Raw genomic sequence first — 61,370 nt, 5'->3', positions numbered from 1 at the left:
CCAGTGAACTCAAGCACGTACACCACGCTCTTAAGGCTAATGGTTACTCCGACTACAATCCGCAAAGCTATCACTCCAACCGTGAAGAAGGACCCTCTTGAGGAGCCTTTCAAAACCATCACTTTGCCCTACATTGTGGGGATCACAAAAAAGATCTCCAAAATCTTGAATAAACACAAGATCCAGGTCCGATTCAACACATTACATAAAATCCGTGATCTGGTTCCGTCTGTAAAAGATGTGATTCCGGACATACAGTACCCTGGTGTCTATAAACTAAGTTGCCTCTGTGGTAGTAGTTACATTGGAGAAACCAAACGACATGTCTCGGACCTCATTCGTGAACACAAAGCAGACCTGAAACACGGTAGGACCAACACCTCAGCCGTGGCAGATCACTGTTATAATTCAGTAGGCTCACATGACATTGACTTCTCCAAGACAGAGGTTCTTTGTAAGCCATCTGGCTACCATGAGAGATTCGTTCATGAGGCTATCCACATATACACAGAGACAATTTCAACCGGGAAGATGGATTCTGGCTTAGCAATCATTGGAAAGATTTGATAAACCATTTCGGATCTTAATTGATTGTTCACGCTTACGGTGGCTTTCAGACAGCATACATTATTTTGGTCTCCCCCCTCCTCTATTCCGAACATAGATGGACTCGTCCTTCTGAACAAACTACCAAATCGCTCTCCGTGGTGCTAACGTTAAAAAAACCCACCACTTTTTTCAAAATTTCTTGTGGATTTCACACCTGACGACGATTGCTCGTGTTGCAGTTGAAACGTCATGATAATTTTATTGTTTTATATTTTTATTATTTTATTGTTTCCCTTCTACGTGATGGTGACTTTACCGAAAGAACCAAGAACATGAATTCCTTGCAGTCACGAAAGCTTTAAATCAACATTTATTTTTACTTCGTTAACATCTTTCACTTTCGCACGCCGCTAATTTTTCGCGACAAGAGGTTTCATTACCACAGGTGACACGTGCAGTGGGTCCAAGACGAGGTGAGACGGTTCGCTGGAGGCAACACGTTTATTCAACCAGGGAACCACAGCACAGAGGGGTGACGACCCCTCACAGCCGATAACCTCAGAAGGCAGTCCCTCCACACTACGGTGCCCTTACTCTGGTTCTAGCGCTAACCCTACACTGGTTATGTCTGAACCCGACCCTAGCCAGGGTCACTGGGCTCTTCGCTTCAGGGTCTTCAGGGTCTTCAGGGTAGCGCTCAGAGACTTCTTCAGAGCTTCAGGTGGACAAGGACCGCCAAACCCGTTCAGGGGTCCGGCTTTTATCCCCGTTCCAGGGTCTCTCCGCCCCTGGCCAAGCCTTCTGGAACTCTCTAGGGGGCCCTGGAACATCCCCCAGCCCCCCCCCTGGGGTCTGGGGGCCCTGTTCGTCACACCTGGTCTGTACACCACCCCCTGTTGACGCATGTCCGCTATTTCAGGTCAGCTCCCGTGGTAATACGCATACAGCCCAACAATGGCGCTACATCATCCCCCCCCCCCCCCCCCCCGTAGCATCCAGCCGTCTGCTACGTTCACAGGAAGCCCTAGACGCATGCACGAATATGCTCAAGGTGCCATGTCATACGTTCGAGCATATGGATGTCCCCGACTTATTTATTACCTTTACATGTAATCCAACTTGGCCTGAGATAAAACAAAAATAATAATAACTTTCATTCGGCCAGACACCCAGCCGTCGATACGACTTCACAGCCAGGGTGTTCAGACAAAAGCAAGTCAAATTCATCGAGAGCATTCACTGAGAGTCGTGTTTTTTGGAGAAACAAGATGCTGGATGTACTCAACTGAGTGGCAGAAACGAGGACTTCCACATCATAGGGGTTTCCCCTTTTTTTGTGGCAACAAAACTAAAACCTTTTGGCGTCCTCTGGTCAAGCACCAATTGGGTCGAGGCTCTCAAGAAAGCCGTCCCTTGGTGTGGAACAAGCGGTTTCAAGGACAATGCCACATATATATTATCATAGTGCGTGTTTTTTGTTTGCATTGACTGCAGGTATTGTGGTTAATGCTGTAATATGAATCCTTGTAAAAAGGTTTCAGTTTTGTTGCCAGAAAAAAGGGGAAAAACCCCTATTATTATATTTTGGTACTGCCAAAGGAGGTCTAATGATGTAGATGACTTCCCCACGCTCATATTTTAATCTGGCTGAAAGAAAAAAATCATCCAATCCAAATCGATGTTATATCTGTCGAGTTTCCAAATCCAGAGGAAGACCCACCACCCAGCCCCACCTCACCACCCTACACCTCACCACCCAGCCCCTCCTCACCACCCTACACCTCATCTGCTCCTCCTCACCACCCTACACCTCACCACCCAGCCCCTCCTCACCACCCTACACCTCACCACCCAGTCCCTCCTCACCACCCTACACCTCATCTGCTCCTCCTCACCCTGCATCTCCCCTCCAGCTGGTGTATCTCAGCCATGATGTCGTCTATCTGCTTGAGAATCTGGCACTCCTCCACCCTCTTGAGACTCGCCACCCTCTCCTCCTCCTCCTCCTCGTCGCCCGACTTGCAGTCGCCATCATCGGCTGCACTGCGTGATCTCCGTAGTCCCCTCCTCCTCCTCTTCTTCTTCCTCCTCCTCGTCTTCCTCTCCTCCTCCTCGTTCTCCTCCTCCTCGTTGTCCGCCGCCTCCTCCTCGTCTCGTGCTCTGTCGATGCTCGGCTGCAGGCGGCTGACGTGAAACTTCAGCAGCAGCCTGCGGACGCCCCCCGTAGACTCCACCACCTCCTCCTCCTCGTCCCTCCGCTCCTTCACCTCGTCACCCTCCACCACCACCTCCCCCTCCTCCTCCTCGTCGTCCGTCCGCTCCTTCACCTCGTCACCCACCACCTCCCCCTCCTCCTCGTCCCTCCGCTCCTTCGCCTCGTCACCCTCCACCACCACCTCCTCCTCGTCCCTCCGCTCCTTCACCTCGTTACCCTCCACCACCTCCCCCTCCTCCTCCTCGTCATCCCTCCGCTCCTTCACCTCGTCATCCACCACCACCACCTCCTCGTCCCTCCGCTCCTTCGCCTCGTCACCCTCCACCACCACCTTCTCCTCATCCCTCCGCTCCTTCACCTCGTTACCCTCCACCACCACTTCCCCCTCCTCCTCCTCCTCGTCGTCCCTCCGCTCCTTCACCTCGTCATCCTCCACCACCACCTCCCCCTCCTCCTCCTCATCGTCCCTCCGCTCCTTCACCTCGTCACCCTCCACCACCACCTCCCCCTCCTCCTCCTCGTCGTCCCTCCGCTCCTTCGCCTCGTCCCCCTCCACCACCTCCTCCGGCGATGACGATGATGAAGACGACGACGACGATGCGTCCGAGAATGACCAACAGCTGGACGACGATGGCGACGCTCTCTGCTGCCGGTATTGTTGCTGAATTTGTTTCCGTCGCTGCCGCTGCTTCTCCAGGGCGCGACCCCGGCGCCTCTCGGTGGGCGGCGGCGGCTCAGCCAGCGGCCGCGGCATCAGCGAGGAGAAGTGGAACGTCGCCCCACGCGGGGCCGAGCGCTGCTTGCCCGCGACCGCCGGTGCCAGCGTCGGAGGAGCCGGCGGCGTCGGAGGAGACGGAGGAGGCGGAGGAGGCGGAGGAGCGCGGCAGGTAGAGGAGCCCGGGCAGGGATCGGGATTCGGTCCCGCCGGGCAATCCGCCGCCGCCTCCCGCCGCTTGCTTAGCGGCGACCGCCCGGCCAAAACCTCCTCCTCCTCTTCCTCCTCCGCCTTCATCACCGCCTCGGCCTCCTCTTCCCCTCCTCCTCCTCTCGCTCCGCCTCCTCCTCCTCCGCCCCTCCTGCTGCTCGCCCTCCTGCCCACGCCCTGCCACCAAAAGTCGAAGTGTCTCTTCCACGCCGCACGCGGTTCAACCGCGGCCTCCCTGCGTCTCTCCGCCTCCTCCTCCTCCGCCTCCTCCTCGCCCGCCGCCCCGTCGGCGCCGAGCGCCGGCCCCGACTCTCCGCCGCCGTCTCCACGCTCCGGGGCGACCCTCGGGCCGATTCCCGGCGGCGGCGGCGGCCGGGCGCCGCCGCCGTGGGAGCTCTCCTGGGGGGGCGCCGTCGCCGGAATCTCCCGGCGACACCGCCCCCCCCCCTCGAGAGCCCGGAACTTCACGGGGCGACGAAGACGACGGCCGCGGCGGGGAGGCCCCGGCGCGAGCTCCGGCCCCCCGGCGTCGTCATCGCCGCCGCCGCCGGCGTTGAGCGGGCGAGCGACCTTGGAGGGCGCCGCGTGGGACTCGGCTCCTCCTCCTCCGGCGTCCGCGGAGCGAGCCCTCGCGGAGGGGGCGGCCGTGGCCGTGGTCGTGGTCGGGGTCGGGGCCCGGGCCGGGGGAGGCCGTCTGGGAGGCCGCTGGTGAGGGGGGAGGGCCGGAGGAGAGGGAGGAGACGCGGGATCAGAATCCAGCATTCAGCACGCAAACGTCCCGGTAGTGGTATTGGTGGTAGCGGTGGTGGTAGTGATTGTAGTGATGTTGGTAATGGTGGTGGTAGTGATGGTAGTGTATAGTAGTAGTGGTGGTGGTGGTAGTGATGGCAGTGTATGGTAGTGGTGGTAATGGTGGTGGTGGTGATGGTGCTAGTGGTGGTGGTAGTAGTGGTGGTGTAATGGTGGTGGTAGTAGTGGTGGTAATGGTGGTGGTAGTGTTGGTAGTGTATGGTAGTGGTGGTAATGGTGGAAGTGGTGGTGGTGGTGATGGTGCTAGTGGTGGTGGTAGTAGTGGTGGTGTAATGGTGGTGGTAGTGTTGGTGGTAGTAGTGGTGGTAATGGTGGTGGTGTCCGGCAAAACAACCCCCTACCTCCTTGTGGTGCCGGACGGGCAACGCTGTACAATAAAATAGAAAAACTAGTTTATAGTTTAAGAAAATAGATGAGTTGGATCTGTCACGTGGGTCATTAAAAAAAAGGTTATTCGTTTCATCAGGTCATGTGCACAGATTACAATAACATTTGGAGGGGAAAAAAAACATGCTGGCCGTTATGTGACTTCACCGAAAAAGCCAAAGAGTACGTTATGGTCACATTCACTGCATTGTCTTGGTGAATGCGAGGCATCGCGTGGTCATAACCCACCGGGATATTTTCCCCTTACGCGTCAAGAGATTGAAATTCTCATGGAAATCATTTCAGGTATTCACTGAAAGTGTCAGAGATGAATGTTCAGGATAAAACTGAACATCCGTGCTAAAGATTGGTGCCATATTGTACGATTATAATTGTGCAAAATGCAACCAGAACACAATTAGCACGGTTAGCTACGTACCGCTACAGTCTACATTATAGACTGTCAGTACACTCACTCAGCTTAATAACCAGGCTACAGTCTACATTATAGACTGCCAGTACACTCACCATACTTAATAACCATTACTACAGTCTACATTATAGACTGTAGTACACTCACTCAGCTTAATAACCATTACTACAGTCTACATTATAGACTGCCAGTACACTCACCATACTTAATAACCATTACTACAGTCTACATTATAGACTGTAGTACACTCACTCAGCTTAATAACCATTACCACAGTCTACATTATAGACTACCAGTACACTCACCATACTTAATAACCATTACTACAGTCTACATTATAGACTGTCAGTACACTCACCATACTTAATAACCAGGCTACAGTCTACATTATAGACTGTCAGTACACTCACCATACTTAATAACCATTACTACAGTCTACATTATAGACTGTAGTACACTCACTCAGCTTAATAACCATTACTACAGTCTACATTATAGACTGTCAGTACACTCACCATACTTAATAACCATTACCACAGTCTACATTATAGACTCTCAGTACACTCACCAAACTTAATAACCATTACTACAGTCTACATTATAGACTGTCAGTACACTCACCATACTTAACCATTACTACAGTCTACATTATAGACTGTCAGTACACTCACTCAGCTTAATAACCATTACTACAGTCTACATTATAGACTGTCAGTACACTCACTCAGCTTATAACCATTACTACAGTCTACATTATAGACTGTCAGTACACTCACCATACTTAATAACCATTACTACAGTCTACATTATAGACTGCCAGTACACTCACCATACTTAATAACCATTACTACAGTCTACATTATAGACTGTCAGTACACTCACCATACTTAATAACCATTACTACAGTCTACATTATAGACTGTCAGTACACTCACCATACTTAATAACCATTACTACAGTCTACATTATAGACTGTCAGTACACTCACCATACTTAATAACCATTACTACAGTCTACATTATAGACTGTCAGTACACTCACCATACTTAATAACCATTACTACAGTCTACATTATAGACTGTCAGTAAACTCACCATACTTAATAACCATTACCACAGTCTACATTATAGACTGTCAGTACACTCACCATACTTAATAACCATTACTACAGTCTACATTATAGACTGTCAGTACACTCACTCAGTTTAATAACCATTACTACAGTCTACATTATAGACTGTCAGTAAACTCACCATACTTAATAACCATTACCACAGTCTACATTATAGACTGTCAGTACACTCACCATACTTAATAACCATTACCACAGTCTACATTATAGACTGTCAGTACACTCACCATACTTAATAACCATTACTACAGTCTACATTATAGACTGTCAGTACACTCACCATACTTAATAACCATTACTACAGTCTACATTATAGACTGTCAGTACACTCACCATACTTAATAACCATTACTACAGTCTACATTATAGACTGTCAGTACACTCACCATACTTAATAACCATTACTACAGTCTACATTATAGACTGTCAGTACACTCACCATACTTAATAACCATTACTACAGTCTACATTATAGACTGTCAGTACACTCACCATACTTAATAACCAGGCTACAGTCTACATTATAGACCAGGGGTCGGGAACCTATGGCTCGCGAGCCAGATGTGGCTCTTTTGATGATTGCATATGGCTCGCAGATAAAACAAAATATTCTCACTTGTTTTAATCCATCCATCGATTTTTCACTGCGCATGTCCTGTTCAGGGCTGCAGGAGCAATTGTCCATTATTTTAATTGGATGATACTGGCCTACGTTTGCCGTTGCTGGGTAAAACAGGTAAACGCCCCCTTTTGAATCAGTCTGAGACTGCGTCTGCTCGGTCATTAGCTCAAAGCTAACCCTTCGACGAAGAAGATGGCGAAAAGAAAAAAAGACGACGAGTATCGTACATTTCAGGACGAATGGACCGAAGAATTCGCCTTTGTGGAGAGAGCGGGTTCTGCGGTGTGTCTAATTTGCAATGACAAAATTACATCGTTGAAACGGTCGAATGTAAAGCGGCACTTCGACACGCGCCACGCTACCTTTGCATCAAAATACCCTGCGGGAGACAGCAGAAAGAAAGCGTGCCAAGAGCTTCTGAGCAGGGTGCAAGCTAGCCAGCAGCAACTCCGCGTATGGACCCGGCAAGGTGACTATAATTCGGCTAGCTTTGCTGGTTCTTTAGCAATAGTGAGGAACGGAAAACCATTCACAGATGGCGAGTATGCTAAAACGTTCATGCTGGATGTAGCCAATGAACTTTTTGATGATCTTCCGAACAAAGACAAGATAATCAAACGGATACAAGACATGCCTCTGTCGGCAAGAACTGTTCATGATCGTACCATCGTGATGGCAAACAAAGTGGAGGAAACGCAAGTGAAGGACATAAATGCAGCGCCGTTCTTTTCTCTGGCTTTGGATGAGTCAACAGACGTGAGCCATTTGTCGCAGTTCAGCGTGATTGCAAGATATGCTGTTGGTGACACACTGCGCGAAGAAAGTCTTGCTGTTCTGCCATTAAAAGGGTCCACAAGAGGTGAGGATTTATTCAAGTCTTTCATGGAGTTTGCTCAAGAAAAAAGTCTACCTATGGATAAACTTCTCTCAGTGTGTACTGATGGTGCTCCGTGTATGGTGGGGAAAAACAAAGGATTTGTGGCGCTTCTCCGTGAACATGAAAATAGACCCATCCTAAGTTTCCATTGCATTATACACCAGGAGGCACTTTGTGCTCAGATGTGTGACAGGCAGTTTGGCGAAGTGATGTCGCTGGTCATTCGTGTGATCAACTTTATTGTTGCCCGAGCCTTAAATGATCGCCAGTTTAAAACACTGCTGGATGAAGTTGTAAATAACTATCCTGGTCTGCTTTTGCACAGCAATGTGCGTTGGTTGTCAAGAGGGAAGGTGCTTAGCCGTTTTGCGGCTTGCCTGAACGAAATCCGGACTTTCCTTGAAATGAAAGGCGTCGGGCATCCTGAGCTAGCCGACACCGAGTGGCTCCTCAAGTTTTACTATCTCGTAGATCTGACTGAACATCTGAACCAGCTCAACGTGAAAATGCAAGGCATTGGAAATACAGTGTTATCCCTTCAACAAGCTGTATTTGCTTTTGAAAAAAAGCTGGAGCTTTTCATCACGGATCTTGAAACAGGTCGTTTACTACATTTTGAAAAACTGAGCCAATTTAAAGATGCATGCACAGCAAGTGAGCCCATTCAAAACCTTGATCTCCACCAGCTAGCTGGCTGCACATCCAGTCTCCTACAGTCCTTCAAAGCACGCTTTGGAGAATTTCGTGAGCACACTCGTCTTTTTAAGTTCATCACCCATCCAAACGAGTGTTCACTGAACACAGCCGACCTGAATTACATCCCTGGTGTCTCCGTCAGAGATTTTGAAGCAGAAGTGGCTGACCTGAAGGCCTCAGACATGTGGGTGAATAAGTTCAAGTCACTGAATGAAGATTTGGAAAGAATCACGACAGAAAGCGGAGTTGGCGAGCAAGCACATGTGGACAGAAATGAAAAAACTCCAACCCGAAGACCAGCTGATTCTCAAAACTTGGAACGCGCTTCCTGTCACATACCACACACTGCAGCGTGTGAGTATTGCTGTATTGACCATGTTTGGATCTACGTATGCATGTGAGCAGTCATTTTCACATCTTAAAAACATCAAGTCCAACCTACGATCACGTTTAACGGATGAAAGCCTCAACGCTTGCATGAAGCTTAACCTCACCAAGTACCAACCTGACTACAAAGACATCAGCAAATCCATGCAGCGCCAGAAGTTGCATTAATGGTGAGTGTTATAACAACATTATTTAAAAGAATAAATTCAGAGGCTTATTATACTGACATTTAGTTGAATTCACTTTTAAAATATATTATATGGCTCTCACTGAAATAAATTTCCAAATTTTTTGCTTTCATGGCTCTCTTAGTCAAAAAGGTTCCCGACCCCTGTTATAGACTGTCAGTACACTCACCATACTTAATAACCAGGCTACATTATTATTGACAAATTAAATCGTTTGTATTTTGTCAATGGCCATAGACTCAGTACCGCGCCCATAGACCCAACACTGCCCATAAATTCAACAGTGCATATTTAAACTATCTGCGAATCACGGGCTGGACATTTGAGGCCACTTTTTACCTCACGTTTTCCCTCACGAGAGGCGACCTCGCACCCCTGGGGGGTCGTCATCGTCGTTAATTTCTGCTCCGAAATAAAAAAAATTCAAATCCGCACCTCACGGCTCTCAAAATGGCGCCTGGCCGAGGAGGAGTCTCAAAAATTTGGCGGGAAAAAAAATCCCGCGTCACGTGGCTAGGGAGGAACCAAATCTGATTGGCTCCAAGTCGCCGCTTGGACCAATCAGAGAGCTCCAAGCGCCTCGCCTCACAGCAGCTCCGCTCCTGCACTGATAGATCACTGCAGAAGGTCTCTCGTCTGTAGTTGAATAGTGTAATAGTGTGTGTGTATCTGTGTGTCTGTGTGTATGTGTATTTATCTCTGTGTGTGTATGTGTATCTGTGTGTATGTGTGTGTATCTGTGTGTATGTGAGTATGTATCTGTGTATGTCTCTGTGTGTCTCCGTGTGTGTCCGTGTGTGTACGTGTGTGTGTCTCTGTGTGTGGTGTGTGTCTCTGTGTGTGTACGTGTGTGTCTCTGTGTGTGTGTCTCTGTGTGTGGTGTGTGTCTCTGTGTGTGATGTGTGTGTGTCTCCGTGTGTGTCTCTGTGTGTCTCTGTGTGTGTGTCTCTGTGTGTGGTGTGTGTCTCTGTGTGTGTGTCTCTGTGTGTGTCTCTGTGTGTGATGTGTGTGTCTCCGTGTGTAATGTGTGTGTCTCTGTGTGTGTGTCTCTGTGTGTGTCTCTGTGTGTGATGTGTGTGTCTCCGTGTGTAATGTGTGTGTCTCTGTGTGTGTGTCTCTGGGTGTGTCTCTGTGTGTGATGTGTGTGTGTCTCTGTGTGTGATGTGTGTGTCTCTGTGTGTGTGTCTGTGTGTGTGTATGTGGGGAGCGGTAGTGTAGTGATTAGCGCTACGCCGCGCTACGATTCTCTGAACCGGTCCTGGGCCTCCCCTAGGTCGACTCAGCCTCAAATGAGTACCTGGTGTGGTGGTGTGTAGTAAACATCACCACTGGGGGAGACAAAGGCGGTCGGGCGTGGTGCTGGCCACCCACCCCCTTGTGTGCCACAGTGCCGGCCCTTATAGGTGCTGCTACTCTCTTACAGCACTTGCCCCTACAGATTGTTAAGGCTGTACGGGGGATCTTTGTGTGTGATGTCTGTGTGTGTCTTGTGTGTGTGTGATGTCTGTGTGTGTGTGATGTCTGTGTGTGTGTGATGTGTGTGTGATGTCTGTGTGTGTCTTGTGTGTGTGATGTCTGTGTGTGTGATGTCTGTGTGTGTGTGTGATGTCTGTGTGTGATGTCTGTGTGTGTGTCGTGTGTGTGTGATGTCTTTGTATGTGTGATGTCTGTGTGTGTCTTGTGTGTGTGTTGTGTGTGTGATGTCTGTGTGTGTCTTGTGTGTGTGTGTGATGGCTGTGTGTGTGTGTGATGTCTGTGTGTGTCTTATGTGTGTCTGTGTGTGTGTGATGTGTGTGTGATGTCTGTGTGTGTCTTGTGTGTGTGTGATGGCTGTGTGTGTGTGATGTCTGTGTGTGTCTTGTGTGTGTGTGATGGCTGTGTGTATGTGATGTCTGTGTGTGTCTTGTGTGTGTCTGTGTGTGTGTGATGTCTGTGTGTATGATGTGTGTGTGATGTCTGTGTGTGTCTTGTGTGATGTCTGTGTGTGTGTGTCTGTGTGTCTTGTGTGTGTGATGTCTGTGTGTGTGATGTCTGTGTGTGTGTCTTGTGTGTGTGTGTCTTGTGTGTTTGTGATGTCTGTGTGTGTGTGATGGCTGTGTGCGTGTGATGTCTGTGTGTGTCTTGTGTGTGTGATGTGTGTGTGATGTCTGTGTGAGTCTTTTGTGTGTGTGTGTGATGTCTGTGTGTGTATTGTGTGTGTGTGTGTGATGGCTGTGTGTGTGATGTCTGTGTGTGTCTTGTGTGTGTCTGTGTGTGTGATGTCTGTGTGTGTCTTGTGTGATGTGTGTGTGTGATGTCTGTGTGTGTGTGATGTCTGTGTGTGTGTCGTGTGTGTGTGATGTCTGTGTGTGTGTGATGTCTGTGTGTGATGTCCGTGTGTGTCGTGTGTGTGTGATGTCTTTGTGTGTGTGATGTCTGTGTGTGTCTTGTGTGTGTGTTGTGTGTGTGATGTCTGTGTGTGTCTTGTGTGTGTGTGTGATGGCTGTGTGTGTGTGATGTCTGTGTGTGTCTTATGTGTGTCTGTGTGTGTGTGATGTGTGTGTGATGTCTGTGTGTGTCTTGTGTGTGTTTGTGTGATGGCTGTGTGTGTGTGATGTCTGTGTGTGTCTTGTGTGTGTGTGATGTGTGTGTGATGTCTGTGTGTGTCTTGTGTGTGTGTGTGTGATGGCTGTGTGTATGTGATGTCTGTGTGTGTCTTGTGTGTGTCTGTGTGTGGGTGATGTCTGTGTGTATGATGTGTGTGTGATGTCTGTGTGTGTGTGTGTGATGTCTGTGTGTGTCTTGTGTGTGTGTGTGATGTCTGTGTGTGTGTCTTGTGTGTGTGATGTCTGTGTGAGTCTTTTGTGTGTGTGTGTGATGTCTGTGTGTGTATTGTGTGTGTGTGATGGCTGTGTGTGTGATGTCTGTGTGTGTCTGTGTGTGTGTGATGTCTGTGTGTGCCTTGTGTGATGTGTGTGTGTGTGATGTCTGTGTGTGTGTCTTGTGTGTGTGATGTCTGTGTGTGTCTTGTGTGTGTGTGTGATGTCTGTGTGTGTCTTGTGTGTGTGTGTGATGTCTGTGTGTGTGTCTGACAGGTGATCCGCTCTTTTGAAATCGGATGAGGTAATCTCGCAGATCCTCATCGTTTGAGCAGCGTTAAGCCCCTCGCACAGATTTGAATATTCCCCAAGCTTCCTAATCACTGCCAGGCTCAGACGTTAACATCTCCTAGCCACCGTGATGATGATGATGGTGGAACCCACGACCTCCTGCTGTATACCAGGCGAGGTAGTTAACATCACCTAGCCACCGTGATGATGATGATGGTGGTGGTGGAACCCACGACCTGCTGTATACCAGGTGAGGTAGTCAACATCTCCTAGCCACCGTGATGATGATGTTGGTGGTGGAACCCACGACCTCCTGCTGTATACCAGGTGAGGTAGTCAACATCTCCTAGCCACCGTGATGATGATGATGGTGGAACCCACAACCTCCTGCTGTATACCAGGCGAGGTAGTCAACATCTCCTAGCCACCGTGATGATGATGATGGTGGTGGAACACACGACGTCTTGCTGTATACCAGGTGAGGTAGTCAACATCTCGCTCACCCCCAGGCTTGGTTGCAGGATGTCCACGAAGGGTCCCAAGTACTCGTTTGGCCTACTGCTGGATTCTCCTCCCCGGCGCACAAAGACCAGAGCCAAGCTACACAGCACCACCACCTCCTCCGCCTCCTCGTCTTTGCTCAGCTCCACGCCCGCGGCACGCCACTCCAGGATGCAAGGTCGGAGAGAGTGCAGGAGGGCAATCAGCGGCGGAGCCAGGGGGCGGGGGGGGGGGTGACAGGGTTAGACAATTGTCACCCCTGAAAAAAAATAAAAAATCGAAAAATCTGAAACATTGTGCGTGTAAGTGCACGACACTCGGTCTGGCGGACTTCGTGTAACTGCACCGTCAGAGCGTGTCGCCAAACCGATGGCGTCTGGTTCAACAAGCCTGACTCTCTAATCATCTTCTTTGGTTCTTTCGGTAAAGTCACCACCACGTAGAATGAGAATAAAATAAAACAATAAAATTCTCACGACGTTTCGGCCGCAACGCAGGTGGCCTTCTTCAGGCCACCTGTCGTCCAAACAGGTCTGTCCCTTTAAACCTGAAGAAAGCCACTTGTGTTGTGGCCGAAACGTCGTGAGAATTTTATTGTTTTATTATTTTATTCTCATTCTACGTGGTGACTTTACCGCAAGAACCAAAGAAGATGAATCCTTGCAGTCACGAAAGCTTTAAATCGAAATCTCTAATCATTTTTGAAGTTAACATTTGTTGAATGTCACCCCGGGCTGAAAATCCTGGCTCCGCCCCTGAGGGGGATGACGCCTCTCCGCGGATTATTTTGATGTTGATGGATTACCGTACTTTGGATCCTCTTGCTCCTTATCCTTTGGTTCTTTCGGTGAGGTCACGTGGACTGCTCCTACGTCAGCTCCTACGTCGGCGGTCCACCTTCTGTGTTCGTTTCACACCTGGTGACGGTTGCTTGTGTCGCGATCCAAACGTCGTGATCCATTAAAATGTTTTCGTACCTACGTGAGTTTTTGCCGAAATAACTCAACAACACGAATTCCTGCGGTCACGGCAGTTTTAAGGAACAGATTGCATCTCACTGCTCTCCGCTCCCTGCGGAGCGTTAAGGCCCCAACAAGCCCACGGCTTTCCATTCCGGGCACCGTTCTGTGATATTGCGTCGAGCGAATGTGTGGCCCTACGCAGCCTCTCCACCCCCCCCCCCCCCCCTTTCAAAAATCAGCTCGCACCCTCCGCTAGGGTCTTGTCAAAGGGGAGCACCGTTAATCCTGCCGAACAGGATTTTTGCAGAAGACCTCGCTGGGGTTGGTGGGCGGGAGACGAGAGGGAGGCGTCGTTCCTCGCCAGCTGTCGAAGTATGCAAGCTCTCTCGCTTCTGTTTTTGGTGAAGCCTCTCTCTTGAACGATGTCGGTCTTCTGGTGCCCGCGTCCACTGGGGACGCCATCGCACTCCCCACGTGCCACGTTAGAACAGGGCCGAGAGCGTGAGGAGCCTCAAAGAAAACGGATCGCTTTAATTAAGTCTCCGTCCGCCGCCCCCCCGTTTCTCTTGTTCCCAGAGTCGGGTTGGGCCGACCGGAGCGGCAACGCCGACACCGCCACAACCACCAGCGGCGGCGGCAGGGCCCGCGGCGGCGGTGGTGGCGGTGGCAGCTGCGGTGATGCTCCCACCGTGGTGATGCCAGGCTTCTCCTCCTGGGCCCCGCGGGTGCCCCTCCCGGCTTCCCGGTTCCGTGCAGCGCCGGGCAGCTCGCGGCGGCAACGCCAGAGGCATGCGCCCGGCAGCAGCAGCAGGGCCACCACGTCCACCGGTAGACTCACACAGAGTCCCGTAGACTCACACAGAGACCCGTAGACTCACACAGAAACCCATAGACTCACACAGAGACCCGTAGACTCACACAGAAACCCATAGACTCCCACAGAAACCCATAGACTCACACAGAGCCCCGTAGACTCACACAGAGACCCATAGACTCACACAGAGACCCATAGACTCACACAGAAACCCATAGACTCACACAGATACCTGCAGACTCACACAGAGACCCATAGACTCACACAGAAACCCATAGACTCACACAGAGACCCACAGACTCACACAGAAACCCATAGACTCACCACCCTTCATAGACTCACACAGAGACCCGTAGACTCGCACAGAGACCCATAGACTCACACAGAGACACATAGACTCACACAGAGACCCGTAAACTCACACAGAGACCCATAGACTCACACAGAGACCCATAGACTCACCACCCTTCATAGACTCACACAGAGACCCGTAGACTCGCACAGAGACCCATAGACTCACACAGAGACCCATAGACTCACACAGAAACCCATAGACTCACACAGATACCGGTAGACTCACACAGAGACCCATAGACTCACACAGAAACCCATAGACTCACACAGAGACCCACAGACTCACACAGAAACCCATAGACTCACCACCCTTCATAGACTCACACAGAGACCCGTAGACTCGCACAGAGACCCATAGACTCACACAGAGACACATAGACTCACACAGAGACCCGTAAACTCACACAGAGACCCATAGACTCACACAGAGACCCATAGACTCACCACCCTTCATAGACTCACACAGAGACCCGTAGACTCGCACAGAGACCCATAGACTCACACAGAGACCCATTGACTCACACAGAGACCCGTAGACTCACACAGAGACCCATAGACTCACACAGAGAACCCGTAGACTCGCACAGAGACCCATAGACTCACACAGAGACCCATTGACTCACACAGAGACCCGTAGACTCACACAGAGACCCATAGACTCACACAGAGACCCGTAGACTCACACAGAGACCCATAGACTCACACAGAGACCCGTAGACTCACACAGAGACCCATAGACTCACACAGAGACCCGTAGACTCACACAGAGACCCATAGACTCACACAGAGACCCATAGACTGACACAAAAACCCATAGACTCAGACAGAGACCCGTAGACTCACACACAGAGACCCATAGACTCACACAGAGACCCATAGACTCATCACAGAGACCCATAGACTCACACAGAGACCCATAGACTCACCACCCTTCATAGACTCACACAGAGACCCGTAGACTCGCACAGAGACCCGTAGACTCACACAGAGACCCGTAGACTCACATAGAGACCCATAGACTCACACAGAGACCCGTAGACTCACACAGAGACCCGTAGACTCACACAGAGACCCATAGACTCACACAGAGACCCGTAGACTCACACAGAGACCCATAGACTCACACAGAGACCCATAGAATCACACAGAGACCCATAGGCTCACACAGAGACCCATAGACTGACACAAAAACCCATAGACTCAGACAGAGACCTGTAGACTCACACACAGAGACCCATAGACTCACACAGAGACCCGTAGACTCACACACAGAGACCCATAGACTCACACAGAGACCCTTAGACTCACACACAGAGCCCCGTAGACTCACACAGAGACCCGTAGACTCACACAGAGACCCGTAGACTCACCACCGTTCATCGACTCACGACAGGAGGCAGCACCCCATCTCTCTTGTGGCCCCGCAGCGACCTCGTTCTCCACGACTGACGACGCCGACGCCGGCGACGACGACGAGGAGGTGGAGGCGAGGTCGGTGGTGGTGGCGTTGGCAGAGGGCCGAGGTATCGCTCGGGGCGAGGTCGGCCTGGCCAGCATCGACCTGCGCTGCCCCGAGCTGGTCCTGTGTCAGTTCCCCGACAGCCAGCCCTACGTCAAGGTCAGCCTCCTTCTCTCTCCGTGCATGAACATAAAGGGCCCCCCCCCCCCCCCCGTGCAGTGCGTGTTATGAAGCGGGCCCTGAATTAAAAACTAAAACACGCACATTCTTCACCTGTGCGGTATAGCGATTGTCATTTTTGTCACTTGCCGTACGGCCGGATAATGCGACGCATCTCTAACCTAAGTTTGCTTGTGGCTGTGGTTGTTTTGATTTAAAGCTTTCGTGACTGCAGTAATTAATATTCCTAGCTCTTTCGGTAAAGTCGCGTTGAAGGGAAACAATAAAATAATAAAATATATATAAAACAATAAAAATTCTCACGACGTTTCGACCATAACACAAACAGTCGTCATCAGGTGTGTCGGTTTGCATTTATGTATTTATTTTTAAACGGTGCATTTATTTATTTATAAAACGTTAGCACCACGGGCAGCGATTTGACAGTTTATTTAGAAGGACGAGTCCATCTATGTTCTGAAAAGAGGAGGGGGGAGACGAAAAATTAATGTATGCTGTCTAAATGCCACCGTAAGCGTGAACAATCAATTAAGACCTGAAATGGTTTATCAAATCCTTCCAATGATTGCTAAGCCAGAATCCATCTTCTCGGTTTAAATTGTCTCTGTGCTTATTATTTTATTATTTCCCTTTAACGTGACTTTACCGAAAGAGCTAAGAATATGAACCACTGCAGTCACGGAAGCTTTAAGTCAAAATTTGATGCTTTTCTTGCTCGTGTTTTTGTTGGTTTGTTGCGGTTGCACTCCGATTCAAGAGCCGGATGGCTCACAGGACTATACCCAAAATAAACTGAAAACTGAAACTGAACCTTCAACACACTCGGCCGTTCGTAAAAGCTGAAGGGCGGTTTCGAACTCTGGTAAGAGAGCGGAATCACCGAACCGGAATTGATTGCTTGAAAGCGTTTAGCGCGGGGCCCTTGAAAGTGCGGGGCCCCGTAGCCACGTAAGTAGCTACGTGCCAATGTGTGCGTGTCGTTATTCTGACGGTATGCAGTATATATACATTGACAGGTTAGGTTAGTCTTAAACTATTAAACACTAGTTTTTTTTATTTTACCTTACCTCATGCACCTAGCTTGGCACAGCAGTCAACCCACTGCACCTGTGTCTGTCCCGTGACCTCCTCCTGGTGCACCTAGCCTGGCACAGCAGTCAACCCACTGCACCTGGGTCTGTCCCGTGACCTCCTCCTGGTGCACCTAGCCTGGCACAGCAGTCAACCCACTGCACCTGGGTCTGTCCCGTGACCTCCTCCTGGTGCACCTAGCCTGGCACAGGAGTCAACGCACTGCACCTGGGTCTGTCCCGTGACCTCCTCCTGGTGCACCTAGCCTGGCACAGGAGTCAACGCACTGCACCTGGGTCTGTCCCGTGACCTCCTCCTGGTGCACCTAGCCTGGCACAGGAGTCAACGCACTGCACCTGGGTCTGTCCCGTGACCTCCTCCTGGTGCACCTAGCCTGGCACAGCAGTCAACCCACTGCACCTGGGTCTGTCCCGTGACCTCCTCCTGGTGCACCTAGCCTGGCACAGGAGTCAACGCACTGCACCTGGGTCTGTCCCGTGAGCTCCTCCTGGTGCACCTAGCCTGGCACAGCAGTCAACCCACTGCACCTGGGTCTGTCCCGTGACCTCCTCCTGGTGCACCTAGCCTGGCACAGCAGTCAATCCACTGCACCTGGGTCTGTCCCGTGACCTCCTGCTGGTGCACCTAGCCTGGCACAGGAGTCAACGCACTGCACCTGGATCTGTCCCGTGACCTCCTCCTGGTGCACCTAGCCTGGCACAGGAGTCAACGCACTGCACCTGGGTCTGTCCCGTGACCTCCTCCTGGTGCACCTAGCCTGGCACAGCAGTCAACCCACTGCACCTGGGTCTGTCCCGTGACCTCCTCCTGGTGCACCTAGCCTGGCACAGCAGTCAACCCACTGCACCTGGGCCTGTCCCGTGACCTCCTCCTGGTGCACCTAGCCTGGCACAGCAGTCAACCCACTGCACCTGGGCCTGTCCCGTGACCTCCTCCTGGTGCACCTAGCCTGGCACAGCAGTCAACCCACTGCACCTGGGTCTGTCCCGTGACCTCCTCCTGGTGCACCTAGCCTGGCACAGCAGTCAACCCACTGCACCTGGGTCTGTCCCGTGACTTCCTCCTGCTGCACCTCAGCCTGTTGTTCTCGTTGCTGGCGCTGCTGCTGCTGCTTGTTCAGGCGATCACCAAGCTGCAGGTGCTACGCCCACTGGAGGTGGTGATGCCCCACACGGCCTGCAACCCAAACGCCAGCAAAATGTTCACCCTGCTGAGGGACTACTTCCCTGTGAGCACGCACGGACGGCATCGCCACTACTCACCACGCGGAGACTCCTAGACTCATCACACAGAGACTCCTAGACTCATCACACAGAGAGCCATAGACTCATCACACAGAGACCCATAGACTCATCACACAGAGAGCCATAGACTCATCACACAGAGAGCCATAGACTCATCACACAGAGACCCATAGACTCATCACACAGAGACCCATAGACTCATCACACAGAGACCTATAGACTCAGCACACGGAGACTCCTAGACTCATCACGCAGAGACCCATAGACTCATCACATACAGACCCATAGACTCATCACACAGAGACCCATAGACTCATCACACAGAGAGCCATAGACTCACCACACAGAGACCCATAGACTCACCACACAGAGACCCATAGACTCATCACGCAGAGACCCATAGACTCATCACATACAGACCCATAGACTCATCACACAGAGACCCATAGACTCATCACACAGAGAGCCATAGACTCACCACACAGAGACCCATAGACTCACCACACAGAGACCCATAGACTCATCACGCAGAGACCCATAGACTCATCACACAGAGAGCCATAGACTCACCACACAGAGACCCATAGACTCACCACACAGAGACCCATAGACTCATCACGCAGAGACCCATAGACTCATCACACAGAGACCTATAGACTTATCACACAGAGACCCATAGACTCATCACACAGAGAGCCATAGACTCATCACACAGAGACTCCTAGACTCACCACACAGAGACCCATAGACTCACCACACAGAGACCCATAGACTCACCACATAGAGTCCCATAGACTCACCACGCAGAGACCCATAGACTCATCACATACAGACCCATAGACTCACCACACAGAGACCCACAGACGCATCACACAGAGACCCATAGACTCACCACGCAGAGACCCATAGACTCATCACATATAGACCTATAGACTCACCACACAGAGACCCACAGACCACACAGAGACCTATAGACTCATCACGCAGAGACCCATAGACTCATCACGCAGAGACCCATAGACTCATCACACAGAGACCCATAGACTCATCACACAGAGACCCACAGACTCATCACACAGAGACCCATAGACTCATCACATAGAGACCCATAGACTCATCACACAGAGACCCACAGACTCACCACACAGAGACCCATAGACTCACCACACAGAGACCCATAGACTCATCACACAGAGACCCACAGACGCACCACAGTGGGTGCTGCCACCTCGTGGTGAGTGCGTGTGCAGGAGGCCCACGTGACCACGGTGCTGAGGAAATACTTCAACGAGGAGCGGGGCATGGACGCCGTGCGAAGGCTTTGCGTGCCCCACATGGCCACCGTGCTCATGGATGTGCAGGGGAAGTGAGTGGGTGTGTGTGGGTGAGTGTGTGGGTGTGTGTGGGTGAGTGGGTGGGTGAGTGAGTGTGTGGGTCTATGGGTGTGTGTGTGGGTGGGTGAGTGGGTGGGTGAGTGGGTGAGTGAGTGTGTGGGTGAGTGTGTGGGTATGTGGGTGAGTGGGTGAGTTTGTGGGTGATTGTGTGGGTGAGTGTGTGGGTGAGTGTGTGGGTGAGTGTGTGGGTCTATGGGTGAGTGTGTGGGTGAGTGGGTGAGGAGCTCACCGGTGAGCTCCTCCGGCAGGTAAGGCTGCGTTGGCTGGGCCATGTAGCCCGCATGCCCAGCCACCGCATGCCCAAACAGCTTTTGTTCGGCCGCATCGAGGGGGCTAAACGGGCACGGTACGGGCTAGAGAAGAGATGGAGTGGTTAGGGTTAGGGTTACCCACTCACTCACCCACCCACCGATCCACTCACCCATCCACTCATCCACCCACTCACCCATCCACTCACCCACCCCCCTCTCACCCTCCCACTCACCCTCGCCCCTGCCCACCACCCCCAGATACTACTGCCTGGCTTCGCTGGCGGCGCTGCTGCAGTATGTGAAGTTCATCCAGGGCGTGGTGCTCGCCCCGGCCTCCGTGCGCGTCTCCTTCTGCGGCAGTGAGCGCACCGCCATGATCGACGGCACCACGGCCGCCAACCTGGAGCTGCTGCGCAACTCCCACGACCCTCGGTAGACGATGCCTCCTCCTCCTCCTCCCTCGCTAGCGGGGATAGCCACTCCCCCTTCTGTGTGTTGGTGTGTGTGTGTTGGTGTGTGTGTTGGTGTGTGTGGTGTGTGTGTGTGGGTGTTGGTGTGGTGTGGGTGTGTGGGTGTGTGTGGTGTGTGTGGTTGTGTGTGGAGCCAGGAGATTGAATATCTACCCTCGGGGCTCCTCCAGAAACAACGAAAAACCACTACGGGTGGCCACGTGGAATGTTCGAACGCTCACTGCGGAGGAGAGGCTGCCACTCCTCTGTCGGGAGCTGGACCGGTACCGCCTGGATCTATGTGGCATTCAGGAGGTCCGGTGGACCGGCTCTGGCTCCTGCCACCATGAGGGGTGGACAGTCCTCTACTCGGGGCAGCAAACTGCCAAACAACAGGGAGTGGTTCTTCTTTTGAACAAAAGAATGAAGGGGGCGTGGGAGCATGGCGGTGAGGTGTGGGAAGCTGTAAGCCCCAGGCTACTTTGGGCTCGCCTTCCCATCAACCCGAGGCGAGGAATGGTGGTCGTGGTTACTTATGCCCCCACCGAAGATGAACATCCGTGGAGGGATGCAGGCAAAGCCGATGAGTCAGATGCCTTCTATGACCTCCTGTCACAGGTGCTGGCTAAAGTGGCCCCTCGGGATAGAGTGGCCCCTCGGATAGGTCATGCAACCCGCATGCCCAGCCACCGCATGCCGAAACAGCTTTTGTTCGGCCGGATTGAGGGGGCTAAACGGGTGCGGCACGGGCTAGAGAAGAGATGGAGTGATGTGGTACAGGAGGACGTGGAGCTGAGTGGACTTGCCGATGACTGGTACCAGCGGTGTCAAGATCGGCCTCTGTGTAGGAGGCTCGTGAAGGACGCTACTGGGCAGTTGGAGGCAGTCGGCCTCCAACAACAACGGAGGGCGGAGGAGCGACGCTCACAACAACGAGCGGAGCGCCGGGTGGCTAAAGCACAGCAGGTTGCCACAGTAGGGGGCACAGGTGGTGCATCAGCCAGTCATCTCAGTCAGTCGACCTGTGGCACCTGGGTCTGCCCCGTGACCTCCTGCCAGCGGGTGTTCGACACTTCACGTGGCCTCAGGGTGCACATAGCCTGGCACAAGCGTCGTGGTGATGACACCGCCACTTAGTGGCGAATGGCGGTTGTTGTTGTTGTTGTTTTGTGGTTTGTGTTGGTGTGTGTGTGTTAGTGTGTGTGTTGGTGTGTGTTGGTGTGTGTGGGGGTGTGTGTGGGTGCGAGTGTGGTAGTGTGTGTGTGTGTTGGTGTGTGTGCGTGTATGTGTGGGTGCGAGTGTGGTATGAGTGTGTGTGGGTGTGTGTTGGTGTGTGTGTGTGTGACCCTCCTCCACCCGTGTGTGTGCGTGTGTGTGTGTGTGCGTGCGAGCGTGCACCCAGGAGCTCCCACTCGCTATTCGGGGTGCTCAACTACACGAGGACGCGTGGAGGAGCGCGCCGGCTCAGAGCCAACATCCACGAGCCGCTGGTGGATGAAGAGACGCTCAGAGGCCGTCTCGACTGTGTGGATGAGCTGATGCAGGAAGACAACTTCTATAGAGTGCAGGCCGGTGGGTGGGTGGGTTGGTGGGTGGGTGGCTGAGTGGGTGGGTGGGTATGTGGGTGGGCGGGTGAGTGGGTGCGTGAGTGGGTGAGTGAGTGCGTGAGTGGGTGAGTGAGTGGGTGGGTGGGTGAGTGGTGAGTGAGTGGTTGCGTGGGTGGGTGAGTGGGTATGTGGGTGGGTGAGTGGGTGGGTGGGTGATGGGGCAGTTGTGGAGCGAGTGGAGAGTTTCCCATACCTGGGCAGTGCGCTCATGACCGGCTCCGGTTTAACAGCAAAGATCGCACTCCGAATCAGTCGAGCGGCAATGTCTTTTCATCGGTTGCGTAACGCTGTGTGGAAGTTACCTGGTCTGTCGCTCCGCATGAAGCTTCGGGTCTTCCCTCCCTTCTCTACGCTTGTGAAACGTGGACCCCCCAAATGGAACATCTTCGCCGGTTAGAAATATTTAGGCTGGCCTGCCTACGATCAATCCTGGGTTTAACCAGGCTGGATTGTGTAAGGAGCTCACAAATCCTCGAAAAATCTGGACAAAGTCCCATCGGTGAGCTCCTCCGGCAGGCAAGACTGCGTTGGCTGGGCCATGTAGCCCGCATGCCCAATCACCACATGCCCAAACAGATTTTGTTCGGCCGGATCGAGGGGGCTAAACGGATGCTGCTTGTGCTAGATAAGAGATGGAGTGATGTGGTACAGGAGGACGTGGAGCTGAGTGGACTTGCCGATGACTGGTACCAGCGGTGTCAAGATCGGCCTCTGTGGAGGAGGCTCGTGAAGGACGCTACTGGGCAGTTGGAGGCAGTCGCCCTCCAACAACAACGGAGGGCGGAGGAGCGACGCTCACAACAATGAGCGGAGCGCCGGGTGGCTAAAGCACAGCAGGTTGGCACAGTAGGGGGCACAGGTGGTGCATCAGCCAGTCATCTCAGTCAGTCGACCCGTGGCACCTGGGTCTGCCCCGTGACCTCCTGCCGGTGGGCGTTCGACACTTCACGTGGCCTCAAGGTGCACATGGCCTGGCACAAGCGTCGTGGTGACGTCACCGCCACTTAGTGGCGAATGGCGGTTGTTGTTGTTGTGTATGTCTGTGTGTGTGTGTCTGTGTGTATATGTGTGATGTCTGTGTGTATGTGTGTGCAGCTATCAGTCAGTTTCTGGATGTAGACCACCTGCTCTCAATGCTGATTCAAATCCCTAAGACAGAGACGGTGAGATGATCACTTTAATCATCATCAGCATCACCTCGCTCAGCACCACACAGTACCCCTTCATCACGTTAAACAGGGGTGGGGAACGTCCAGCCTCTGGCCCTGCCAAGGCAACCGCAGGCGGGACTCGAAATTCAATAAATCTAGGTAGAGCAATCCTGGAAGAGCAGTTGTGAGTAGCAACAACATCGTCAATACCGGCTAACATCACCAAATGCCTCGCCAAAAAGAAGCAGTTCCAGGCCATCACATTAGGGGCGAGTTAATTAAACGTTTGACCAGATATAACGGGCTAATTTTTAAGTTGATCAATTTTGTATGGCCCGCGAATGATGTTGTAAATATCCAAATGGCCCTTGGTAGAAAAAAGGTTCCCCACCCGTGATGTAGAGAGAGAGGCTATTTAGTGATCTATTTATTTGTCTATATTTATCTCTACATGTATCTATCTATATTCGGTAAAGTCACGTAGAAGGGAAATAATATAAATATAAAAGAATAACATTTTCTTGCTGTGGTTTTCACACCTTGATGATGATTGCTCGTGTTGCAGTCGAAACTTCGTGATAATTTTATTGTTTTATATTTTTATTATTTTATAGTTTCCCTTTCTACGTGGTGACTTTACCGAAAGAACCAAGAATATTAATCCCTGCAGTCACGAAAGCTTTAAATCAAAATGTATCTATCTATGTATCTGTCTATCCATCTACCCTGTTCCAGTTGAGAACTGCTGAGTCTAAGATCAACTACGCCATCCACCTCAAGCATGTCCTGGAGTTGGTGTCTCCACTGCAGGTTACATCGCCTGCCCAAGATCACTGTCATCACTAATTATTGTTCATCGCTATGATCACTAGTTATCATTAATCACTGTCATCACTAATTATTGTTAATCACTATCATCACTAATTATTGTTAATCACTATCATCACTAATTATTGTTAATCACTATCATCGCTAATTATTGTTGATCACTGTCATCACTAATTATTATTGATCACTGTCATCACTAATTATTGTTGATCACCCATCATCACTAATTATCGCTAATCACTATCATCACTAATTATTGTTAATCACTATCATCACTAATTATTGTTAATCACTATCATCACTAATTATTATTAATCACTATCATCACTAATTATTGTTAATCACTATCATCACAAATTATTATTGATCACTGTCATCACTAATTATTGTTAATCACTATCATCACCAATTATTATTAATCACTATCATCACTAATTATTGTTAATCACTATCATCACTAATTATTGTTAATCACTATCATCACTAATTATTGTTAATCACTATCATTACTAATTATTGTTGATCACTATCATCACTAATTATTATTAATCACTATCATCCCTAATTATTATTGATCACTGTCATCACTAATTATTGTTAATCACTATCATCACTAATTATTATTAATCACTATCATCACTAATCGTTAATCACTGTCATCACAAATTATTATTAATCACTATCATCACTAATTATTATTAATCACTGTCATCACTAATTATTGTTAATCACTATCATCACTAATTATTGTTAATCACTGTCATCACTAATTATCGTTAATCACTATCATCACTAATTATCATTAATCACTATCATCACTAATTATTGTTAATCACTATCATCACTAATTATTATTGATCACTATCACCACTAATTATTGTTGATCACTATCATCACTAATTATCATTAATCACTATCGTCACTAATTATTGTTAATCACTATCATCACTAATTATTATTAATCACTATCATCACTAATTATTGTTAATCACTATCATCACTAATTATTATTAATCACTATCATCACTAATTATTGTTAATCACTATCATCACTAATTATTGTTAATCACTATCATCACTAATTATTGTTGATCACTATCATCACTAATTATTATTGATCACTGTCATCACTAATTATTGTTAATCACTATCATCACTAATTATTGTTAATCACTATCATCACTAATTATTATTAATCACTATCATCACTAATTATTGTTAATCACTATCATCACTAATTATTGTTAATCACTATCATCACTAATTATTGTTGATCACTATCATCACTAATTATTATTGATCACTGTCATCACTAATTATTGTTAATCACTATCATCACGAATTATTGTTAATCACTATCATCACTAATTATTGTTGATCACTATCATCACTAATTATTGTTGATCACTATCATCACTAATTATTATTATTAATCACTGTCATCACAAATTATTGTTAATCACTATCATCACTAATTATTGTTAATCACTATCATCACCAATTATTATTAATCACTATCATCACTAATTATTGTTAATCACTATCATCACCAATTATTATTAATCACTATCATCACTAATTATTATTAATCACTATCATCCCTAATTATTATTGATCACTGTCATCACTAATTATTGTTAATGACTATCATCACTAATTATTATTAATCACTATCATCACTAATCGTTAATCACTGTCATCACAAATTATTATTAATCACTATCATCACTAATTGTTATTAATCACTGTCATCACTAATTATTGTTAATCACTATCATCACTAATTATTGTTAATCACTGTCATCACTAATTATCGTTAATCACTATCATCACTAATTATCATTAATCACTATCATCACTAATTATTGTTAATCACTATCATCACTAATTATTATTGATCACTATCACCACTAATTATTGTTGATCACTATCATCACTAATTATCATTAATCACTATCATCACTAATTATTGTTAATCACTATCATCACTAATTATTATTAATCACTATCATCACTAATTATTGTTAATCACTATCATCACTAATTATTATTAATCACTATCATCACTAATTATTGTTAATCACTATCATCACTAATTATTGTTAATCACTATCATCACTAATTATTGTTAATCACTATCATCACTAATTATTGTTAATCACTATAATCACTAATTATTGTTGATCACTGTGATCACTAATTATTGTTGATCACTATCATCACTAATTATTATTGATCACTGTCATCACTAATTATTGTTAATCACTATCATCACGAATTATTATTGATCACTGTCATCACTAATTATTGTTGATCACTATCATCACTAATTATTGTTGATCACTATCATCAATAATTATTATTATTATTAATCACTGTCATCACAAATTATTGTTAATCACTATCATCACTAATTATTGTTAATCACTATCATCACTAATTATTGTTAATCACTATCATCACTAATTATTGTTAATCACTATCATCACTAATTATTGTTAATCACTATCATCACTAATTATTATTAATCACTGTCATCACTAATTATCGTTAATCACTATCATCACTATCATCACTATCATTATCATTAAGCTGCCACTGGGGGTGCCCCTGGCAACAGCAGACTCACACACAGAGACAGCTGCCACTGGGGGTGCCCCTAAGCCACAGCAGACTCACACACAGAGACAGCTGCCACTGGGGGTGCCCCTAGGCAGCAGCAGACTCACACACAGAGACAGCTGCCACTGGGGGTGCCCCTAGGCCACAGCAGACTCACACACAGAGACAGCTGCCACTGGGGGTGCCCCTAGGCAACAGCAGACTCACACACAGAGACAGCTGCCACTGGGGGTGCCTCCACAACACCCACAGGTAGGGTGAGTGGCAGGTGAGGTGAGTGGTGAGGTGAGGGGTTGGTGAGGGGTGGGTGAGTGTTGAGTGAAGGGTGAGGTGAGTTGAGTGGTGAGGTGGTGCGTGGTGAGTTGGGTAGTGAGGTGGTGCGTGGTGAGTTGGGTGGTGAGGTGAGTGGTGAGGTGGTGCGTGGTGAGTTGGGTGGTGAGGTGAGTGGTGAGGTGAGTAGTGAGGTGAGTGGTGAGGTGGGTGGTGAGGTGAGTGGTGAGGTGAGTGGTGAGGTGAGTGGTGAGGTGCGTGGTGAGGTGAGTGGTGAGGTGGGTGGTGAGGTGAGTGGTGAGGTGGTGAGTGGTGAGGTGAGGGGTTGGTGAGGGGTGGGTGAGTGTTGAGTGAAGGGTGAGGTGAGTTGAGTGGTGAGGAGAGTGGTGAGGTGGTGCGTGGTGAGGTGGGTGGTGGGGTGAGTGGTGAGATGGTGAGTGGTGAGGTGGTGAGTGGTGAGGTGGTGAGTGGTGAGGTGAGGGGTTGGTGAGGGGTGGGTGAGTGTTGAGTGAAGGGTGAGGTGAGTTGAGTGGTGAGGTGGTGAGTGGTGAGTGACAGGTGCAGGTGTCACCCTCACCTATCTCTCCCCTGCTGTGTTCCCAGCGAGCGCTTAGCCCCTGCAAGACTCCACTGCTGACAGCCTACCAGAGCTCCCTGTTGGACTGCAGGTGACGAGGAGACCAGGCTGGTGGTGGTGGTGGGGGTGGTGGTGGTGGTGGTGATGGTGGTGACTGTGGTGACGGTGGTGGGGGTGTGGGTGGTGGTGGGGGTGGTGGTGGTTTGTGATGGTGGTGGAGGAAGAGGTGGTGGTGGTGGTGTGGGTGGGGGTGGTGGAGGAGGTGGTGGTGATGGTGGGGGTGGTGACAGTGGTGGTGGTGGTGGGGGTGGAGGTGGGGGTGGTGGTGTGGGTGGTGGTGGGGGTGGTGGTGGTGGTGGGGGTGATGGTGGTGATGGTAGTAGTGGTGGTGCTGGTGGTGGGGGTGGTGGTGGGGGTGGTGGTGACGGTGGTGACGGTGGTGACGGTGGTGGTAGTGGGGGTGGTGGTGTGGGTGGTGGTGGGGGTGGTGGTGATGGTGGTGGTGGTGACGGTAGTGAGGGTGATGGTGGTGATGGTGGGGGTTGTGACGGTGGCAAAAACAACCCCCTACCTCCTCTTTGGTGCCGGATGGCAACGCTGTGGTGGGCAGTGCCATGGGGGGAGGTGCCTATTTAGATTTTTGGCTTTTCCCTTCATGACGTTTGTAGCCACCACAGCGGCCAATTGGGGGCTCTGGATGGGTGCGAGGGGCTGGTAACCCATCCACGTTCAATTAATTATCACCAAACCATGAATGAAAAATGTAATTAATAAGCTTGTGCCGGAGGCCCCGGGGGGATAGGCATCTATGACGTCTCCTGGCCAAACACTATTTGGCGGAGTCAGGAGACTGAATCCTTCCCCTCGGGGCTCCTCCTTTAATAACGAAAAGCCACTACGGATGGCCTCGTAGAATGTTCGAATGCTCACTGCAGAGGAGAGGTTGCCACTTCTCTGTTGGGAGCTGGACCGGTACCGCCTGGATCTCTGTTGTAATCAGGAGGTCCGGTGGACCGGCTCTGGCTCCTGCCACCGTGAGGGGTGGACAGTCTTCTACTCAGGGGAGGAGACTGCCAAACAACAGGGAGTGGCTCTTCTTCTAAACAAAAGAATGAAGGGGGCGTGGGAGCGTGGCGGTAAGGTGTGGGAAGCTGTAGTCCCCAGGCTACTTTGGGCTCGCCTTCCCATCAAATGGAGGTGAGGAGTAGTGGTCGTGGTTACTTATGCCCCCACCGAAGATGAACATCCGTGGAGGGATGTAGGCAAGGCCGATGAGTCAGATGCCTCCTATAACCTCCTGTCACAGGTGCTAGCTAAAGTGGACCCTCGGGATAGAGTCATCTTGTTGGGTGACTTCAATGCCCGAGTTGGTCATGATGCTGGCACCTGGTCTGGAGTGATTGGAAGGCATGAGCCAGATCAGCTCAATAACAACGGCAGGAGGCAGCTAGATTTTTGTGCAGCCCATGGGCTTATAATTACCAACACGCTGTTCCGGCATCGGCGCATCCACACAACATCATGGATGCATGCCAAGTCTAAGCAAGGCCAACTACTGGATGTTATAGTGACGGAACAGCGGATGCGGGCCCATGTCCTTGACACCAGGACCTTCCGTGGTACTGATCTGCCCACTGACCATTGACTAGTCATCTGTAAGATGCGCCTGCCATTCTTCCACTCCGGTAGTGGGTGTACACCCAGGACCCCATTCAAACTCATAGTGGCCTGGTCTCAGTGCGGCTGGGGTTGGCATCGTCCCCCACTCCTCCTGATGTCGAGGGACAATGGGCGAGATTTAGGACTGTGGCTCATGCAGCTGCAATGGCTGCTTTGGGTACACGGTCCAGACCTCCCCAGAGACCTTGGCTGACAGAGGAGGTGTTCAGGCTGGCTGAGAAAAAGCGACAGGCCCACTCTCATAGCCTACAGCATCCCACGTCGGAGAATGAGGAGGCTTACCGCAACCTTCGCTCGGAGGTTTGGAGAGCCGTGAGGCGCTGCAAGGATGGGTGGTGGTCGCGGGTTGCTGAGGAGATGGAGTCTGCCTCAATGGCCCGCGATCACAAATCGCTCTTTAACTCCATAAAAAATATAACCAGCAGCGCCACACCTATTACCATCATTAGGGGAAAGAACAGTGATCCAATCTCCGACCCCGAGGAACAGGTTTTCATATCTGCTGAGCATTTCTGTGAGGTCCTGGGGGAGGGAAAATCCCTCAACCTGGAAAACATCGTGGGCCAAAGTGGGGATGACACTACTGAGGCTGCGGTGCCTCAAATATTGGAAGAAGTCACCCCCTGTGAGTAGCTGGCTGAGGTGCCATCTGTTGAGGAAGTACTGAAGGCGATCCAGAGTCTGAGACCAGGAAAGGCACCGGGCAGAGACGATCTCCCAAGCAAAATGCTGAGGGAGGGTGGCGTTTGTTCACAAACTGCCCTACATGACATCATAACAACAGTCTGGACCACTGGATGGGTTCCGCAGGATTGGAAGAATGCCCTGGTGGTCCCCCTCTTTGTAGTAAGGGGACCGCACAGACTGTAACAACTACAGGGGTATCTCACTCCTCAGTGTGCCGGGAAAGGTCCTGGCAAGGATTATTCAACATCGCCTTTCAAGGCACGCTTAGGAGAGGCATGCGGAACCCCAATGCGGTTTCAGGAAAAGGCGTTCCTGCAACATGTCATATTTTCTGTCTACAGTATAGTATAGGTGTAGGGAATTCCAACAAGACCTACATCTCCGCTTTATTGACCTGGTCAAGGCCTATGACACCATCAGTAGGCCTGGGCTCTGGGTTGTTCTTCGTGCTTTCGAAGTCCCTGACCCTCTGCTCATGATCATTAAGGACCTTCATGATAGTGAGCGGGCCCAGGCAAAACTACGTGGCCGGGAGTCGGAGCCATTCCCTGTACACCTTGGGGTGCGACAGGGATGTCCTCTGGCTCCCACATTATTAAACACCTATTTTGACCACGTAGTTCGTGAAGCCTTCAGTAGCTGTACCGGAGGAATTCCCATCTGGTACAGATAGAATGGGAGGCTGATCGATGCCCGGGTGCGGTCAAGGGATGGCTCCCGATTGTTCAACCATGTAATGTATGCCGATGATCTGGGAATTGCTGCTCACTCAGAGGAGGAGTTGGAGGCGCTGCTGCTGAACCTGGAGCTTGCCACTAAGAAGTGGAGCCTTACCCACTGAAACTAAGCACTTGCCTGGGTATTTTCTGCCATCGGACACTCCACCCCCACAACTTCCAATTGGTGATGGGATAGTTGTGGGGAGAGTGGAGAGTTACCCATACCTGGGCAGTGTGCTCATGACCGGCTCCGGTTTAACAGCACTCGGAATCGGTCAAGCGGCATTATATTTTCATCGGTTGCGTAACGCTGTGTGGAAGCTACCTGGTCTGTCGCTCCGCACTAAGCTTCAGGTCTTCTCGGCCACAGTCATTCCCTCCCTTCTCTATGCTTGTGAAACGTGGACCCCCCTAATGGAGCATCTTTGCTGGTTAGAAACATTTAGGCTGGCCTGTCTACGATCCATCCTGGGTTTAACCAGGCTGGATTGTGTGAGGAGCTCACAAATCCTTGAAAGATCTGGACAAAGTCCCATCAGTGAGCTCCTCCGGCAGGCAACACTGCGTTGGCTGGGTCATGCAGCCCGCATGCCCAGCGATCACATGCCGAAACAGCTTTTGTTCAGCCGGATCAAGGGGGCTAGAGAAGAGATGGAGTGGTGTGGTACAGGAGGCACGGGCTAGAGAAGAGATGGAGTGACGTGGTACAGGAGGACGTAGAGCTGAGTGGACTTGCCGATGACTGGTACCAGCGGTGTCAGGATCGGCCTCTGTGGAGGAGGCTCGTGAAGGACGCTACTGGGCAGTTGGAGGCAGTCGCCCTCCAACAACAACGGAGGGCGGAGGAGCGATGCTCACAACAACGAGCGGAGCGCCGGGTGGCTAAAGCACAGCGGGTTGGCACAGTAGGAGGCACAGGTGGTGCATCAGCCACTCATCTCACTCAGTCCCCCCCTGGCACCTGGGTCTGCCCCGTGACCTTCGTGCCAGCGTGCGTTCAACACTTCACGTGGCCTCGAAGTGCACATGGCCTGGCACAAGCGTCGTGGTGACGTCACCGCCACTTAGTGGTGAACGGCGGTTGCCGTCGTCGTTGTTGTTGTCGGCGACGGTGGCGGCGTCGATGGCGGCGGCGACACCACAACCCCCCCCGCGTCTCCTCCCCCGCTGTCCCCGTGCCAGGTTCCCTGCGATCCTGGGCAAGCTGCGCACGGTGCTGACCGACGATTTGCCCTTCCGCAAGGGCAACCTCCTCTCGGCCAGGACACGGCGCTGCCACGTCGTGCGCCCCGGCCTCAACGGCTTCCTGGACCTCGCTCGGCGCATCCTCTCCGAGGCCGTCGGAGACATCGAAGGCACGGCACGGCTGACCCACCCGTAGCCCTCCCCGGCCGTCTTTGTATCTCTCTCTTCCTCTCTCTCTACCGCCTGCTGCTGTACGTTTGGAGTTTGCGTGTCTCTCTCATCATCGTCATCATCACGGTGGCTGCGAGATGTCAACTACCTCGCCTGGTACGCAGGAGGTCGTGGGTTCCACCATCATCTCCCCCCCCCTCTCCTCCTTTCTCCCCCACTCTTCCCCCTCTCTCCCCTGCCCAATCTCTCTCTCTCAGAGACCAACAAACAGCTCTCCGTGATTCACAACCTGCCCACTCTCTCTCTCCCAGAGATCAACAAACAGCTCTCCGTGATTCACAACCTGCCCATTCTGTCTCTCAGAGATCAACAAACAGCTCTCCGTGATTCACAACCTGCCCATTCTCTCTCTCCCAGAGATCAACAAACAGCTCTCCGTGATTCACAACCTGCCCATTCTCTCTCTCCCAGAGATAATCAAACAGCTCTCCGAGATTCACAACCTGCCCATTCTCTCTCTCAGAGATCATCAAACAGCTCTCCGAGATTCACAACCTGCCCATTCTCTCTCTCAGAGATCATCAAACAGCTCTCCGAGATTCACAACCTGCCCATTCTCTCTCTCCCAGATATCATCAAACAGCTCTCCGAGATTCACAACCTGCCCATTCTCTCTCTCCCAGAGATCATCAAACAGCTCTCCGTGATTCACAACCTGCCCATTCTGTCTCTCAGAGATCATCAAACAGCTCTCCGTGATTCACAACCTGCCCATTCTCTCTCCCAGAGATCATCAAACAGCTCTCCGTGATTCACATCCTGCCCATTCTCTCTCTCAGAGATCATCAAACAGCTCTCCGTGATTCACAACCTGCCCATTCTCTCTCTCCCAGAGATCATCAAACAGCTCTCCGTGATTCACAACCTGCCCATTCTCTCTCTCCCAGAGATCATTAAACAGCTCTCCGAGATTCACAACCTGCCCATTCTCTCTCTCCCAGAGATCATCAAACAGCTCTCCGAGATTCACAACCTGCCCATGTCCATGAGCTACAGCGCCGTGCGTGGCTTTTACATCCAGACGTCCGCTCACTCCCTGCAGCCCGAACAGCGTCTGCCAGAGGTCTTCATCAAGGTCAACGCACAGAGACTCACAGATTCACCACACAGAGACTCACAGACTCACCACACAGACTCATAGACTCATCGCACAGAGACCCATAGACTCATCGCACAGAAACCCATAGACTCATCGCACAGAGACCCACAGACTCACCACACAGAGACTCATAGACTCATCACATAGAGACCCATAGACTCATCACACAAAGACCCATAGACTCATCACACAGAGACCCATAGACTCATTGCACAGAGACCCATAGACTCATCGCACAGAGACCCACAGACTCACCACACAGAGACTCATAGACTCACACAGAGACCCATAGACTCATCACACAGAGACCCATAGACTCATCACACAGAGACCCAGAGACTCATCACACAGAGACCCATAGACTCACCACGCAGAGACCCATAAACTCATCACATAGAGACCCACAGACTCACCACGCAGAGACCCATAGACTCATCACACAGAGACTCAGACTCACCACTCATAGACTCACCACTCACAGACTCACCACTCATAGACCCAGAGTCTATGTGTGAGTCTATGTGTATAGGTGTGAGTCTGTGTCTAGGTGTGAGTCTATGTGTATAGGTGTGAGTCTGTGTCTATGTGTGAGTCTATGTGTCTAAGTGTGAGTCTGTGTCTATGTGTGAGTCTGTGTCTATGTGTGAGTCTATGTGTGAGTCTATGTGTCTAGGTGTGAGCCTATGTGTGAGTCTGTGTCTACGTGTGAGTCTATGTGTCTAGGTGTGAGGCTATGTGTGAGTCTGCGTCTATGTGTAAGTCTATGTGTCTTTGTGTGAGTCTATGTGTCTATGTGTGAGTCTATGTGTGAGTCTATGTGTCTACGTGTGGGTCTGTGTCTATGTGTGAGTCTATGTGTCTATGTGTGAGTCTATGTGTCTATGTGTGAGTCTATGTGTCTATGTGAGAGTCTATGTGTTTATGTGTGAGTCTATGTGTATCTGTGTGTGAGTCTATGTGTGAGTCTATGTGTCTATGTGTGAGTCTATGTGTGAGTCTATGTGTCTATGTGTGAGTCTATGAGTCTATGTGTGAGTCTATGTGTCTATGTGTGAGTCTATGAGTCTATGTGTGAGTCTATGTGTCTATGTGTGAGTCTATGTGTGTGTCTACGTGTGAGTCTATGTGTGAGTCTATGTGTCTTTGTGTGAGTCTATGAGTCTATGTGTGAGTCTATGTGTCTACGTGTGAGTCTCACCCCTCACCCCACCACTCACCACACCCCTCACTCACCCCTCACCACCCCTCACTCACCACTCACCACCCCTCACTCACCACTCACCACCCTCACTCACCACTCACCACACCCCTCACTCACCACTCACCACCCCTCACTCACCACTCACCACCCCTCACTCACCACTCACTCATCACTCACCACTCACCACCCCTCGCTCACCACTCACCACCACTCACTCATCACTCACCACCCCCCACTCACCAATCACCACCACTCACCCCACCACTCACCACTCACCACCCTCACTCACCACTCACCACCCTCACTCACCACTCACCACTCACCACCCCTCACTCACCACTCACCACCCCTCACTCACCACTCACCACCCCTCACTCACCACTCACCACCCTCACTCACCACTCACCACTCACCACCCCTCACTCACCACTCACCACCCCTCACTCACCACTCACCACCCCTCACTCACCACTCACCACCCCTCACTCACCACTCACCACCCCTCACTCACCACTCACCACCCCTCACCACCCCTCACTCACCACTCACCACACCCCTCACTCACCACTCACCACCCCTCACTCACCACTCAACACCCCTCACTCACCAAGTGAGCAAACGTGGGAACCTTCTCAGCTACACCACCATGGACCTCATGAGGCTGAACTGCCGCAGCCAAGAGGCCGTGGAGGAGATCTACCTCATGTCCAACGTGTGAGGGAACACCCCTGCCCCAGGCAGAGTGTGGTGGACTAATCTCCATCTGTTCCTTGACTCACTGCCGCTTCTACCTGTGGGGGTTGCAGAGGAACCCCCTGGCTATGCCCTGCACTACTATACACTACACTATACACTACACTATACACTACACTACACACTACACTATACACTACACTATACACTACTATACACTACACTATACACTACACTATACTACTATACACTACACTATACACTACATTATACACTACTATACACTACACTATACACTACACTATACATTACTATACACTACACTATACACTACACTATACACTACTATACACTACACTATACACTACACTATACACTACACTACAGCACTACACTATACACTACACTACTATACACTACACTATACTCTACACTACTACACACTACAATATACACTGCAATATACACTACACTATACACTACACTATACACTACACTATACACTACTATACACTACACTATGCACTACACTATACACTACACTATACACTACATACACTACTATACACTACACTATACACTACACTATACACTACTGTACACTACTACACTACACTATACACTACACTATACATTACACTATGCACTACACTATACACTACACTATACACTACTATACACTACACTATACATTACACTATGCACTACACTATACACTACTATACACTACTGTACACTACTACACTACACTATACACTACACTATACACTACACTATACACTACACTATACACTACTATGCACTACACTATACACTACACTATACACTACACTCTACACTACACTATACCCTACATTATACTCTACTGTACACTACACTATGCACTACACTATACACTACACTATACACTACTGTACACTACACTATACACTACACTATGCACTACACTATACACTACAGTATACACTACACTATACACTACACTATACTACTATACACTACACTATACAGTACTGTACACTACTACACTACACTATACATTACACTATACACTACACTATACACTACTGTACACTACTACACTACACTATGCACTACACTATACACTACACTATACTCTACTGTACACTACACTATGTACACTATACACTACTGTACACTACTCTTTACACAACACCCTTTGGGGGGGGGGAGGGTGACCCCCGCTCTGTCTCCGTGCCCAGGGTGTTGTCTAAGCTGTTTGCGGAGATCCGGGAGGACATTGTGTGTCTCTACAAGCTTGCTGACGCAGTGTCCATGGTGGACATGCTGCTGGCATTTGCTCACCGCACCACGCTCACCAAGTCCGGTACGCGGTGGGTGGGTGGGTGAGTGAGTGGGTGAGTGAGTGGGTGAGTGGATGGGTGTGTGAGTGAGTCGGTGGGTGAGTGAGTGGGTGAGTGGGTGAGTAGGTGGGTGGGTGAGTGAGTGAGTGAGTGGGTGGGTGAGTGAGTGAGTGGGTGGGTGGGTGAGTGAGTGAGTGGGTGGGTGGGTGGGTGAGTGAGTGGGTAAGTGGGTGAGTGAGGGAGTGAGTGAGTGGGTGGGTGGGTGAGTGAGTGAGTGAGTGGGTGAGTGGGTGAGTGAGGGAGTGAGTGAGTGGGTGGGGTGAGTGAGTGGGTGGGTGAGTGAGTGAGGGAGTGAGTGAGTGGGTGAGTGGATGAGTGAGTGAGTGGCCTTCACCCCCCCGTGACCTCCCCCCGTGACCTCCGCCCCCGTGACCTCCGCCCCCGTGACCTTCACCCCTGTGACCTCCCCATGTGACCTCCGCCACCATGACCTCCGCCCCCGTGACCTCCGCCCTGTGACCTCTACCCCGAGACCTCCCCCCCTTGACTCCTCCCCCCATGACCTCCCCCCCGTGACCTCCCCCCCTTGACCTCCACCCCCATGACCTTCACCCCCGTGACCTCCCGTGACCTCCCCCCCACTGTCTGTGGTGAGCTGCAGTCCGTCCGGAATTCTCTGACACGCTGGCCCTCAAAGGGGCTCGCCACCCCATCCTGGAGCGGGTGCTGGGCTGGCCGCTGGTGCCTAACGACGTCTTCCTGTCGGACGCCTCCAACTTCCTCATTGTCACGGGGCCCAACAACAGCGGCAAGTCCACGCTGCTGAGACAGGTGGCACTCTGCCAGGTGATGGCACAGATCGGTGAGTGGGTGGGGGGGTGAGTTGGTGAGTGAGTGAGTGGGTGAGTGAGTGAGTGAGTTGGTGAGTGGGTGGGTGAGTTGGTGAGTGAGTTGGTTGGTGAGTGAGTGGGTGAGTTGGTGAGTGAGTGGGTGGGTGAGTGAGTGAGTGAGTGAGTTGGTGAGTGAGTAGGTGAGTAAGTAAGTGAGTGAGTGTTTGAGTGAGTGAGTAGGTGAGTAAGTGAGTGAGTGAGTGTTTGAGTGATTGAGTGAGTAGGTGAGTAAGTATGTGAGTGAGTGTTTGAGTGAGTGAGTGAGTAGGTGAGTAAGTAAGTGAGTGAGTGTTTGAGTGAGTGAGTAGGTGAGTAAGTGAGTGAGTGAGTGTTTGAGTGAGTGAGTAGGTGAGTAAGTAAGTGAGTGAGTGTTTGGGTGCTACCACTGCTTCAGGTTGCTTCGTGCCAGCCGACTTTGCCTGCGTGAGGATCGCTGATCAGATCTTCACTCGCATCGGTGTGGACGACGACATACAGCCACTCTCCTCCACCTTCACCATCGAGATGAGAGAGGTGGGTGGGGAGTGAGAGGGTGGGTGGGTGAGTGGGTGGGTGGGTGGGTGAGTGGGTGGGTGAGTGGTTGGTTGGGTGTGTGAGTGGGTGGGTGTGTGAGTGGGTGGGTGAGTGGTTGGTTGGGTGTGTGAGAGAGTGAGTGGGTGGTTGAGTGAGAGGGTGGGTGAGTGGGTGGGTGGGTGTGTGAGTGGGTGGGTGAGTGAGTGGGTGGGTGAGTGGTTGGGTGGGTGAGTGGGTGGGTGTGTGAGTGGGTGGGTGAGTGGTTGGTTGGGTGTGTGAGAGAGTGAGTGGGTGGTTGAGTGAGAGGGTGGGTGAGTGGGTGGGTGGGTGTGTGAGTGGGTGGGTGAGTGAGTGGGTGGGTGAGTGGTTGGGTGGGTGAGTGGGTGGGTGAGTGGTTGGGTAGGTGGGTGAGTGGGTTGGTGAGTGGGTGGGTGAGTGGGTGGGTTAGTGGGTGTGTGAGTGGGTGGGTGAGTGGGTGGGTGAGTGAGAGGGTGGGTGAGTGGGTGGGTGGGCTGGTGTGTGAGTGGGTGGGTGAGTGGGTGGGTGGGTGTGTGATTGAGTGGGTGAGTGGGTGTGTGAGTGAGTGGGTGGGTGAGTGGGTGGGTGAGTGGTTGGGTGGGTGAGTGGGTGGGTGAGTGGTTGGGTAGGTGGGTGAGTGTGTTGGTGAGTGGGTGTGTGAGTGGGTGGGTGAGTGGGTGGGTGGGTGAGTGGTTGGGTGGGTGAGTGAGTGGGTGAGTGGGTGGTTGAGTGAGAGGGTGGGTGAGTGGGTGGGTGGGTGAGTGAGTGGGTGGGTGAGTGGTTGGGTGGGTGAGTGGGTGGGTGAGTGGGTGGGTGAGTGAGTGAGTGGGTGAGTGGTTTGGGTGGGTGAGTGGGTGGGTGAGTGGGTGGGTGGGTGAGTGAGTGGGTGGGTGAGTGGTTGGGTGGGTGAATGGGTGGGTGAGTGGGTGGGTGAGTGAGTGGGTGGGTGAGTGGTTGGGTGGGTGAGTGGGTGGGTGAGTAGTTGGGTAGGTGGGTGAGTGGGTTGGTGAGTGGGTGTGTGAGTGGGTGGGTGAGTGAGTGAGTTGGTGAGTGGGTGGGTGTGTGGGTGTGTGAGTGGGTGGGTGAGTGGGTGGGTGAGTGAGTGGGTTGGTGAGTGAGTGAGTTGGTGAGTGAGTGAGTTGGTGAGTGGGTGGGTGTGTGTGTGGGTGAGTGGGTGGGTGACCCCCGGTGACCCCCATGACCCCAGGTGAACTACATAGTTCGCACAGCCACCGACCGCTCTCTGGTGATCATGGACGAGCTCGGGAGGGGCACCGGGGTCCACGAGGCCCTGGGGATCTGTCACTCGGTCTGTGAGTGTCTCCTGCAGCGCAAGGTGGTGACCACTCACACTCACCACTCACACTCACCACTCACACTCACCACCCTCACCACCCTCACCACCCCTGTGTGTCTCCCCCCCCCCCCAGACGTTCACCATCTTCGCCACCCACCACCTGGAGCTGAGCCACCTCTCTACCCTCTACCCCAACGTCTCCAACAGCCACTTCCTGGTGGAGTCGCGCAATCAGCAGCAGCAGCAGCAGCTGCCCTGGGCCGGCCGTTGTGACGGTAAAGCCGCTGGTGCCGATGACTCGCGGACGGTGCCACGTGTGACGTGCACGTACAAGCTGGTGCAGGGGCACACGCCGGACACGCACTACGGTACTACGCGTGTGTGTGTGTACGTGTGTGTATGTGTACGTGTGTGTGTTCTTCGTGCTTTTGGAGTACCTGACCCTCTGCTCACGATCATTAAGGACCTTCATGATGGTGAGCGGGCCCGGGTAAAACTACGTGGCCGGGAGTCAGAGCCATTCCCTGTACACCTTGGGGTGCGACAGGGATGTCCTCTGGCTCCCACATTATTTAACATCTATTTTGACCACGTAGTTCGTGAAGCCTTCAATAGCTGTACCGGGGGAATCTCCATATGGTACAGATATAATGGGAGGCTAATCGATGCCCGTGTGCGGTCAAGGGATGGCTCCCTATTGCTCAACCACGTTATGTATGCTGATGATTTGGTAATAGCTGCTCAGTCAGAGGAGGAGTTGGAGACGCTGCTGCTGAGACTGGAGCGTGCCACTAAGAGGTGGGGCCTTACCATCAGCCCCACCAAAACTAAGCACCTGCCTGGGTATTTTGTACCATCGGACACTACACCCCCACAACTCCCAATCGGTGATGGGGCAGTTGTGGAGAGAGTGGAGAGTTTCCCATACCTGGGCAGTGTGCTTATGACTGGCTCCAGTTTAACAGCAGAGGTCTCACTCCGAATCAGTCGAGCGGCAATATCTTTTCATCGGTTGCGTAACGCTGTGTGGAAGCTACCTGGTCTGTCGCTCCGCACTAAGCTTCAGGTCTTCTCGGCCACGGTCATTCCCTCCCTTCTCTACGCTTGCGAAACGTGGACCCCCCTAGTGGAACATCTTCGCCGGTTAGAAACATTTAGGCTGGCCTGCCTACGATCCATCCTGGGTTTAACCAGACTGGATTGTGTGAGGAGCTCACAAATCCTTGAAAGATCTGGGCAGGGTCCCATCGGTGAGCTCCTCCGGCAGGCAAGGCTGCGATGGCTGGGTCATGTAGCCCGCATGCCGAAACAGCTTTTGTTTGGCCGGATTGAGGGGGCTAAGCAGGCGCGGCACGGGCTAGAGAAGAGATGGAGTGATGTGGTACAGGAGGACGTGGAGCTGAGTGGACTTGCCGATGACTGGTACCAGCGGTGTCAAGATCGGCCTCTGTGGAGGAGGCTCGTGAAGGATGCTACTGGGCAGTTGGAGGCAGTCGCCCTCCAACAACAACGGAGGGCGGAGGAGCGATGCTCAGAACAACGAGCGGAGCGCCGGGTGGCTAAAGCACAGCAGGTTGGCACAGTAGGGGGCACAGGTGGTGCATCAGCCAGTCATCTCAGTCAGTTGACCCGTGGCACCTGGGTCTACCCAGTGACCTCCTGCCAGCGGGCGTTCGACACTTCACGTGGCCTCACGGTGCACATAGCCTGGCACAAGCGTCGTGGTGACGTCACCGCCACTTAGTGGCGAATGGCGGTTGTTGTTGTTGTTGTGTACGTGTGTGTGTGTGTACGTGTGTGTGTGTGTGTACATGTGTGTGTGTGTGGTCCGGCAAAACAACCCCTTACCTCCTCGCGGTGCCGGACAGGCAACTCTGTCGTGGACAGTGCTTTGGGGGGAGATCCAATTTTGATTGGCTCCTCCCCTCATGGCAAATGTGTCTACCACAGGGGCTAAACGGGGGCTCTGGACAGGTGCGAGGGGCTGGTAACCCTTCCACCTTCAATTAATTACCACGAAACCACGAGTTAAACCGAAATATGTAACTAATAAGCTTGTGCCGGAGGCCCCGGGGGGACAGGCGTCTATGACGTCTCCTGACCAAACCCCATTTGGCAGAGCCAGGAGACTGAATATCTACCCTCGGGGCTCCTCCAGAAACAACGAAAAACCACTACGGGTGGCCACGTGGAATGTTCGAACGCTCACTGCGGAGGAGAGGCTGCCACTCCGCTGTCGGGAGCTGGACCGGTACCGCCTGGATCTCTGTGGTATTCAGGAGGTCCGGTGGACCGGCTCTGGCTCCTACCACCATGAGGGGTGGACAGTCCTCTTCTCACGGCAGGAGACTGCCAAACAACAGGGAGTGGCTCTTCTTCTAAACAAAAGAATGAAGGGGGCGTGGGAGCGTGGTGGTGAGGTGTGGGAAGCTGTAAGCCCCAGGCTACTTTGGGCTCGCCTTCCCAACAACCGGATGTGAGGAGTGGTGGTCGTGGTTACTTATGCCCCCACCGAAGACGAACATCCGTGGAGGGATCCAGGCAAGGCCGATGAGTCGGATGCCTTCTATGACCTCCTGTCACAGGTGCGAGCTAAAGTGGCCCCTCGGGATAGTCATCTTGTTGGGTGAATGCCCGAGTTGGTCATGATGCACCTAGTCTGGAGTGATTGGAAGGAATGGGCCAGACCAGCTCAATAACAACGGCAGGAGGCTGCTACATTTTTGTGCAGCCCATGGGCTTGTAAATACCAACACGTTGTTCTGGCATCGGTGCATCCACACAACATCATGGATGCATGCCGGGTCCAAGCAAGAACATCTGCTGGACTACATAGTGACGGACCAGCGGATGCGAGCCCATGTCCCTGACACCAGGACCTACCGTGGAGCTGATCTGCCCTCTGACCATCGACTTGTAATCTGTAAGATGCACCTGCAATTCTTCCACTCCGGTGGTGGGTGTACATCCAGGACCCCATTCAAACCCTTAGTGGCATGCTCTGCTGGCTGGGATTGGCATCGTCCCCCACTCCTCCTGATGTCGAGGGTAAATGGGCGAGGTTTAGGACTGTGACTCATGCAGCTGAAATGGCTGCTTTGGGTACGCGGTCCAGACCTCCCCAGAGACCCTGGCTGACAGAGGAGGTGTTCAGGATGGCGACAGGCCCACTATCATCGGCTACAGAATCCCACGGCGGAGAATGAGGAGGCTTACCGCAGCCCTCGCTCGGAGGTTCGGAGAGCCGCGAGGCGCCGCAAGGATGGGTGGCGGTCGCGGGTTGCCGAGGAGATGGAGTCTGCATCAGTGGCCCGCGATCACAAATCGCTCTTTAACTCCCATCAAGAAAGTAACCTGCGGCGCCACAACCAATTACCATCATTGGGGGAAAGAACGGTGACCCGTTCTCCGACCCCCAGGGAACAGGTTTTCAGATTTGCCGAGCATTTCCGCGAGGTCCCGGTAGTGGGAGGGGGGAAACCCCTCGGCCCGGAAAAACTCATCGCGGCACAAAGTGGGGACGGCCCTGCCGAGGCCGCCGGCGCCTCAAACATCGTGAAGAAGAAGCCGTCGCCTTCCGCGACGCGGTCGGCGTCTCACGGCCACCACCCTCCCCCTCCCACCCCCCCTCCCCCTCCCCCTCCGCGTGCCCCACGTCCAGGTCTGGAGATGGCCACGCTGTCATCGCTGCCGCCCTCCCTGCTGCGCGACGCCACGGGGCTGCTGGCTCGGATCGGCGGCAAGAGCTGGGTAACAATGCTGACCCCCGCCGACACCCCCGCCGCGACCCCCCCGCGACCCGCCCGTGACCCCCCCCCCCCGTGACCCCTCCACGACCCCCCCCAGATGGAGCGTCAGGCCGACTCCGCGCCCGTGCTGCGCCGAGCGGCCGTCCACCGCCTCGCGACGCGGCTGGGCCAGGCGGCGCGACACTCGCGGCTGGACGGAGCCAGCCTGGCCTCGTACCTGGGGTCGCTGAGACAGCGGTACCTCGACGAGCTGGAGCACATCGCTGACGCCACCGCTAACACCCACTGAACAACACCACCACCAACACCACCACCGCTAACACCCACTGAACGACACCACCACCAACACCACTAACACCCACTGAACGACGCCGCCACCACCACTACCACCGCTAACATCCACTGAACGACACCAACACCACCACCGCTAACACCCACTGAGCGACACCGCCACCAACACCACCACCGCTAACACCCACTGAACGACACCACCACCAACACCACCGCTAACACCCACTGAACGACACCACCACCACCACTACCACCGCTAACACACACTGAACGACACCACCACCAACACCACCACCGCTAACACCGCTAACACCCACTGAACGACACCACCACCACCACCGCTAACACCCACTGAACGACACCACCACCAACACCACCACCACCGCTAACACCCACTGAACGACACCACCACCACCACCACCGCTAACACCCACTGAAGGACACGACCACCAACACCACCACCACCACCGCTAACACCCACTGAACGACACCACCACCGCTAACACCCACTGAACGACACCACCACCACCACCACCACCGCTAACACCCACTGAAGGACACGACCACCAACACCACCACCACCACCGCTAACACCCACTGAACGACACCACCACCAACACCACCACCACCGCTTACACCCACTGAACGACACCACCACCAACACCACCACCGCTAACCCCCACTGAACGACACCACCACCAACACCACCACCGCTAACACCCACTGAACGACACCACCACCAACACCACCACCACTGCTAACACCCACTGAACGACACCACCACCACCACCGCTAACACCCACTGAACGACACCACCAACACCACCACCACCGCTAACACCCATTGAACGACACCACCACCAACACCACCACCAACACCACCACCACCGCTAACACCCACTGAACGACACCACCACCGCTAACACCCACTGAACGACACCACCAACACCACCACCACCGCTAACACCCACTGAACGACACCACCACCAACACCACCATAAACACCACCACCACCGCTAACACCCACTGAACGACACCACCACCACCACCGCTAACACCCACTGAACGACACCACCACCAACACCGCTAACACCCACTGAACGACACCACCACCAACACCACCACCGCTAACACCCACTGAACGACACCACCACCACTACCGCTAACACCCACTGAACGACACCACCACCAACACCACCACCGCTAACACCCACTGAACGACACCACCACCAACACCACCACCGCTAACACCCACTGAACGACACCACCACCAACACCACCACCGCTAACACCCACTGAACGACACCACCAACACCACCACGATCCAACACCACCAATGCTAGCACCACCACCACCAATTCCAGCACCACCACCACCACCACGGTGGAGGGGTAAGCATGTGGGTACCATTGTGTGGTGTGGGGTAGGCTGACGGAGGTCCTGATTAGCCAGACGATGATGTTATTTCGTGCTGTGTTGTTGGATATATAAACATAAAGTTTACTGTCAAACTGGCTCAGTGATTGAGTAATTTCGTGAGCAAGCGACTGAGTGAGCAGCTGAGCTCCTGAGTGAGTCACTGGCTGAGTGAGTGAGTCACTGGCTGAGTGAGTGAGTGACTGGCTGAGTGAGTGACTGGCTGAGTGAGTGAGTGAGTGGTTGAGTGAGTGAGTGATTGGCTGAGTGAGTGAGTGGCTGAGTGAGTGACTGGCAGAGTGACTGGCTGAGTGACTGGCTGAGTGAGTGAGTGACTGGCTGAGTGAGTCACTGGCTGAGTGAGTGAGTGACTGGCTGAGTGAGTGAGTCACTGGCTGAGTGACTGGCTGAGTGAGTGACTGGCTGAGTGAATGACTGGCTGAGTGAGTCACTGGCTGAGTGGGTGACTGGCTGAGTGAGTGACTGGCTGAGTGAGTGACTGGCTGAGTGAGTGAGTGCCGAGTGAGTGACTGAGTCCGTAATAGAGGTTTTGTTGGTTTAGATGGCGTAAATATATAAATGTTGTGTCGTTAAAATCAGCCAGCCTAGATGCATGAGGTCACTGAGACAGACCCAGCAGGTGCCGGGGTTGTACTGCTGTGCCAGGCTAGGTGCATGAGGTCACAGATACAGACCCAGCAGGTGCCATGGGTTGTACTGCTGTGCCAGGCTAGGTGTATGAGGTCACTGAGACAGACCCAGCAGGTGCCGTGGGTTGTAGTGCTGTGCCAGGCTAGGTGCACGAGGTCACAGAGACAGACCCAGCAGGTGACGTGTGTTGACTGCTGTGCCAGGCTAGGTGCATGAGGAGGTCACAGAGACAGACCCAGCAGGTGTCATGGGTTGTACTGCTGTGCCAGGCGAGGTGCATGAGGTCACAGAGACAGACCCAGCAGGTGCCATGGGTTGTACTGCTGTGCCAGGCTAGGTGCATGAGGTCACAGAGACAGACCCAGCAGGTGCCATGTGTTGTACTGCTGTGCCAGGCTAGGTGCATGAGGTCACAGAGACAGACCCAGCAGGTGACGTGGGTTGTACTGCTGTGCCAGGCTAGGTGCACGAGGAAGTCACGTGACAGACCCAGCAGGTGGCGTGTGTGTTGTACTGCTGTGCCAGGCTAGGTGCACCAGGAGGTGACAGAGACAGACCCAGCAGGTGCCGTGTGTTGTACTGGTGTGCCAGGCTAGTTGCATGAAGTCACGTGACAGACCCAGCAGGTGACGTGTGTGTGTTGTACTGCTGTGCCAGGCTAGGTGCATGAGGAGGAAGTCACGTGTGTGTGGTGTTGAACAAGGCGTGGTCGTCAACAGCTGTGGTGGAATTGCTGTGGCTCCGTGCCGTGCCCTCTGTGCTGGTCACCAGGGGTCAGCGCCACACACACACAGCTCGGACAAAGCGCCCTGACGAGTATTTATTAACTCTGGGCTTGCACAGTATCACAGAAACAAGTTGGGTTATTAAATGCATTCTAGATTTAAAGCTTTCATGACTGCTAGGATCCATACTCTTGGTTCTATTGGGTAAAGTCACGTAGTTGAAAATAAAATAACAAAAAATCACGACGTTTCGGCCACAACACAAGCGGCCTTCATCAGGTGAAGGGACGAGACTGTCTGGAGGACAGCGCTGGAGTGGAAGAAGCCACGCTTAGATCACGACCTTTAAGCTGTGTGAGAAGAAAAACACCAAGCGCCTTGACAAAGGAATTAGCATATAATTTAGCATTGAAATGGCTCATTGAAATAGCTAAGTTAAAGTATACACATCCGCAGAGGTACCCCTTGACAAAGGAATTTGCATGGAATTTAGCATGGAAATAGCTGAGTGATTAGCTTGTAACTGGTCACAGAAATAGCTATGTTAAAGTTAGAGCATATACATTCACCGAGGCACCTAGTACTCATCAAACAGGAGAATTTAGCGAAACACAACCACGCTCAGACAGCGGACCTTTAAACTGTGTGCGAGCAAACAAGGTGTTCTGACAAAGAAATTAGCATAAAAATTAGCATTTGAGTGGCGGATTTTCGGAAAGAGGTGGTGTACGTGCCGGTGGACTTGCCGTTTGGCGCGGGGGGGGGGGGAGTTTACCTATTGATGGTGTGAGAAGGGAATTTATAAGAGCTGCGAAAGTTTGGTGTACCACTATTTGAAAAAGTATACTGTACCATTGAAATTAGTTTAATGTTTAGTTCGATTTAGAAAATCTTTCCAATGGTTGCTTAATTTGAAACCATCCTCTCGGTTGAAATTGTGTCTGTGTTTGTAGATCTGAATTGCTTCATGAACAAATCTCTGATAAAAGCCCGTGGGTTTGCAAAGAACCTTGGTATCGGAGAAAATTATATTGTGATCCCCCACAGCGTTGTAACAGTGATCAGCCACGGCAGAAGAATTCGTTTTACCGTGTTTCAAATCTGATTTGTGCTCGCGAATTCGGTCAGAGGCATGTCGCTTTGTCTCACCGATATAGCAATCACCGCAGGTACAACTCAATTTGTAAACCCCGGGGTACTGTAAATCAGGAATGACATCCTTCACGGATGGGATCAGATCACGAATTTTGTGTACTGTATTGAACCAGACCTGGATCTTGTGTTTGTTTAGAATTTTGGAAATCTTTTTAGTAACGCCTTCTATATATGGAAGTGTGATGGTTTTGACCGGAGTATCAAGTGGTTGTTTCTGTATGGAGGGAGAGACAGCTTGGCGGATGGTACGGTCAGACTAACCATTCCTTTTGAGGGCCAGGTGTACGTGTTTTAATTCACTGGTCAGGTGGTGTTGGTCCGAAATGCAATGAGCCCTATGGTATAAAGTTTTGATGAGAGAATTCTTTTGGGCTGGGTGGTGGTGGGAATCAGGTTTCAAGTAGGAATCTGTGTGGGTGGGTTTCCTGTAGACAGAATGCCCCAATGAGCCATCAGGTCTCCTCTCAAACAGAACATCTAAGAATGGTAGCTTGCCATCTTTCTCCAAAGTGTCATCCACATATCTCTTCCACAGAGAAGGTCTGAGGGTGGAAGTCTGGATGGCGTCTGATTCAAATTTCTCCATGAAAATATTGACTATCACTGGTGATAAGGGGGATCCCATGGGGGTACCCTCATTTTGTTTGTAGAAGGAGCCATTCCAAGTAAAGTAGGTATTGTTGAGGCAGTGCCTAACCAGTGCAGGTGTGTCGGGTCTAGTCCATGTTGGACAAAATTTTCAATTATTTCAATGGTGTCAGGTACTGGGACCTTGGTGAACAAAGAGACCACATCGAAGCTGACAAGGATATCGTCAGGGGACAGTACAACGTCTTTGACCATAGAGACCAATTGGGCTGAGTTAAGTACTGCTGAGGTGGTCTTGCCAGTGAAAGGCAGCAAGGTATCTGACAGAAAACGGGCTAGTCTATAGGTAGGGGAGTTGATCGTGGATACGATGGGTCGAAGTGGGGTGCCTTCTTTATGAATCATGGGAAGACCACAGAATCTAGGGGGTCTTGCAGCAGAAGGTTTTAGGGAGGGACGTTTAGTTGGGTCGATTAGGGAGGTCGAACTTGTGATGATCTTGTTGGTTTTTATCGCTAGGCTATTAGTAGGGTCATTTTTTTATTTTTGAGTAACTTCCATCATTGAGCAGATTCTGGATTTTGTTGTTGTATGAATCTTTATCCATAATAACAGTAGCGTTGCCTTTATCGGCTGAGAGGATGACTATATCACTTCTGTTTTTTTAAATTCGCGAGTTCAGAGCGTTCATTTTTGCTGATGTTACTAATGGGTTTCTTAGCATTCTGAAGAACACCTTGTTTGCTCGCACACAGTTTAAAGGTCCGCTGTCTGAGCGTGGTTGTGTTTCGCTAAATTCTCCTGTTTGATGAGTACTAGGTGCCTCGGTGAATGTATATGCTCTAACTTTAACATAGCTATTTCTGTGACCAGTTACTAGCTAATCACCCAGCTATTTCAATGCTAAATTCTATGCTAATTCCTTTGTCAAGGGGTAACTCTGCGGATGTGTATACTTTAACTTAGCTATTTCAATGAGCCATTTCAATGCTAAATTATATGCTAATTCCTTTGTCAAGGCGCTTGGTGTTTTTCTTCTCACACAGCTTAAAGGTCGTGATCTGAGCGTGGCTTCTTCCACTCCAGCGTTGTCCTCCTGACAGTCTCGTCCCTTCACTTGATGAAGGCCACTTGTGTTGTGGCCGAAACGTCGTGATTTTTTGTTAATTTTTTTGTTATTTTATTTTCACCTACGTGACTTTACCCAATAGAACCAAAGAGTATGGATCCTAGCAGTCACGAAAGCTTTAAATCTAGAATTGATAACCTCTATGGGGAGAGTTTTCACCTATCTGTTAGAGCTTTTAACAGACAACGGGACAAGAAGTCGCAACTCATCGAGACGCTGACCTTCCTCAAAAGATGCCGCGATCACAAGGTAATACCCATCGCTTTCACACTCACTTCTGCTGCTGTATCTTCTCCGAATTCTAAACAGATTCTGCTTAAGGCCAGCCTATCTTTAATCTCAGAGAGGATAAGGCTACTCCGATTTGAACTCGATACTTTAGACAGGCCTCTCCTACAAGCTCATTTAATGTTAACACAAAAAATGTCACCTTCTGATTGGAATCACGTAGACAACATGACTGCTTCTTCTGCTGAGTCACTGTTAGTCAAATGTAAAGCTAACCTGATTTCTAAATTCAACCACCTATCAAAGAAGAACCCAGTTCCACATATAACAAAACTAGATGTTAACAAAATCGTCATTAATCAGAGTAGCACCCCGATTTCGGACATTCTGAAAACAGTACTGGCTAGGGGACTAAATTTTGCTGTCACCCCAAAACACATACCAGTAGATGATATCATCTCTCAGGTCGATGTAGCCCTCAAAGGCGTAGGACACATCCAAGCAGACGTTGCGAGAGCTGAAATAGCCACTATTCTTAAGAATGCTAAGAAACCCATTAGTAACATCAGCAAAAATGAACGCTCTGAACTCGCGAATTTAAAAAAACAGAAGTGATATAGTCATCCTCTCAGCCGATAAAGGCAACGCTACTGTTATTATGGATAAAGATTCATACAACAACAAAATCCAGAATCTGCTCAACGATGGAAGTTACTCAAAAATAAAAAAAAATGACCCTACTAATAGCCTAGCGATAAAAACTAACAAGATCATCGCAAGTTCGACCTCCCTAATCGACCCAACAAAACGTCCCTCCCTAAAACGTTCTGCTGCAAGACCCCCTAGATTCTATGTTCTTCCCAAGATTCATAAAGAAGGCACCCCATTACGACCCATCGCATCCAGGACCAACTACCCTACCTATAGACTAGCCCGTTTTCTGTCAGATACCTTGCTGCCTTTCACTGGCAAGACCACCTCAGCAGTACTTGACTCAGCCTAATTGGTCTCCATGGTCAAAGACGTTGTACTGTCCCCTGACAATATCCTTGTCAGCTTCGATGTGGTCTCTTTGTTCACCAAGGTCCCAGTACCTGATACCATTGAAATAATTGAAAATATGGTCCAACATGGACTAGACCCCGACACATCTGCACTGGTTAGGCACTGCCTCAACAATACCTACTTTACTTGGAATGGCTCCTTCTACAAACAAAATGAGGGTACCCCATGGGATCCCCCTTATCACCAGTGATAGTCAATATTTTAATGGAGAAATTTGAATCAGATGCCATCCAGACTTCCACCCTCAGACCTTCCCTGTGGAAGAGATATGTGGATGACACTTTCGTCATTTGGCCAGATGGCCTCCCAGCTCTGAACCTTTTCCTACACCACATCAATTCCAAACATCCCGCCATCAAATTCACCATGGAAGTGGAGAAAGATGACAAGCTACCATTCTTAGATGTTCTGTTTGAGAGGAGACCTGATGGCTCATTGGGGCATTCTGTCTACAGGAAACCCACCCACACAGATTCCTACTTGAAACCTGATTCCCACCACCACCCAGCCCAAAATAATTATCTCATCAAACTTTATACCATAGGGCTCATTGCATTTCGGACCAACACCACCTGACCAGTGAATTAAAACATGTACACCTGGCCCTCAAAAGGAATGGTTACTCTGACCGTACCATCCGCCAAGCTGTCTCTCCCTCCATACAGAAACAACCACTTGATACTCCGGTCAAAACCATCACACTACCATATATAGCAGGCGTTACTAAAAAGATTTCCAAAATTCTAAACAAACACAAGATCCAGGTCCGGTTCAATACAGTACACAAAATTCGTGATCTGATCCCATCTGTGAAGGGTGTGATTCCTGACTTACAGTGCCCCGGGGTTTACAAATTGAGTTGTACCTGCGGTGATTGCTATATCAGGGAGACAAAGCGACATGTCTCTGACCGAATTCGCGAGCACAAATCAGATTTGAAACACGGCAAAACAAATTCTTCTGCCGTGGCTGATCACTGTTACAACGCTATGGGTGATCACGATATAATTTTCTCCGATACCAAGGTTCTTTGCAAACCCACGGGTTTTTATCAGAGATTTGTTCACGAGGCAATTCAGATATACAAACACAGACACAATTACCTTTTTGGATGTCCTAATTAAAAAGAGACCTGATGGTTCAATGAGCCACTCTGTCTACAGGAAAGCTACCCATACGGATGCTTATCTGAAACCGGATTCCCACCACCATCCATCACAGAAGAATTCTCTCATCAAGACTCTGTATCATAGAGCCCAATGCATATCCGACCAGGAACACATAAGCAGTGAACTCAAGCACGTACACCAAGCTCTTAGGGCTAATGGTTACTCCGACTATACAATCCGCAAAGCTATCACTCAAACCATGAAGAAGAACCCTCTTGAGGAGCCTTTCAAAACCATCACTTTACCCTACATTGCTGGGATCACAAAAAAGATCTCCAAAATCTTGAATAAACACAAGATCCAGGTCCGTTTCAACACATTACATAAAATCCGTGATCTGGTTCCGTCTGTAAAAGATGTGATTCCGGACATACAATACCCTGGTGTCTACAAACTAAGTTGCCTCTGTGGTAGTAGTTACATTGGAGAAACCAAACGCCATATCTCGGACCGCATTCGTGAACATAAAGCAGACCTTAAACACGGTAGGACCAACACCTCAGCCGTAGCAGATCATTGTTCTAATTCAGTAGGCTCACATGCCATTGACTTTTCCAAGACGGAGGTTCTTTGTAAGCCATCTGGCTTCCATGAGAGATTCGTTCATGAGGCTATCCACATATACAAACACAGAGACAATTTCAACCGAGAAGATGGATTCTATCTTAGCAATCATTGGAAAGATTTGATAAATCATTTCAGTTCTTGATTGATTGTTCACGCTTACAGTGGCTTTCAGACAGCATACATAAAAACAAATTTCGTCTCCCCCCTCCTCTTTTCAAAAAATAGATGGACTAGTCCTGGCAAACAGCCAATCGTTGCGCGTGACGCAAACGTTATTTTTATATAAATAAATAAATATGCCGTTTTCTAAATAAATTTATGCAAACCGACACACCTGATGATGACCGTTTGAGTTATGGTCGAAACGTCGTGAGAATTTTTTATTGTTTTATATATATTTTGTTATTTTGTTGTTTCTCTTCAACGTGACTTTACCGAAAAAACTAAGAATATGAATTACTGCAGTCACGAAAGCTTTAAATCAAAACCCCAAAGCATGTTTCCACCTCCATGTTTGACGGTGGGGATGGTATTCTTGGGGTCATAGGCAGCATTCCTCCTCCTCCAAACACGGCGAGTTGAGTTGATGCCAAAGAGCTCCATTTTGGTCTAATCCGACCAAAACACTTTCATCCATTTGTCCTCTGAATCATTCAGATGTTCATTGGCAAACTTCAGACGGGCATGTATATGTGCTTTCTTGAGCAGGGGAACCTTGCAGGCGCTGCAGGATTTCAGTCCTTCACGGTGAAGTGTGTTATCAATTGTTTTCTTGGTGACTATGGTCCCAGCTGCCTTGAGATCATTAACAAGATCCTCCCGTGTAGTTCTGGGCTGATTCCTCGCCGTTCTCATGATCATTGCAACTCCACGAGGTGAGATCTTGCATGGAGCCCCAGGCCGAGGGAGATTGACAGTTTTTTTGCGTTTCTTCCATTTGCGAATAATCGCACCAACTGTTGTCACCTTCTCACCAAGCTGCTTGGCAATGGTCTTGTAGCCCATTCCAGCCTTGTGTAGGTCTACAATATTTGTCCCTGACATCCTTGGAGAGCTCTTTAGTCTTGGCCATGGTGGAGAGTTTGGGATCTGATTGATTGATTGCTTCTGTGGACAGGTGTCTTTTATACAGGTGTAGTGTTGTAAGGACGAGCAGACTTCTTTAGGAGGCACACTCTGTTTATTGTATTATTTCCTTATACAACGCTTAACACACACAGAGGGATATTCGGTCCCCTCACTCGATACCCTAGCGAGGTACAGCCTCCGGACCTGGCGGGACTCTCACGTCTACCGTTAACCTCCTTGATACCTAAGGAGGTACAACCTCCGGACTTGGCGGGACTCACACGTCTACCGCTATCCTAGTCCTCCGGCTAGGACCTAGGGGAGTCTATCTGACCCACCGCTGGCCCGGTGGGTCCTGACCACTGGGTATGCCGAGCCTTAGCCCTTAGAAGGGCTGAAAGGCTGGTCCAGGGTCCTAGCTAGGCTTCAGCCCAGTCTTCTATCTTCGTGCAGGGAGAGAACTCCCCGAGGTCCGTTGGGTCACCCGTCTTATACCCCTTCGTGGCCAGGTAGAACCAATCATACATTCCCACGTGGAACCGTCTGATTGGTTCGCACCAAACCCTGGCCACGATCCGTTTCACCTCGACTGACCCCAACCATTGTACCCAGGGGTAATGCTGCACTGCCCTGGTTGCAACGCAGGTTACGCAACAGCGCGTAGTTAACACCTCTACACAGGTAACGAGCTGAGATAAGGGGCACTCCCTTTAAGAGTGTGCTCCTAATCTCAGCTTGTTACCTGTATAAAAGACACCTGGGAGCCAGAAATCTTTCCGATTGAGAGGGGGTCAAATACTTATTTCCCTCATTAAAATGCGAATCAATTTATAATTTTGTCTCTCACTGTTCAAATAAACCTACCATTAAAATTATAGACTGATCATTTCCTTGTCAGTGGGCAAACGTACAAAATCAGCAGGGGATCAAATACTTTTTTCCCTCACTGTAGGCACACAGAGAAACAACGCCTCTGTGTCGAGGCCTTAAATAGAGAGAGAGGGGGGCAGAGAGAGAGGGGAGGGGGTGTAGAGAAATCCGCGAGTCAATGCAAGGCCGTAGCCATGGAGTCAACATTGGGGGGGACCAAATCTACCAGGGGGTCTGGGGTCCCCCCCCCCCCCCAGAAAGAAAAATCTAAATTTGAAAATTTCCTGACATTTCCTAAAATATTGAAACATTTCACTAACACATGGGATGGAATTTTTTTTATTTGATACAATAATGTATAATATTGTATTGTATTACATTGCTCTGTTGTTTATTTTTTTAACTTTTCTTGTTTCATAGTATGTAATGGCAGAGATTAGGGATTCATAAAGTACAAGGCAATCATATAAACAAAAATCTACGCATTGTTACATGAAGACAAGTCCACATTTTGTGGCCAAGGTTTAGCAAGTTGTTTTTATTAACATAGCATAGCAATTATTATTTAAAAAAATATTTATTTTTATAGCAATATATTGGGGGGGCATTTTGACCATATTTGATTATTGTGGGGGGATATGTCCCCCACCAATATATTATAATTATTATAACATATTATAATTATAATTATAATATATTATAATTACGGCCTTGTGTCAATAAGAGATTTGGAACTTTGGTGACTGCAGGAAATAATAATAACACGAGGACACGCAGAGAGAGAGAGAAAGCTCACTTATATTCTTGATTCTTTCGGTAAAGTCACCACCACGTAGAAGGGAAACAATAAAATAATAAAAATATAAAACAATAAAATTCTCACAACGTTTCGACTGCAACACAAGAAGCAATCATCATCAGGTGTGAAAACCACAGCAAGAAACCACAGCAAGAAAATGTTCTTTGGCGTCTTCTGGTCCAACACCAACGTGAGACGAGGCTCTAAAGAAAGCTGTCTCGGGTGTGGACCAATAAATTTCAAGGACAGTGCCACATACATTATCAGAGTTGTTGTTTTGTGTTTGCGTTCCGACCGCAGGTATTGTGGTCAATGCAAACATGACTCCTTGTAAAAAAAAGGTGTCAGTTTTGTTGCCAGATAAAAGGGTAAAAAAACAATTATCAGGTCATTGCATGCTGGTGTCACGGTCAAAATTGTGGCAATTCCAAACATGATCCAGAAACTCCACAACGGAGACACGCACCCCCTGTACCAACGACGGAGGCGCAGGGACAGACGCTCGATTACGTTTTAATCGATCTGCAGACGGCCAGCAGCTCCGTGTCGCCTCATCTCGATCCCGCAATCCCAAACAGGTGAAAGTCCGCATCGAACCGAACCCCCGGCAAGGCCATCTACTTAATGACGAGAGAAAATTCACACGAAATGTCCTCAACGAAGCCTTCCGGATGTAAAATGAAATAAGCTTTTAATGAAGAAATAACAATAATCTAATTCAAAACACAACACGATTCAAATATGTTTCATTTTAAAACTTCAAAACGGAGCATGGGCCGCTTGCGTGAATGCGTCCTTCATGTGCAAATGTTGTGACTTTCCTGGCCGAAGGCCCTAAAATGCTTGGACAAGATGGCGCCGATGATGGCAGCCTCGGCCGGTTGGTGCGCCCTGTTTTGTCCAGTTTTGTCTTGAGAGAGGCCTGCTGTTCAACACACTCGTGCTGGTGAGAGAGGCCTGCTGTTCATCACACCCGTGCTGGTGAGAGAGGCCTGCTGTTGAGGGGCCTGCTGTTCATCACACCCATGCTGGTGAGAGAGGCCTGCTGTTCAGCACACCCGTGTTGAGGGGCCTGCTGTTCAGCACACCCGTGCTGGTGAATGGGGCCTGCTGTTGAGAGGCCTGCTGTTCAGCACACCTGCGCTGGTGAGAGAGGCCTGCTGTTGAGGGGCCTGCTGTTCAGCACACCTGCGCTGGTGAGAGAGGCCTGCTGTTGAGGGGCCTGCTGTTCAGCACACCCGTGCTGGTGAGAGAGGCCTGCTGTTCAGCACACCCGTGTTGAGGGGCCTACTGTTCAGCACACCCGTGCTGGTGAGAGGGGCCTGCTGTTCAACACACCCGTGCTGGTGAGAGGGGCCTGCTGTTCAACACACCCGTGCTGGTGAGAGAGGCCTACTGTTCATCACACCCGTGCTGGTGAGAGGGGCCTGCTGTTCATCACACCCGTGTTGGTGAGAGGGGCCTGCTGTTCAGCACACCCGTGCTGGTGAGAGGGGCCTGCTGTTCAACACACCCGTGCAGGTGAGAGAGGCCTACTATTCATCACACCCGTGCTGGTGAGAGGGGCATGCTGTTCATCACACCCGTGTTGGTGAGAGGGGCCTGCTGTTCACCACTCCTGAGCTGGTGAGAGAGGCCTACTGTTCATCACACCCGTGCTGGTGAGAGGAGCCTGCTGTTCAGCACACCCATGCTGGTGCGAAGATGGCGCCGATGATGGTAGCCTCAGCTGGTCTGTGCGCCCTGTTTTGTCTTGTTTTGTCTGTCAATTCAGTGTTTTGACAAGATTTCCGGAGTTCTCTAACAAGAGACGAACTTTTAAATATCAGGGAAACAACTCCTGTGGATTTATTTCCTACTTTTCTGCTTCCAGCGGCAGAATTAGTAGGCATTCTAGTCAATGCCGCGCTAGGCTTTGCTCAAGCAGCGAAACTCCGCCCAAGGGGTAAACGGTCGGGGGCTCTAGTACGGCTACACAGACGTGGGATCCGAACAGTGCTTCCGAGCTTTTTCCTCTCCAACGTACGTTCACTGTACAACAAAATGGATGAACTTCAGCTACTGATGGTAAAAAACAAAGACTTTCTTTCAGCTTCTGTTTTGTGCTTCACGGAAACATGGCTGTGTGATTTGATTCCGGATTCCGGACACTTCGCTACAACTATCAGGATTCCATCTTGTAAGATCGGATCGTGACATAGCACTCTCCGGCAAGACGAAAGGCGGTGGTATTTGTTTTTACATTAACAGTGGCTGGTGTGTAGATGTCACAGTGATTCTGCAACATTGTTCTCCATTCCTTGAATCAATTTTTATAACCTGTAAACCGTTTTACTCGCCTCGCGAGTTCGCTTCGCTCATTTTGGTCGGAGTTTATTTGCCGCCTTGTCCGCAGGTTAAAGAGGCCCAACGCATGCTCACCGATCAGATTCTGAGTGTGGAGCGAGCAAATCCAGATTCGTTGGTTATCGTACTTGGCGACTTTAACAAAGGTAATCTCAGCCACGAACTCCCCAAATACATACAATTCAATTTTGATTTAAAGCTTTCGTGACTGCAGTAATTCATATTCTTAGTTTTTTCGGTAAAGTCACATTGAAGAGAAACAACAAAATATATATAAAACAATAAAAAATTCTCACGACGTTTCGACCATAACTCAAACGGTCATCATCAGGTGTGTTGGTTTGCATAAATTTATTTTTAAACGGCACATTTATTTATTTATAAAAAAAACGTTGGCGTCACGCGCAGCGATTGGCAGTTTGCCCAGGACTAGTCCATCTATTTTTTTTGAAAAGAGGAGGGGGGAGACGAAATTTTTTATAATGTATGCTGTCTGAAAGCCACTGTAAGCGTGAACAATCAATCAAGAACTGAAATGATTTATCAAATCTTTCCAATGATTGCTAAGATAGAATCCATCTTCTCGGTTGAAATTGTCTCTGTGCTTGTATATGTGGATAGCCTCATGAACGAATCTCTCATGGAAGCCAGATGGCTTACAAAGAACCTCCTTCTTGGAAAAGTCAATGTTTTATATACATATTTTGCTATTTTGTTGTTTCTCTTCAACGTGACTTTACCGAAAAAACTAAGAATATACATACAATTCATTAAATGCGCAACCAGAGAAGGGAACACTCTGGATCACTGCTACACTACAGTCAGTAGAGCCTACCACGCCATCCCCCGAGCAGCACTAGGACACTCTGACCATGCCATGGTCCACCTGATTCCTGCATACAGGGAGAAACTAAAACTCTGTAAACCTGCTGTGAGGACATCTAAACAGTGGACCAGTGTGGCTGTGGAAGATTTGCGGGCGTGCTTAGACTGTACTGACTGGGATATGTTCACGACTGCTACCAATAGTCTGGATGAACTCACAGAGGCTGTGACGTCCTACATCAGTTTCTGTGAGGACTGCTGTATCCCAACACGTACCAGGGTGAACTTTAACAACAATAAGCCCTGGTTCTCAGCAAAGCTCAGAAGGGTGAGGTTGGAGAAGGAGGAAGCGTTTAGGAGTGGGGATAGAGACAGATTCAAGGAGTCGAAGAACAGGTTTAGCAAAGCGGTGAGAGAGGCTAAACGACTGTACTCAGAGAGACTAAAACACCAGTTCTCTACTAACGACGACGCTGCTTCTGTCTGGAGAGGGCTCAGGCAGATCACCAACTACAAACCCAGAGCCCCCCACACCACTAACGACTCCCGCCTAGCCAACGACCTGAACGAGTTCTACTGTAGATTTGAAAGACAATTGGACTGTCCTGAACCACCCATTCCCACCCAAGAGGCCCCACCCCCCACCCATACTACCGAGACGACTCTCTCCTTTCAGGAGGGAGAAGTTAATAGACTTTTCAAGAGGCTGAATCCACGCAAAGCAGCCGGCCCGGACTCTGTCTCTCCAGCCATCCTCAGGCACTGCGCTGACCAGCTGTCTCCGGTGTTCACCAACATCTTTAACACCTCCGTGGAGACATGCCATGTACCAGCCTGTCTCAAGTCCTCCACCATCATCCCTGTGCCCAAAAAGCTAAGGCCAACAGATTTAAATTTCGATTTAAAGCTTTCGTGACTGCAATGATTCATCTTCTTTGGTTCTTTCGGTAAAGTCACGTAGAATGAGAATAAAATAATAAATTGATAAAATAAATATTATTGTGTTATTTTATTTTATCAATTTATTATTTTATTCTCATTCTACGTGACTTTACCGAAAGAACCAAAGAAGACTAAGGCCAACAGGACTAAATGATTACAGACCGGTCACCCTTACATCTGTGGTAATGAAGTCTTTTGAGCGCCTGGTCCTGGCACACCTCAAAGCCATCACAGACCCTCTCCTGGACCCCCTTCAGTTTGCCTACAGAGCCAACAGGTTTGTGGACGACGCAGTTAACATGGCCCTCCACTTCACCCTACAGCATCTGGATGCCCCAGCATCCTACGCCAGGATCCTGTTTGTGGACTTCAGCTCTGCCTTCAACACCATCATCCCTGCCCTGCTTCAGGACAAGCTCTTCCAGCTGAACGTGCCCTACACCACCTGTAAATGGATCACAGACTTCCTGTCTGACAGGAAGCAGTGCGTTAAGCTGGGAACACAAATCTCCGACTCCAAGTCCATCAGCACCGGAACTCCTCAGGGCTGCGTCCTTTTCCCACTGCTCTTCTCCCTGTATACCAACAGCTGCACCTCCAATCATCTGTCCGTCAAACTCTTGAAGTTTGCGGACGACACCACCCTCATTGGGCTGATCTCTGGTGGGGATGAGTCTGACTATAGGTGGGAAGCTGACAACCTGGTGACCTGGTGTAGCCAGAACTTAGAGCTAAATGCTCTAAAGACAGTTGAGATGGTTGTGGACTTCAGGAAGAATACAGCCCCCCTCAACCCCATCACACTGTTAGACTCCCCAGTCAAAATTGTAGAGTCCTTCCGCTTCCTGGGCACTATTCTCTCCCGGGACCTCAAGTGGGAACTGAACATCAGCTCCCTCACCAAGAGAGCTCAACAGAGGATGTACTTTCTACGGCAGCTGAAGAAATTCAACCTGCCAAAGACAATGATGGTGCAATTCTATACAGCGATCATTGAATCCATCCTCACCTCCTCCATAACCGTCTGGTACGCTGCTGCCACTGCCAAGGACGAGAGCAGACTGCAGCGTATCATCCACACTGCTGGGAAGGTAATTGCCTGCAATCTACCAACCCTCGAGGACCTGCACACGACAAGGACCATGAGGCGAGCGAGGAAGATTATGGCCGATTCCTCCCACCCTGGACACTCTCTGTTTCAGCTACTCCCCTCTGGCAGAAGGCTTCGGTCCATCAGGACCAAAACCTCACGCCATAAAAACAGTTTCTTCCCATCTGCTGCTGGCCTGTTAAACGAGGCCAAGGGCTAACACTGATTTTAACATTTTATCTACATGATGATACCTTGCCGATATTAACTATGTTAACCTGTTTGTATTTTTTATTTTTAAATTATATCTTAAAGCTATTTTATATTCGATATTTATTCAATTTTATATACTTCAGCCCCTTGGTGTTAGTTAGACTTTTAACCCTTATTATTATAGTAAGACTTGTTTAAAACTTATTTAAGATTTTAGATTCCTATATGTTGAATGTATGCACCATCCTGCCAAAGTAATTTCCGTGTCGGTGTGAAATTTCATGGCGAATAAAACCCTTTCTGATTCTGATTCATTCTCAATAGGAATCGATTCTGAACGCTCTCCTTTTCTAACACAATCGATTCTCATGGTAGGTATCCCAATGGGATTCGATTCTATGCGCTTTAAATCACTAGCTTGATCGATTCCTATGTTAGAACAAATCGCCATAATCAATTCCCATGTTATCGAAAATGTATTCGATTCCATTTTACACTCACGACCAACGTCAATTCCAATGCAGTCTCAATAGGGATCGATGCCTTCGGCTACATTTTTGACCACTATCGATTCGCATTTGTTATCCACATAGGAATCGATCCGAGTTTTTAATTAAACCTTGAATCGATTTCCTCAGCACGTGACTTGGGTGAGGCGGACGCGTGGCTGCGTGTGGGGTTAATGGCGATGTCGAAACTCTACAAACTTGGCCTACTCTTCCCCTTCATCCTGCCTCTCCTCCTCCTCCACCACCTCGTCACGTGCAGCAGCCACGGTGAGCAGAGCCCGAGGTGGTCGATAAATCGGGTGCCAGGTTGTGATTGTGGGGTGAGTGGTGGTGCAGTGGTTAGCGCACTGTGTGGGGAGTGGTGGTGCAGTGGTTAGCGCACTGTGTGGAGAGT

At 50.3% G+C, this 61,370-nt stretch overlaps 2 protein-coding genes and 1 long non-coding RNA gene across 5 annotated transcripts in view; all 3 read left to right on the top strand.

The window, feature by feature from the left end:
• The first annotated feature begins 10,249 nt into the window (after positions 1-10,249).
• LOC142915919 (uncharacterized) lies at positions 10,250-14,416 on the top strand. The gene is made up of 3 exons (XR_012936158.1): positions 10,250-12,302; positions 12,811-12,968; positions 14,329-14,416. It is a non-coding gene; the product is annotated as an uncharacterized LOC142915919 (long non-coding RNA).
• A 31-nt stretch (positions 14,417-14,447) lies between these two features.
• LOC142915930 (mutS protein homolog 4-like) lies at positions 14,448-44,163 on the top strand. The gene is made up of 20 exons (XM_076061555.1): positions 14,448-14,580; positions 16,348-16,538; positions 18,772-18,879; positions 20,146-20,261; positions 20,799-20,972; positions 22,392-22,561; positions 23,692-23,759; positions 24,483-24,557; positions 28,071-28,135; positions 32,313-32,507; positions 32,850-32,862; positions 33,493-33,643; positions 35,458-35,560; positions 36,763-36,887; positions 37,526-37,726; positions 38,149-38,267; positions 39,493-39,621; positions 39,716-39,950; positions 43,244-43,332; positions 43,429-44,163. The coding sequence occupies exons 1-20, from the start codon at positions 14,448-14,450 to the stop codon at positions 43,618-43,620; spliced, it is 2,652 nt and encodes an 883-aa protein (XP_075917670.1). The 3' UTR covers positions 43,621-44,163.
• Positions 44,164-61,087: 16,924 nt separating this feature from the next.
• LOC116937256 (uncharacterized) overlaps positions 61,088-61,370 on the top strand; it is a 14,650-nt gene continuing 14,367 nt past the window's right edge. For all 3 annotated transcript variants that reach the window (XM_076061574.1, XM_076061575.1, XM_032944329.2), the window contains exon 1: positions 61,088-61,243. In XM_076061574.1, the coding sequence (XP_075917689.1) occupies positions 61,150-61,243 (94 nt within the window). In that variant the 5' untranslated portion in view covers positions 61,088-61,149. The remainder of the gene's footprint in view (positions 61,244-61,370) is intronic.

This window comes from Petromyzon marinus, unplaced genomic scaffold (genome assembly GCF_048934315.1).
Source record: "Petromyzon marinus isolate PM22_M1 ecotype Great Lakes invasive population unplaced genomic scaffold, UKy_Petmar_22M1.pri1.0 PM_G_Scaffold_37, whole genome shotgun sequence".
Lineage (NCBI taxonomy): Eukaryota > Metazoa > Chordata > Hyperoartia > Petromyzontiformes > Petromyzontidae > Petromyzon > Petromyzon marinus.
This window is presented reverse-complemented; position numbering and strand designations above follow the sequence as displayed.

What these genes read in the sequence shown, in the direction of transcription:
- LOC142915930 (XM_076061555.1), top strand. Translation starts at nt 14,448, where the DNA reads ATGCCAGGCTTCTCCTCCTGGGCCCCGCGGGTGCCCCTCCCGGCTTCC. An exon ending in AGCTCCCTGTTGGACTGCAG is followed by an intron (nt 28,136 to 32,312) that starts GTGACGAGGAGA and finishes TCCCCGTGCCAG; the next exon opens with GTTCCCTGCGATCCTGGGCA. An exon ending in CAACGCACAGAGACTCACAG is followed by an intron (nt 33,644 to 35,457) that starts ATTCACCACACA and finishes TCACTCACCAAG; the next exon opens with TGAGCAAACGTGGGAACCTT.